Genomic DNA, 70,148 nt, shown 5'->3' with positions numbered 1-70,148 from the left:
GAAGAAGAATGCTTCTTAATTCTATGATGAAGCAATCCAAAATGATTCTGATTCTGGGTTTGTTTCTTTTCACAAAATGAATCAAACCCATCAGGAGAAAGAGGCGTAGTAGCAGGATCAGATCTGGGTGAGTTCAAAATTAGGTCAATTTCATGGTGAGTAGAGAGAGAATTTCCGCCGCCAGTTGGGGTGGTGCTAGTCGAAGCAGCGTCGTTAACGGCGGCGGAATTGGCGGCGCGTTTGAAGGAAGGAGCTCGGCGTGTCATGGAGCTCGAGAAACGAGGACTGTTGACAATTTGAGGGACGCCATTATCGGTAGAAGAAGAGCGGTGATGGTGAAAACCCATGAAAATGGTGAAAGGGTTTTGTAGGAGAGAGAAAGTTGGATGTTAGTGGGGGTTGATTAAGAGGAGTGGAGCTTTAATGGAGGACCATTCACCATTAATGGAGGAAGTGAAGGTTGAAGAGAAAGCGACTGGGGAGGAGAGAGAAAGTGATATAAAACGCGGTATAGTTGTATTAAATGTATGATATGAATATATGATTGATGTTTGGAAATTAAAGGAATAATTTGAGTTGTTTAATGGTAATGTTTGAAAAATAAGATTAAAGTAGTTGTATAATCGTGTTGTTCATAATTGCAATTGGGCACGACCTTTTCTGGAAGAAGAAAAGATGAGCGTTTTTTTCTTTGCTTTTTGGTAAATAATCCTACTAAGGCGACTACTAGTACTACGGGTCTACGGCTAGATATTTAGTCTAAGAGTCTGGTCTATTCAGCATAATTTCAGTTTAGTTTATTTCATCTCTAATTAATTCAGTTCACTTCTTAATTTTCTTTGCTCATAAATAATTTATTTCAGCTCACTTCAGCCTCAATCAATTCAATTCATTTGTTTTCAGTAAATCAGAATAAGCCCTAAAAAACTTGTACAACTTGTAATCATAGTTATGTTTATCGATAGTACAGTATAGTGGCTAACCACACAATATGTGTGTCATAGCTAGTCATATATGACTAATACGGGTAGTTTTTTTTCGTTTGGTCTTGTGTTACAAATTTAGTTGTTGACAATTAATAAGGGAAGATATTGTAAATAAATCCTAAATAATTGCTACCTTCGTTTTTTTTAGTTGACACGTTTTGACTTTACCATTACTCACACACTCTCCTTTGACTGTATTTAGTGCTTTATATGTAACTAGAAATATAGTTATGTGGAATCTTGTTAGGGCTTGTTCTCTTCAGCTTAATTTCAATTCAGTTCCTAATTTCCTTCTCTCATAAAATATTCAGTTCAGCTCATCTTAGTTCAGTAAATCAAAACAGGCCCTGAGTTTCGTTACGATATATTTTAAAATATCAACTTTTCATAATTTTTAATTATCATTAATTAAATATATTAATGGTTAAATTTGTGCATAGGTTAACTTGACTAAAGAAAAGTGTAAACTAAAAAGAAAAAGTTATTTTTAGGTATATATGTCCAAACCTCCACACACTGTATATATTAAAGATTTTTTTAAAAAAAAGTAATTAATATAAATGAGGGTAAATAAGTAAATAAACATTTTAGATGGTATAATTGTACAACAACAACTTTCGTGTGTGACCAGCCACACCGTGTAGCCAGCTTACACACCAAGTAACCCCTAACCAATGAGTAATCCCTGACCGAGTAAATCCTGACCGGCCGAGTAACCACTAACTGACCAAGTAACCCCTGATTGACTTAGTAACCCTTGACCGACTTAGTAACACCTGACTGAGTGAGTAACCCCTGACCAAATAAAGTTATGTTCTTTTGAGCTTCTGAGCAGAGCAGAGCAGAGCAGATGTCAACAAAGCAGAGCAGGTGTCAACAGAGCAAATTGAGTCAACAAAGCAAATTTCAACAGAAGAACGGGGTTTAACCCCTGATCAACTTAGTAATTTTTGACTAACCGAGTAACTCTGTCTTAACCGACCAAGTAACCTCTGACCGATTAACCCCTAACCGAGTAAGTAACCCTAGTAGCACTAACAAAGTAATTCCATAAGACCCTCTCTAATGGTGAGACTCAAGTGAGTATTTTTAGGAGAGAGAGAGTATTTTTTGTAATGTATACCAATAAGTCGGTATCTAAACTTAACAACTCCAAAAGAAAGTTGTTAAGTTTCGATACTCAACTTTGAGTCTCATTTGACTAAAAGTGTGGGCCCTTGTCAATATTCTAATATATTTTGTAATTTATTTAAGTTTTACTTTTTTTTTAATCTTATAATTTATGATATTAAAAAGAAATGGATTTAGTGGGCCATAAATTGAAAGTGACATTTGTAAATTTTAAAAGAGTCTCAGCATTGGGAAATTAGACTTTACATGAGTTGCTAAATTGAGAATTGGATATGGTATCACCATTTGAGGTAAAAAAACAACTCATTTTGTATTTCAATACTAAAACTTGAGTCTCATCATTGGAGATGGTCTAATGGTTGGCATATAAAAGTTTGTAATTGTATGTACAAACACTATTCATAAGAGTAAATCAAATTTTTTAAAAGAGAACGAAGGGAAGGGATAAGGAGATAAAATTGCAAAAATAGGTAATTAGAAATTTAAAGATTTAAATGTATACGTATTTATAACAGTGAGGGATAACTCAAGTGGTTAGAGATTACGTCCCGATTTCAGGAGATTTTTGGATCTATTCTCACCCCCGCTCTTTGTGGCTCTCTAAACACCAAAAGAAAATGTACCCATATTTTTTTGTAAATGTTAGCTAACTTTAGATGTGATCATTGGGCAGGCCGAGCCGAGGCCAAAAAAATCAACTCATTTCTCGGGTTGGGACGGGCCGAAAATTATGTGCCCAAACTATATGAGCCATGCGGGCTTTTTGGGCTGGGCCAAAAAATCAGCTAAAATTATTGCATAAAACGGCATTCCAATTGGCCAAGCCCGTTCAAAAAAAATTAAAACTTTGATTTTGGGCCGGAAAATTTTGCCCAAGTTCGGGCGGCCTAAGTTTGTTCAGGTCATCTAGCTAACTTAATTAGATAAAGTTTTGATAATGATACTTATAGTCACTTTAATTATTTTATATCGTCTTTTAAGTAATTATATGAAATAATTTGATAGTTATAAGTTTACAACCTATCTCATACCAATCAATTACTTTAATTATTCCAAGATTTATTGCCTGTGAGATTTTTTTGAGGAAGCCCAGGTTTATCAATTTGATAAACAAAATTTGTTTATCAAATGGCAAAATGGTAAATAAAACAATATAAATGCCCAATCATTATGACATTTTTGTAAATATATCAACAATAGTGGGACTCATATTTAACAAAAAATTGTTGATTTATTTACAATCTTGCCATTTGATAAACAAATTTTGTTTATCATATTGATAAACTTGAATTTGCTCATATATGGTTTACATATAATTCATTAAGGTTGTATTGGATGGGAGCTGAGACATCTTTGGTAGGGGTGTAAATGAGCCGAGCCGAGCCGAGTACTACCTTGTTCATGTTCAGTTCATTTAACTTAGGCGAGTCTGAGCACGATCTCGAGCTTTCAAGCGAGCTCAAAACCCTGTTCAAGCTCGGCTCATTTAGTACAATATATGTTCACGAATTGTTCATGAACAACTCGTTTATTAAACGAGTTGATAAATGAGTGACTCATGAACGAGCTTAATAATAAACAAGCTCTTATAATAAACGAGCTTTAATTTGTACTTTTGACATTTGAAAATCTCAAAAGTAGCGCATAATAATTAAATTTTAATCACACCGTATAAACTTAAGAATTAAATTAACAAATTGTGAATAAATCAATGATTCATAAAAATAAATAAACGAGTAGTTTGTGAAAATAAATAAACGAGTTGTTCATGAACATATATAAACGAGCATATCTATGTTCGTGTCCAAGCTCATTTATTAAACGAGCTTCAAAATTTGTTCAAACTCGGCTCATTTATTAAATAAACGAACATGAATGAGCTTCAACCGAGCTCAAACCTGAGTAGTTTATTGATCGGCTTGGTTCATTTACACCCTAATCTTTGGGTTATGCAAAATGTGTAAAAGTATAGAACTTGTGTAGTTAATCTCCAAGATTAACATAAATAATTAAACATAAGAATTCGCAATTTTATGAATGTATATAACATCATTTGATGAATTGTACGAGATAATTTTTAAAAACTCAAAATATCACTTTTTAAGGAGAAATATATTTGTATTGATATAGTTGTGAATTAAATCATTTCGATGGCATAGATTTCTTTAAAAAAAATTAAAAAAAAATTAAAAAAAAAAACTAAAATTTTCTTTGTTCACTCTTTTCAAAGCTAGCTACCATATTAAAACCTAGGGGCTGCCATCGACTTTTATCAATGGTAAGCCCCAAATTCTTCTTTGATTTTTATGTTTTCAGCCAACAAAGATCACCATCGGTATGGTGATTATAGTCAATCCCTCTATGTAAGGTTTAGTTGGTCTTTCCATGTAGGATTTAGTATTGTTTGTTTGTTTTTAGTGTGTGCATGGATACAAATTTGAAAGATTCGTCTTGCAAATTTGTGGAATTGCAAGTCTGTTGGTATAGGGGCCGGGTGCAGATTTAGAAGATTCGTTTTGCAAATTTGCAGATCTTGATGACCAATCAAGTTTTATCATTTTTGCGACTATATATCAATAGAGCTCCGTCAAAAACGATGCAAAGACATCTAAAATTATCCGTGAGCAGTTCAAAAGCGATGCCATAAGTTTAGAGGTGTTTAATTCTTATATTGAGAAGTTAGATCTATTAAGAGATGGTTGTAAGTACCGAATGACTATTATTATTTAATGAAATCACCCTTTCCTATTCCATTAAAAAAAAGAATTAAAAATTAATTTCGATTGCATATAAAGTTGTTACGTAGTAATTGATTTGCATAAAATGAAATATAACTGAGGTTTTACATCCAAAAAAATATCTCTGATATCAACCGATCAATAAAGCTACTATACTGGTATAGCTTTGATTGGCACTCCATTTCTACGTGGTCCATGCATGCATCCTACTCCATTGATAGAGTATAAAACATATTCCTGGGCCTCAACCATTAAGCTTTTGGTTGAGATTGGTCCTCTAACATAGTATCAAGAGCCAGCTTGACACAAAGGTCACGGGTTCGAATCTCATCCACCCCTCCTTCAAAGTGGAATTAATTCGCACCAGGTATGGGTGGGCCTGTGTTGCATCCACATTTCAAGCCCAAAGGGCCTTTCATGTGAGGGGGAGTGATAGAGTATAAAACATATTCCTGGGCCTCAACCATCAGCTTAAGCTTTTGGTTGAGTTGGTCCTTTAACATCCATACGTACTTATTAAGAATGAAGATTGTATAGGAAAACAACACACTTTTCATGTTGTGAAAATGAAATGTAGTTATTAGGAGAATGGATTGAGGAACAAAAGACACAAGCTAGCTAAGGGAATGACATCATTCTTATATTGGAATTTTCATTATAAGACAAGATGTAAATTATTTTGATAAAGCTTATGACACATATAGTTAACTAATTACTTGTTCCTTTAAAAAGAGAAAAACAATTACTTGTATAATTTTTTGAGGGGATCCTTTAATGAATCAACTATCTCTTTATATGGGTAATTTATTGTGAATTTGTGCAAGCTATTACGAAGTAGGTAGTTTTATGCATAATACGTGTAGATGGATGATTTGCCTTTATCTACACTTATATTCAAAAACAAAAAGGGGATAAAAAGACACAAGAACAAAGAAATGACAATATTTTTTTCAATTGTATTTAACTTATGGGGTGACTTGTGAAGAAATTTCTTAAAGCCGACCTAACTAGCTATGGCACAACTAATGAGCAAGGCAGTCCTTTACCGTAAATAGTTTTCCTATGTAAGAGTTTATTGTACGTGTAATTAAGGTGTTAACATATACTTTGTACTTTGTATATTATCGAAACTTGACATGTCTACATTTCTAAAAATAACAAAGTAGATTGACCATATAGAACATGCATTTGTTGATCAAAATGGTATATGTCACGGTGCAATTTTTCGAGCTATGCGGCACTAGGAAACGTCCCTAGTCAGCCTTACTTTAAAGCCTACGAGGTTAGAATAGCCTCGTAAGTTTTATGCGGAAGCAATACTTAAAAAAAATAAACTACTCACACAATATTTAACCAAAGGCAACAATATCTTTTATTGATGAACAGAAAAAGTACAAGTGTTTGCGTAAGGATTAGATTCTAACTGAATACCTTGGACAACCCCCAAGGCCCTCTATTTACAGGCAAATGGGAGGACAACCCCCTCCATTGGGCGAACAGACACGAGCGTGCATGTATTCCACGTGGCACCCACGCAACGCCTACCACTACAAGAATCAGGTCGAATTCCGACGGATTAGTGCCGACGGACAGGTAAATCCGTCCGAAAAGCCGAAATTTCCGACGGATTTATATTTCGTCGGATATTTCAGACAAATTTAAAATTTCCGTCGCAAATCCGTCTGAAATTTCCGACGAAATTAGATTCCGTCGGAATATATGCACTTTTGACGGATTTTTTCGTCGGAAATTACCATTTTCGACGGATTTTTATTCCGTCGGAAATTTCCGAAGGATTTGAAAATAATTTTATAAAAAAAAAAACAAAAACCCCTTTAAAAGTTGAAACCCTAGCAGCTCCTCCTTCCCCCTTTTCTCTTTCCGCCTCTTTCCTTCCCCTTTCTCTCTCCTTCCCCTTTCTCTTTCTCTCTCCGCGTCTCAGCTTCCCCTTTCTCTTTATCTCTCCTTTCCTTTTCTCTCTCCTCTTCTTTTCCGGATCCTCTTCTCTTTCCTCTTCTCTTACAGATCCCGGCCTCTTCCTTTTCTCCTCTTCTTTCCCCTGTTTCTTACCACCGCAACAAAAACCACCACCATCTCTTTCTTCCCACCACCGCGACTGCAACAACCACCACCAACATCAACATCAACCTCAAACAACACCACCACTGCAACAACCACCTCCAACATCAACACCACCACTACAACAACCACCGCCTCTTTCAACAGCCACCGTCGCGAGTATCTCGAGGACTCCGCAACAACACCACCGCAAAAAAACAGCCACCGTCGCGAGCATCTCAAGGTTTTTTTGTAGATCTAGTTTTAACTTAGGTTAAATTGTAGATTTTGTTTTAATTTTGGTTAAATTGTAGATCTTGTTTTAATTTTGGTTAAATTGTAGATGTTGTTTTATTTTTTTAACATAGATTATAGTTAATTATTTATGTAAATGTTAGTTTATGAATTTATTAAATTATTGTAATTATAATAGTTAATTTTCGTTTTTTCTTTTTATTGAAATTTCAATCAAATATTTATATCTATTGGTTTGGATTTTTTTGTGGTAATTTTCGTTCTTTTGTATATTTTTTTAATATTGTTTGTTATTTTGGTGCTGTGGGGTGGAGTATAGTGGTGTTTTGAGGTGGTGTGTGGTGGTAGGATGTGTTGTGGACTTGTGGTGGAGGTGCAGGTGTAGGGCTGGTGGCGGTGGTGCCACCAGATTTTTTTTTTATTTTTTTAATGCATTTTCCGACGGAAATTTACGACGGAATTTTTCGGGCTGGAAAACCTCTTCCGACAGACTGATTTCCGTCGGAATTTTTGTCGGAAAAGTGGTTCCGACGGAAATTCCGTCGGAAAAGGCCATATTTCCTACGAACAGGTTTCCGACAACCGCTTCCGACGGAATTCCCGTCGGAAACAGGTTTTCCGACGGAAAACGGGGTGTCTCTGATGGAATTTTTCCGTCGAAAATCGGCTTTTTTCTAGTAGTGTACAATCAGCTAAACTAATAAACAAATAAACATAACCCATGTAAGCATAACCGTCCTTATCCAAAGTATAGCCTAGCAGCGCTTCCCCGAAGCATCGCACTTGTTCGCACCAATAGCAACCTATCACTCACACTTGTTAACCATCAGCCATGCCACCATAGGCATCTCACCAACTGACACATCCCTTGGTGACCAATGTTGACCCATCAAGGATAACTACCTTTGGCGTGTGCTTAACACACGCATCAATGAATAGGTACCAAGTAGTCTGACCACACAACAGTTACTTGTGCATGCTCAACTAACGCACCATTTCGCCAAGCATTGCGTCACTCCCCAAGCAACGCATCTCTTTGCAACCATCGCGTTGTTTCACAAACATCATGTTGCTTCCCCAAGCAACGCACCACTTCGCCAATCGACGTGCTGCTTCACAAGCATCACGTCGCTTGGCAAGCATCGTGTCTCTTCGCTCGCTGTCGGTGTTTTGCCCAAGCATCACAACGCTTCCCAAGCGTCGCGTCGCTTCGCACCACAACCAAGCCCCAAGCGACACTTTGCACAAGCGCGCACCGTAGCACAATGTCCAACTGACAACAGCCAACCATATGACTTAGTACAAGAACCGTAGCAAGTATTATGAAGATAGTGTCGTTTCACCCACAAGCCATAGCTTTGAGCTAGGCATCAAGGCACCTATACGTGCTTCAGCACCATAGCTTACGCACCGCATAGCCCCGCACCAAGTCACGCATCCAATCCCACTAAGTATCAAGCCAACAACCGTGCCAAGGTCCAACATGCCCCCATACCATGCTAGCACCATTCTCCATGTCCCAGGCCAAGGAGGTACCTATGGCCGCACCCAGCCATAGGAGGCACTCACCCCCCCTATAGTGCTTTATTTTGTTCTAGGCATCAAATACTAGTGAACACTGGAATGATAGTAACACAATAATGGGACCTTTGTCCCATCCATTGGAACCAAAGATAGCCCATAGGTACTTAGTCAAATAATATATCATATATATAATGCTACAAACTTACAAACAACACAATTAACTACACCATACAGTTAACAATACTATTTACAAGTATTTACAAGCGCACCCACGCATCATGCCCATGCACGATTATTAAGGGTCTTACAGTATACCACTAGGTTGGCGTATCTTCTTGTGGAAGCTATTTACAATAGCAAAATAGCGATATCTTAAAGATGATCTTGGCAAGGAGAGGTGCTCATGCATGCGTAATTAACTACTTGGGTTTTGATCCTCAAAGTTAGTTGATTACACCGTAATTAATAGATAAAGAGAATGGGAGAAAGAGTATTTCTATATTCCATTCCACACATGTGGTGTATGTAAAGGGAGAGCATTCGCCATGTAGAAGCTATATTGTATAAAAAATCCTTCATTTCAATTTATGGTAGCTCCATAGCTTGGAGTACAACTAACATAGCCAAAGACATAGCTATCAATCACGTTCTTTACAAGTGAATCAATCCATGTTTTTATTATTTGACCGATGATTTTTACTATCTAGTGTCCAGTCTGTCCCATTGTTTGATTTAATTTAATTTGACCACCACTAGTATTGCTATATTCTTATTAAACTTCTCAAAAACTTTGTGGCTCGATCTAATTTTCTAAGAAAACCCTATTGGGTGTGGCCCAAATTTTAATAGGCTCATTATTTTGATGGAGTATTGGTTCATGTTTTAGAAGCTTCTGGATACATGTAGCATGTTGGTATATTGCTCTTAATTCTCTATATTTTTCGGTTAGCTTGTATCATGCAAGCCACAAAAATGAGTTACAGAATTCTTGACATTGGAAGTAACTAGAAATATGATTCGTGAATTTTCTATAACATCATGGATACAAGAATAATGAAGGAATTTCTATAATCTTCCGGCCATTTTTTCCAAGCTCCATTACAACTATAAATAGGTACATACACACACAAGAAGCCATACCATACACATAAGCCTTTCACCTCTTTATAATTCTCTACCAATTTACCTTCTCTCTACGAAGTTGAATCCACTATTTCTATTTTTGTATTACTCCTTCTTATAGTGAGAGTTTTCTCATACTATCACCATTTCAGTGCTCGTCGATCGTGGATTTTTTTTAATAATTTTTCCCATGTTTAAATATTGTGTGACCATTTCTTTACTATTACCTTGCCTTTATCTTTCTCCTAACAACCTTGCAAAAAAAATCATAGGAAAATCAAAACCCTAGATAGGTTACGTATGATTTTGAGGTGTTTGTGCAACTTTGATTTTATCTAAGTTATTGGGGAGAGTATGTGAATTACTTGTCAGAAGAGAATACTTCATTAAAACATGAATATGCTCGAATTCCTACCGAATAATTGTGTTTCTGGAAACAGAATACTCCTCGGGGTTAGGGTAATAATATCAAGATGTTCTAGAGGCTAAGTCCAATGAATGTCCAAGTGTCCTTCAACTCCGCCTTGCTGTCCGAGAGCTCGGCCTGTAAAAGAGAGAAGGTTAACTGCCCCGGGGGGTGTGACCCGGAAAAGCCCCTCCGATGCTTAAGTCAGCGAATGTACTTTCTAAAGAGAGAAAGTAGAGAGAGTGAGTACTTTAGAGAGAGAAAGTAGAGAGAGAAGGAGAGAGGATTAGGAAAAAGTTACTCTCATTAATGATTGGAGAGCTATTTATAGTTGTACTTTCAGGTGGCAGAAGTTGTACTTAGTTGGAAAGATTAGGCGTAAATCTGTACTTTGCTCTGATTAATGATTGGCTGGATCATGGAGGGATATTTTCGTAATTCCAAGTCAATGGGCTTAGGACAATGGACTTGGCCCAAACATTTAGCCCCACGCGTGATGTGGGAACGAGATCGTATGAAGTTCGAATATTACGCGGAATGAGTATGTGAGAAGTTATCATGTAAGCTGAAGTAGATTTTGAGGCGTACTCGAGGGCTAAAGCGAGCCTCAGGCGTACCAGAGGGCTAAAAAGAGCCCTAAGCGACTTGCAAGGGTGAAAACCAGCCCCAAGCAATGCATTATAAGTATTTTAATTGAGATGACTGTGTGGTTTTTTGATAATTTACCTGAGCTAAGCCTGATTATTGATGACGGCTTATAGACAACTTAGAGCTTTTCTCCTTTTAGAATATTTTCTTCGGGTTGAGTCCCATGTATATTGCTCAAGGCATGACTTGTCTTGATAATATAATGAGAGGTAAGCCTTACGCTTAGCTGAGAGCATAAATTGTCTTGATGATATTTTTGACACCGAGAGTTAAGGGATGATTAAATACCCCTTCTCTTGTAAGTGGACATAATCATTTGGGCCCAAGAAAGCAATGAGCCCATTTAGCTAAAGATATTGATATGGACCACCCTTTTTCCATTTCAACAACACGTATCCTTCTTCCTTTATTTGTCTTATGCAAATAATTAAAGTAGTTCACTTTTTCTTTTAGTTCTTGGAAAACTTGTTGTTTATCTTTGAAAATATCGATCGGTTTGCTCGTCTGCTGGAGGTCCGAAGTCTTAGTAGGCCTAGCCAAGAGAAGAACTCTTTTCTTATATTTTTAATTGTTGTATTTGAGAAGGTAGATTTGAGGGCTTTGATTCATCAAGCCTAGCTCTCGGCTTTTTAGGCTATAATGTTGTTTTTTGGAATGTCGAACGGCTGAGGGGTGACGCCCAGCCAAGCAAGCCGAGGGGGGAGCTGGGCGTGCCGAGGAGTGAGGTGAGGGAGTGAATGATATTCTCCAAACAACCGCCAAGCTGGGCGGAGGGAGAGAGCGGGGTTGAGCGATGTTAGATGCCGAGAGCCCGGGGTAGCTCCGCGTGACCTTACTAGGCTGGGCGCTCAGCCTGGCCTGCAAGTGCCGAAGGGGTGGAGTGAGATGAGAGGGCCGAAGGAGTGTCTAGTGCGCCGAGGGGGTCGAGGGCGTAGCTGAGCGCCCGGGTTGCTGAGAGCTTGGGGCTTTATATGTTGTGCGCTCGGCTTCGTCGCATAGCTGAGGCTAGGGAACAAGGCCGAGCTGAGGGATGTTGTAAGTGGTATGAGGTCTAGTTGAAGGGTAGGATGAGAGATGAGAGCTAGGAGGATCTATGGTGTGAGAGGTGAGATTTTCTTGAGTTGTAATGAGTAGGCAAGCCGAGCGGAGGGAAGAGATGAGGGAGTAGACTTGTTGAGGGCCCATAAGCATGCCGAGGGCCTTGAAGGGCTTGCTGAGAGGGTCGCTTAGTGTGCTGCTGCCAAGCTGGGCCCTCGGATCCAAGTACTTAGTCAAAAATTTCATTTTTTCATTTCATTTGTTTTTAAATATATCGAAAGGTAGGCTGGGGTATGCTTAATTGAATGCCGAGAGCCTAGGCCTACATTGTCCGAGGGCATTGCTTGAAGGAAAGCCAGGGGAAGGAGCTATTTCTTTCTTTTATGCAGATAGACTGAGAGCTTGGGTGTTGAAGGAGAGAGAGCCGAGAGCTTTTATACCCCGGGCAGAGATAATCTACTGAAAATAAAAAACCCAAGAAGCTTATACTCCGAGCCAAGGTGCTTTGAAAAATAAAAACCAAGAAGCTTATACCCCGGGCGGAGGTAATTTGAGAAAAAAAACTCAAGAAACTTTATACCCTGGGCGGAGGTTTTTTGGTATTTTGAGAATAAAAAACCCAAGAAGCTTTATACCCCGGGCAGAGGTACGTTGGGAATAAAACCAAATCCTTTATACCCTAGGCAGAGGTACCTTAATAAATGAACCAAGTACTTTATACCCCATGTCGAGGTACTTTTAAGAATAGCCCTAAGGCCTTTATACCCCAAGCGGAGGAAGGTGGAGCTAAGAGAATGACTCAATAGGCCGAGCGGAGGGAGACCAAGCTGAGAGAGTGATTGAATAGGCCGAGTGAAGGGAGGCCAAGCTGAGAGAATAACTCAATAGGTCGAGCGGAGGGAGGCCAAGATGAAAGAGTAACCCAATAGGTCGAGCGGAGGGAAGCCAAGCTGAGAAAGTAACTCAATAGGCCGAGCGGAGGGAGGCCAAGCTAAGAGAGTAACTTAATAGGCCGAGCGGAGTGAGGCCAAGCTGATAGAGTAACTCAATAGGCCGAGCGGAGGGAAGCCAAGCTGAGAGAGTAACTCAATAGGCCAAGCGGAGTGAGGCCAAGCTGAGAGAGTCATTGAGTAGGCCCAGTGAAGGAAGTTGAGGGCCTCTTATAGGCTGAGCGATGCCGAGGTCTTGGTGATTATTTTTAACTTGAATTTTGTTGATGTTGTAAGAATTGGTTCCCGTGGTGTGCTTGACTTGCATTGAAGAAATCCTCCGGCCTTGATGTTTGGACATTTACTTCCTTTGTGACATATTGAATATGTTAATTTGTACTTGGAATCATCCCTAATTCCCTAGTATGTATTAGGCTTTTATTCTGTCTTTGTGATATATTCATGCCCCTCCGTTTGGCATTTATCTTTGTTGGCTTGCGGTTTACCCTTCTTGATGATTATTCATGAATTTTGAAGTAGCGAGGGATTAAAAGCCCCAAGTAACACTTTAGTGAGGGCTTGACATGCCTCTATCTCAAATATTGTGGTATTTGAGGGTCAATGAGCCTCATGTTTGAATGAGAGTTGAGCGGAATGTTATCTTAAATCTTAAGATAAGCTAAGGGCTAAACGAGCCCCAAGTTAAAAATAATGAATGAACGATACGCTATTTTTAACATTGAGATAGCATGAGGGCTGAAGAAGGCCTCTTGATGAAAATAGATGAGCGATATGCTGTTCCAACCATTAGGCTAGGATGGGGGGCTAAACGAGCCCTATGTTATTATTATAAGAGAGATACACTATCCCAAATCTTGAGATAGGCTGAGGGCTAAACGAGCCCCTTGTTACAAATGAATAAGAAATAGGCCATCTCAACTCTTGGGTTGAGCTAAGGGCTAAACGAGCACCTTGTTATAGATGAATAAGAGGTAGGTCATCTAAACTCTTAGGTTGAGCTGAGGGTTAAACGAGCCCCTAGTTATAGATGTATGAGAGGTAGGCCATCCCAACCTTTGGGATAGCATGCTGGGGCTAAACGAGCCCTTTGTTATAGATGTATGAGAAGAAGGCCATCCCAACTTTTGGGATAGGCTGGGGGCTAAACGAGCCCTTTAGTTATTTTAACGAGGGCTAAACGAGCCCTTTAGTTATTTTAGTGATTCGCCAGGACACTATCTCAAACATTGAGTATAGGCTAGCATCTTGCCCCAAACATTGGAACAAACGTGTTATTGATAACGTTAGTTAGCGACCCAGGGTGTCCTATATGGAGGGAGGTTCGATGCTTTTTGAGAATAGAGCTAAGTAAGTTCCCGAGCGCTTAGAGCTGTTGGCGGCTGATTTTGCTTCTTACAATGATGCTCTATTAAAAGAAAAGATCTCCTAGTATATGCCATTATTGCCCCTAGGGAATCATTGTAAGATGAGAGTTGCTCAAACACAAAAGTTTCTTAAGATGACATTCCAAGCATGTCGATTTACGGCTCAACCATATAAATGTTCATGATTGAAATGGAAGGAGAGTTGAGAGTCTTGTCATTTGAAAATTGTGAGCGAAAGACCCTTGAGTGAGTGACCTCCTTGATCTTGTAAAGCTCATCTTCAAGAGGGGTGCTTGCACCTTAGCATTACCCTCAGCTAGGCATGCTAAGGAATTAGTAGAGGCATATCCCTCAATTAGGCATGTCGAGTGGTTGATAGATGCATAGCCCTTGGCTAGGCATGATTTGGGGTTGATATATGCATATACCTCGGCTAGGCATGATGAGGATATGATAGAAGCTTGCCGAGGAGATGATAGAAACATAGCCCTCGGCTAGGCATGCCGAGGAGATGATAGAAGCATATCCCTCAGCTAGGCATGTCGAGGCGGTTGATAAAAGCATAGCATTCGGCTAGTTATGCCGAGGAGATGATAAAAGCATAGCCCTATGCTAGGCATGCCGAGGCAGTTGTTAGAAGCATATCCCTCGGTTAGGCATGCCGAGGCGGTTGATAAAAGCATAGCCTTCGGCTAGGTATGCCGAGGAGATGATAAAAGCGTAGCCCTATGCTAGGTATGCCGAGGCAGTTATTAGAAGCATATCCCTCGACTAGACATGCCGAGGAGATGATAGAGGCTTAGCTCTCGGCTAGGCATGCCGAGGCGGTTGATAGAAGCATAGCCCTCGGCTAGGCATGTCGAGGCGGTTGATAGAGGCATATCCCCCGGCTAGGCATGCTGAGGGGGTAGCCAGGCAAGTCGAGGGGATATGCTGGCAGGCCGAGGGGGTAGCCAGGCAAGCTAAGGGGGTAGCCAGGCAAGCCGAGGGGTATGTTGGCAGGCCGAGGGGGTAGCCAGGCAAGCCGAGGGGGTATGCTAGCAGGCCAAGGGGTAGCCAGGCAAGCTGAGGAGGTATGATGGCAGGCCGAGGGTGTAGCCAGGCAGGCCGAGGGGGTAGCCAGGCAGGCCGAGGGGGTATGCTAACAGGCCGAGGGGGTAGCCAGGCAAACCGAGGGGGTATGCTGGCAAGCCGATGGGGTAGCCAGGCAAGCCGAGGAGGTATGCTGGCAGGCCAAGGCCGAGGGTAGCCAGGCAAGCCGAGGGGGTAGCTAGGCAAGCCAAGGGCCTGGCAGGCCTAGATGCCGAGGGCCTTGATGTTGGCTGGGGCATGCCGAGAGCCTAATGTAGACTAGCTGGGGGCTCGACTTGCCCATGATTCTTGAATTGTTCATTTCATTTGAGTAAGTTGTAACATGATGAGAGCTCAGCTTGTATAAGAGTTTTCCTCTAATATTTTCCTCGACTTCATGCTTATGCCGAGCTGAGAGAATCGGAGCTTTTCTAATAGCATCTTGATATGTGCTGCGGGGACGCCTAGTGTTCACCACGGCTTTTTGTTAGTTATCCCCACAAACGACGCCACCTGTTTTTGGAAACAGAATACTCCTCGGGGTTAGGGTAATAATATCAAGATGTTTTAGAGGCTAAGTCCAATGAATGTCCAAGTGTCCTTCGGCTCCGCCTTGCTGTCCGAGAGCTCGGCCTGCAAAAGAGATAAGGTTAACTGCCCCGGGGGGTGTGACCCGAAAAAGCCCCTCCGATGCTTAAGTCAGGGAATGTACTTTCTAGAGAGAGAAAGTAGAGAGAGTGAGTACTTTAGAGAGAGAAAGTATAGAGAGAAGGAGAGAGAATTAGGAAAAAGTTACTCTCATTAATGATTGGAGAGCTATTTATAATTGTACTTTCAGGTGGCAGAAGTTGTACTTAGTTGGAAAGATTAGGGGTAAATCTGTACTTTGCTTTGATTAATGATTGGCTGGATCATGGAGGGGTATTTTCGTAATTCTAAGTCAATGGGCTTAGGACAATGGACTTGGCCCAAACAAATTGTAATGTTGAGAGTGATGGATAGTTCAAGTGATTAGAACTTTCCTGCCGATTCCAGGAAATAATGAGATCGATTCTTAGCCTGTCCTGACTCTCCAAATACCAAAAAAAAATAATGGTTGTAGTAATATTGATGTTTACATTCTACTCTACAAGTGGGGATGATGGGTTTAGGGTTGTCTAAATGGTCGAAAAAAGGCGACGTTTTAAGAAGATTGAAAAATGCATAATAATTTAGGATTATTTAGGGTTAATTAAAATGTTGTATTATTTTAGGAGAACGGGACAAATGTTGAAATATTCTTATTAAATTATCCTAATATATACAAGCAGGAACATTAAAAAAATACAAATAACGATCTCCGATATCGTAACTTTGATAAAAAAAACATGAACCATCACAATATTTTGGCGGGAAATAATAAAACTTCCAAAGAATGTATAACCGTACACCTCTTTACAACTTCACTCCAAAATCCTCACTAAACTTGATTAATCATGAAACTTGATTAACCATGAAATTTCCATTAATGAAAATGGATCAACAACTCTTAAGTGTAACTTAGCGTACACATCTCTATTATGAAAAATATTTTGTTGATTTTGTTGAAGGTCTAGAAGTGGTTCATTTCAAATTGGGGTATCATCAATTATCTCCTTCCATGATTTACAAACAACTCAGCATCGAAGTAGCAAGTGTACCGACTACCTCGACAAAATCTCTTCAATCAACGGTAAATGAAGGTTTGTCATCGTCATCTTAAGCCTCAAATGATAACAAGAATTTAGACAAAAGGAATGTAAGTGAAAGGGAGATATTGTTCCTAAAAATAAATCAAACTAGAAAGAGAATGTGAGAAACAGAGAAGAGAGCAGTTAATCTGCTAACAGCAACGGATCACAACTCATTTATATGATTTAGAGGGACTTAAACCGATGTGTTTATATATATATATATATATATATATATATATATATATATATATATATATATATATATATATATATATGGATCTTGGAAAAGATCTTTGGCTTTGTATAACACTTGTAACTAGTGAATTTTTTAATTTTCTCACTCTTTTGTAACAAGATACAAAATGAAACACATTTGCAAAATAGTGAGTGAGTGCATATAATATAAGAGGTGAATTCAATGCATTTTCCTTTTAATCTATTCTTTCTATAACTTTGTTTTATAGGAAACATTATAATGTTGTATCTATACTCAAAGTAAAATTTAAAACAAATTTAAATACAATTAAACTAAGGAAATATAATTTTAAGAACCGACCTAATAATCAATCATGGATCTGAATCTATTCAAAATTGTGGCTCTCTTCTTCATTCTTATCATCATTTGGGAAGCCCTACATTTCTCTTCTCATGAGTCTGTTTTACCGTTTTGGACAGAGCAGATTCAACAGAATGCAAAAATGTGATTGCAAAGTAGCTTGATTATCTTATAGAAATGTGATTGCAAATCTAAATTAATCTTGATTAACCATGAAACTTATTTTTTTAAAAAGGTAAATTGAACACACAATTAAACATATATAATTATGATTAGATTTCAATGTATAACTTCAGGCCACAAGATCAACACTTTTTAATACAAGGTATATCAATGTGTGTATTATCCAAACTACATACTCGTAGTAGTTTTTAGGGGGTGACATTCGATTTTTGATTTTGATTTAGGCCAAATCTAATTCAATTCAAAAGAAAATTCGACTTTCAATTTTTCAATTCGATCCAAATTTCTCACTACATCTAATTTGTTCAAATTCAAGCTAGAATATGTTGCAAATTTTTATAGCCTAATGCGGTTTACATAAATCATACTCCGTACAAGTTTTGAAAACATAATTTTACTTATTAATATAAATAATCTATATTTACCATATAAATACACGATTTACTATGTGGAAAGCTAAACGTCGTCCTCGAATCTCTAACTAACGCCCGCAAAATAACCTAAAATGACGTACATACCCTTATTATAAAAATAATTATTTTTGCCTAAACTTAACACTTTTACCCTGCTCAAAAGTTTAAATCGCTCTCTCTAGTGTTCACCAGGCACCAACATCCAACGATCACGTTCAACCACCAACCATTGTGATTTTCAAAATCAAACAAATAATTTAAATTTTGCAAAACCACCAACCACCTAGCTATCTTTTTTTCATAGTCTGACTTCGTCTTCAAAGCAGTTCATTATCTTCAGTTGTAAAAAATATGAATTCTTTTTTTTTTTTTTTAAGAAAAGGGGGAATTAAATTAGATTAAGCAATAATCCAAGTACACAAATCTAACCAAAGTAGCAACAGGAGCATGCTTACAACACCACGAATGCAAGCTCCCCAAAAGATAAGAAGCCAACAAATTAAAAGATAAGATATCAACAGCACGAACAAGCCGAAATGGAAGTAAAAAGCATGCATAAATTGCATAACAACAACCAACTGATTCAAACATGCGAATTTAAAAAAAAAATTAAAAAAAAAGTAAAAACGCCCACTTTTTTTCGCCAGATCTAGGTTGAAATGCTAGATCTTTCAAATAACCGTATGGGAGATCAAAATTTCTAGGCGTTTCAGCCTTGATCTGGCGAAATAATTGGGTGTTTCTTCCAATTCCAGAAAATAAAAAAATAAAAAAAAAATCCGATCTTGTTTCCGGCGACTCCTTCGACGACCGCTTTCCCCTAGGCCCTCGGCATTTCCACGCGAAATTATATAGAGCTAGTATAAGGAGGTGGTGTGGCTTGGTAAATGGTGGTTGTTTAGGCAAATCTAAGTAAGGCATCTAGGAATTTGCTTAGGGATTTAGGGGTAATAACAATCAAACCATAAATATGAAATATAATAACCAAGAGCAATAATAAGACAGTAAATAAGCAATTAAACTTAAAAGAGAACGAGTTTAGAGATACAATATTGAGTAAGGACAGAGCTCCTTGTTCAGCAAGGACACGATTCCGAGAGCATAAGTGAAATAATCAGTTTATATTAATGTATATGTGAACGTACATGAGTATTATGATGTCTCACTATGCTATTTATACTTAGGACCCATTAGGGTTACAAAGATATCGAATATATTCAAAGCGTGGGAGATCTTCTTGATTTATTCTATTTCCCTGTTCAGCAAGTATATTCTTGGCAAATATCTTCATGATTGATATTCTGATCTTGCTTGCCATACTTGTTCCAATCAGGCCGTCTTGCTTGATTTAATGTATCTTTTGATTATTGAGCAATGCCCTAAACATATTGGGTTGCTTAGTAATACGGGCCCAACAATTGCCCCTAATTTTTATGTTCAAGCCTTGAAGATGAAAATTACCTAAAGGAAGCCGTTGGAAAAATATTCGAATTTTGGAAATTATTTCAACGGTTAACAAAAATGAGGATCGTGGTGACAGTTTTAAGGCAAGTGCCTCTATAACTGTGAAGGGCGGTTTATTCTCCTTGCAGTATTTATTGGGTGCGCAGGCTTACATCAAATCACTTCACTTCTTTGCCCCAATTTTGAATTTTCTTCAGATATTTTCTCTCTCTTCTCTGTTTTTCTCTATTTCTTTATTTCTTTTACTTCTCTTGTGTTTTGCGATGGGTGACGCTGTGAAAGTAGTGTTTGCTGGGGTTGATGAGGGCGTGAAGAAGTCGACTTTTACTGCGCAGAACGTTTTCCCTGCTAAGGATGTCTATCCTTCTCATATGACGAAGGAGGATGTTCAGAGAATCGCTGCTGTTGCGCGATTTCCTGATGGAGTGGTGGTGAAAATTCCATCTTCTAAGGAAAGGGCGGACTGGACTGCCCCCGGCTGGGTGTGTTTCTTCGAGTATCCCTTTGTAATTGGGCATACATTTCCTTTCTCTCCCCTTATTCGTCAATTTCTGTCTAGGGTTAGGGTTTCACCTTGTCAATTGTTGCCCCAAACTTGGAGGGTTTTGCGAATTCTTGACTTGTTGAGTGCGAGATTGGGTATAGAATTGGATGTGAGGGATTTGTGCTATCCTTAAACTATTAGGACCAGTGGCAAGGGTCGAGTTGGGCTTCTCTTGAAGGATGGTGTTGGTCCTCGCTTGAAGGATGGTGTTGGTCCTTTGGTGACAGATCTGGAGAAGGCGTTTGATAAAAAGTGGTATCACAAGTTTTTCTTTGTGAGGATTGATTCGTTGGGTGATGACTGTGATTTTTTTATTGACACTGTTGAAGCTGAAGGTATTTTGTTTTCTTATTTTCTTTGTGTTGTTTTCCTTCTTTGTTGATTTGGGCTTATTTGCTTGATGGTTGCAGTGAGTAAATTGAAGCAGCGCTCTCAATCTCCATCTCTGATCGATAAGTTGTACGAGCTGAGTGCGGACGAGAGATATTTTATCAAGTTGACGCAGCCTGAAGTGGTTGTCCAGATTGAGTCTTTGGACGATTCTGACTCTGATCAAAAAGTTGCCCCTACTATGTCTCAAGGTATGTCTCTCTTCCTCGTGTTGGTTTTTGTTTCTGTTACGATGTTGTGCCTTGTTGAGACTGTACTACTGTGTGTCTATTCTCGTATCTGTTGGACTTTTCTGGTACTTGTTGTTGAAATTGTATTGTTGTTTTGTTGTAACTAGCTGAATTTGCTTTTATTTGTCTTGCTTTTCGTAGATACTTCTAGGTCACTAAGGTCCCATGATCTGCTTAGCTCTTCTTCCATCTTGGGTCGCATCAGATCGCGGGCTTCATCCAGGACTCCGGAGGATGTTCCGGCTACTGTGATTCTGTTGAGGAGTGCCCCTCCTCCACCTCCGCCTCGTACTAACCTTAAGAGGAAATTGGAGATACTTGCTGATGTTGATGCTGCCAATTTCTCCTATGAATCTCTGGCTCCTCAGGTGGGCACTTTGCTTTTCCCGGCCTTTAAGGAGCGCCAGTCTTCGCAGACCTTTGCTGACCTTTCTCAAGAGGCTGTTGTGCAATCCTTCCAGGTATAGTATACTCCCAAAAAAAAAAAAATTAACAAAATGGGAATGACGGATTGTTTTATCCTTACTCCGTTGTGTGTTTGTGCAGAGTTTTCAGTCGTGCTTAGGTGTATTGAACAAGGTATCAGAGTTCACTCGGGTTTATGATGCCATAAAGAAGGAACGTGATGCCCTTTCTGACAAGTATAAGGCTGCTACTGATGCTCTGAAGGCTGAACGGACTAAGCACAAAGAGTGCCTTGCTGAACGGGATGGGTTGAAGGGTACCTTGAAGGATGCTGCGAATGACTCTCTTGCTGCGGCTAACTACTACTTTGGGAAGGCACGCTTGGAGATGATGGAGGATTATCATCAAGGGAAGCATGAAGCATGGGACTATGCTGCTGAGAAGGCTGCTTTTGAGAAGACTTTTCCTGAGGGGACTACTGCTCCTGGCACATTTCTGTTGAGCTATGCTGATGAGGAAGTCAACTCTCCCATGAATGAGGATGCTAAGGATGGCCTTGAAGATATGAAGTCCGTTGCTGAAGAGAGGGTCCCTGCTGATAATACTGGGGAGAATTAGTTTCAATGGTGCTGTGTCACCTATTTGTTCTGAAATATTTTTATTTTCTTTGAATTGTGTTTGGCTTTACTGCCTTACTGCAGTTGGATATTTTGTTTTTGTGCTGCCTTGCTGCAGCTGGATGCTTTGCCTGTTTTGTTGCTTTTTTGCAACTAAGTAATTTTAATATTTTGTTATGCTATGCGTATTTTGTGTTGGCTTGTGTTTTTCTTTGTATTACAGTTATATTACAGTTATATTGCAGTTGTAGTATGGGTGTAATAATGCTTACATGTATTCGTTGTTGGCGTTTACTTGTTCTGCAGGGATAGATGCTTGCAATAATGTATGCCTTTCTGTGCTCCGTATGGTAGTGTAGTTGTTGTCCTTGCAAAACAGAATTGGGTGAGGGGTGGCTGTGGGTTTCCCCAACGGTCCTCCGATGCTTAAGTCAGTATTCGTAGTAAATATAAACTGAATTGACTAAGTTTAAGTGAAGAAGAGTACCTTTCGTGCTGCATCTGGCTGTTGGAGATTTTTTGCCTTTTGTTTTTCTTTTTTTTTTTTTTTGTTTTTTTGTAAAGACGAAAAGAAAGGTTGGGACAACTACTACATACCTTCGTTCTTTAGAAATGATAGAGTTTTAAGTGTGCTGCGTTCCAGCTTCTTTGTACCTCTTTTCCTTCTGCACTCTTGAGTCTGTAGGCTCTGTTGCTTACTACCTTGATGATCTCGTAGGGTCCTTCCCAGTTGGGTGCTAGCTTTCCTGCATTCACCTCTCTTGTGTTTTCATATACCTTCCCGAGGACCCAATCTCCTATCTTGAAAACTCTTGCTCTGACGTTCTTGTTGAAAGACCTTGCTACTTCTTGCTGGTAGGCTGCCATTCTCATTTTTGCATCCTCTCTGATTTCTTCTACAACGTCCAAGTTATGTATCAGCTCGGCGTGGTTTCTTTCTTCTGTCATTAACCCATACCTTGCAGTGGGGACTTCCACTTCTGTTGGAATGACTACTTCACACCCGTACACTAGTGAGAAAGGTGTATGTCCTGTAGCGCCCTTTGGGGTTGTTTAGTCTGCCCATAGTATACTGGGTAGCTCATCTACCCATTTCCCTTTTGCGCCTTCCAGTCTCTTCTTCATGTTGCTGATTAGGACTTTGTTGCTTGACTCTGCTTGTCCATTTGCTTGTGGGTATCGTGGTGTAGATGTGATAAGGAAGATGTTCCATTCCTTGCAGAATTTTGTTATCTTGTTGCTGATGAACTGGGACTCGTTGTCAGTAATGATTTCTGCTGGTACTCCGAATCTGCTTAGGATGTTCCTTTTGATAAATGAGATCACATGTTTATCTTTAATGTCCTTGTATGCTTCTGCTTCTATCCATTTTGAAAAGTAATCCGTCATTGCTAGGAAGTATACTCTTTGCCCTGATGATGGAGGCAGCTTCACTATATCCATTCCCTATTTCATGAACGGCCAAGGCGTCAGTGTTGGGTGCAGCTCTTCAGATGGCTTATGTGTTAGAGGTGCGTGTTTTTGACATGCCAAACATTTCTTGGAGAACTCTCCAGCGTCTTTCCTCATGTTGGGCCAGTAGTATCCCATTCTGAGTACCCTGTTGGCTAGGTTCCTTCCTCCTGAGTGATTTCCGCATTCGCCGCTGTGTAGGGACTGTAGAACTTGCTGTGCTTCTCCTTTTTCTAAACATCGTAAGAAGGGACCTACTGCTGACTTTTTGAAGAGCACGTTGCTAATTAGGCAATACTTAGAAGCTTTTAGAGCAAGTGCTTGAGTTGCGACCTTCCCTGTTGGAATTACTTTGTCTGTGAGATAATCCTTGAGAGGCTTCGTCCAGCTACTATCTTCCTCCCCTGTAGGGTCTGTTTATATTTCGTAGACGTTCATAGTCGACTCTTTCTCTATGGCTGGTGAGAGTACGTGTACTAGTGGGATAGCTCCGAACTCATCAGGGCTAATGTTTGATCCCAAGTTTGCCAGGGCATCTGCTTCAATGTTCAAGTTTCTGGCTACTTGGTCTATCTTGAATACCTTAAATTCCTTAATGAGTTTCTTTGTTACCTCCAGGTAGGCTATCATCTTGGCGTCTTTTGTTGCGTACTCCCCGTTGATTTGATTCACGATGAGTAGAGAGTCTGATATTACTTCTAGGTGTTGTATCTTCATGTCTCTTGCCACTGTCAGTCCTGTGATTAATGCTTCATATTCGGCTTCATTATTGGTTGCTTTAAAGTTACACCTTACTGCCTGTGCTATTTTGTCTCCTTGGGGCGATGTAAGCACTATTCCCAAACCCACACCTCATATGTTTGTCGCACCATCTGTATGGAGTGTTCATTTCTGTGTAGCCTTTGGTTCCTGTAGGGCCAATAATTCCTTTTGTGCTTCCTCTTCAAGAGCTGGGCTAAAGTCTACTACGAAGTCTGCCAAAGCTTGTGACTTAATTGCGGTTCTGGGTTCGTACTGTATATCGTACCTGCTGAGATGTAGAGCCCACTTCTCCATTCTCCCTGACATTTCTAGCTTCCTCACGATGGCTTTGATGGGATAGTTGATTCGTACACGTATAGAGTGGCTTTCAAAGTATGGGCGTAATTTTATTGAAGCGGTGACTAAAGCTAGGATGATTTTCTCTAAGGAAGCGTACCTTGTTTCCGTGCTGAGTAAGGTTTTACTTACATAGTAGATAGGAAATTGCTCCTTGTCTTCTTCCCTGGTGAGGACTGCGCTGATCGTGCTTTCCCATACTGCGTGGTACAATTGAAGTGGTTCTCCCTCTTTGGGTTTGGAGAGTATCAGGGGGTTGGCTAAATACTCCTTCAGCTTCTGAAATGCCTCTTCGTGCTCCTGTTCCCATTTGAACTCTTTGTTCTTCTTTAGTACTTTATAGAAAGCTTTGTTCTTGTGTGATGATTTGGAGATGAACCTATTCAGTGCTGCTATTCTCCCTGTTAGGCTCTGCATGTCTTTCTTTGATTTTGGTCGCTCTAGATCCAGGATGGCCCTGACTTGGTCCGGGCTAGCTTCTATTCCTCTTTGTGTCACCATGTAACCTAAGAACTTCCCGATTGTACTCCGAATGTACACTTTGTAGGATTTAACTTCATTCCGTACTGCTTCAGGATGGCAAAGGCTTCTTTGAGGTCCTTGACGTGATCAGCTGCCTTTTTGGACTTGACTACCATATCGTCTATATAGACTTCCATTGTATTCCCAATTTGTTCTGCAAACATTCTGTTTACCAACCTCTGGTATGTTGCTCCTGCATTCTTCAATCTAAAAGGCATTACCCTGTAGCAATAGATTCCTAGGCTAGTAATGAAAGCCGTCTTTTCTTGGTCTTCTTTGTGCATGAGGATCTGGTTGTACCCACTGTATGCGTCCATAAAGGAGAGTAGTTCATGTCCTGCTGTTGCATCTACCATGGCATCAATGTGAGGTAATGGGAAAGGGTATTTTGGGCAGGCCTTGTTGATATCTGTAAAGTCGATGCATATTCTCCATTTTCCGTTCTTTTTTTTTACAACTACTACGTTGGCGAGCCATTCTAGGTACTTTACTTCTCTGATCTTTCCTGTCTTCAACAAATTTTGAATTTCCTCATTGATGATCTTGTTCCTTTTTGGTGCGAACTTTCTCCTTTTCTGTTTCGCTGCTGTATGCATAGGATCTACGTTCAATTTGTGAGTGATCACATCTGGAGGGATTCCCTTCATGTCTTCGTGAGTCCAAGAGAACGCGTCTTTTTCAGTTTCCAAGAATTCTGAGATTTGTTGCCGAAGATCTATACTCAATTCTGATCCTATCCTGACTTTCTGATCTGGATGGTCGGGGTTCATCTGGACCTCTATTGCTTCTTGCTCTTCCGCTATACTGAGTTTTTCTTGGCCCAGTTGACCCTCTGATTGTTATACTGAACTCTTCTCTACGGATGTTGCTTTCAGGGCGATCTTGTAACATTCTTTGGCCTCCTTAGAATCCCCTTTAATTTCTTGAATGCCCCACCTTGTAGGAAACTTGATGACTTGATGATAAGTAGATGGGATAGCTTTCATTTCGTGTATCCATGGTCTGCCCAGAATCATATTATATAATGATAATGTATCGATCACCAGGAACTTGACTTGCAGATAAATCCCCTTTGCATAAGTTGCCAATGTAATCTCTCCGCTTGTTTTCTTGGTTTCTCCTCTGAAACCTACTAGCATTGTTGACTTGTTGATGATGCTCTTCTCATCAATGTTCATATGTTTCAAGGTATCGAGCATAATGATGTTCGCGGAGCTTCCGTTGTCAACAAGGATTCTCTTGATCATGCAATTTCCAACTGGGAGTGAAATCACTAGGCCATCATGATGACCTTCTACTGCATCACTTTCCTCGAACATGATTTGGATGTCCATTTTTGACCTTGCTTTTCTATCGGGCTGATCCATATGGCTTTCTTTCGCATGCCGCTTTGCTGCTGAATATGTTAGGTCGCACACTTCTGACCCTCCTGATATGAAGCAGATGGTCTTGACGATTGGAGGAGGAGGTGGGGGGCCACCTTGCTTGGATTCATTCTCTCTTCCTGAAGTTTTAATCCTATCTGACAAGAGTTTTTTAAGGTAGCCTTTCTTCAATAGGTAAGCAACTTCCTTCCTGAGCGCGACGCATTCATCAGTTGTATGGCCAATATCTGAATGGAAATCGCACCATCTTGATGGATCTTTCTTTTCTCCTGGTCTGTCACTCTTTCTGGGCCACTGCACGGTATCTCCCAGTTTGTTCAGGGTTCGGATTACACCTGCAGGGTTAACATTGAAACAATGTTCATGCAATTTAGGTGGGAGTTCAGGATCTTCCCTCCAATCTGAGAATTCTCCCTCGACAGCATTGATTGACCCTTCATCAAAACGGGAACGCTGGTACGGCTTGAAGCGATGATCCCTTCTGGGGAAGTTATTGCTCCCTCTTGGCTGGCGATCTGGTTCTGGAGTCTTTCTTGCATACACATCTTCTTCAAATCTGACTTGTGCCATAGCTTTGGCTTGTACGTCTTCAAAGGTTGTGCAGGGATATTTCGTTAATTCCTTATAGAGTTCGCTATGATCTAGCAATCCTCTTCTGAAGGCTTCGATTGTTGTGGGGGCATCACACTTGTGTATCCCGATCTTCTCCCTGTTGAACCTGTTAAGATAATCCCTCAAGGTCTCTCCATGTCTTTGCACGACACGGTATAGATCTGAGGATTGCTTCTCGATTTTCCTGCTACTGGCGAACTGAATCTTGAAGAGATTCACCATCCCTGCAAAAGATCGAATTGTCCCATTATCTAAATTAATGAACCAAGTTAGGGTTGGACCTGATAATGTGGCTCCAAAGCCTTTGCACATGATGGCTTCTCTGATATCTCTGGGGATTGAACTAGTCATCATCTTCTGCTTGTAGAGGGACACGTGCTTATCAGGGTCTATTGTTCCATCGTACATGGCCATATTGGGTGTGCTAAACCTCTTTGGCACTTCCACCATGGCGATCTCTTCTGAGAAGGGTGACTCTATGTAGCCGTCTGCCGCCTCTTCCTCCACGGGCTTTGGCACTCCAGGGATCTTTGCAATCTTGGCTTCAAACGCCTTGAGGTATTCTTTGACTACCTTTTCTATCCTTCCTTCCTCAGTTCCTTCCTGCTTGCTTTTCTTGAAGTTTCCTACATCAATGAAATCTAAATCCAGGGTGTCTTCCCTGCTGTTAGAACCTTTTTCCCCGTTACTAGGGGTATGGAAAGTTCCAGACATATCAAGCTGCATGGCTATGCTTTCAGTGCTTTTTCGGGTGTTAACAGTCTTGGATGAAACTGACTGTATTTGGCTACGGAGGGCTTCATTTTGTCTGGTTAGGCTGGTAAGCTTGGCTTCAGTTTGGACTTTCTGGGCTAACAATGTTTCGATTTGGCTTTTTTGCTGGTCTAGAGTTTGACGGAATGCGTTCATTCCTTCATTGATTTCGGCTATGGTGAAGGGTACTGGTTGTCCAGTCATGGTGATTGTCTTGGTTTTTGATGGGTTTGGCAGGTTAATTGATTATCAGCCCCACGGTGGGCGCCAAATTGTAGGCAAATCTTAGTAAGGCATCTAGGAATTTGCTTAGGGATTTAGGGGTAATAACAATCAAACCATAAATATGAAATATAATAACCAAGAGCAACAATAAGACAGTAAATAAGCAATTAAACTTAAAAGAGAACGAGTTTAGAGATACAATATTGAGTAAGGACAGAGCTCCTTGTTCAGCAAGGACACGATTCCGAGAGCATAAGTGAAATAATCAGTTTATATTAATGTATATGGGAACATACATGAGTATTATGATGTCTCACTATGCTATTTATACTTAGGACCCATTAGGGTTACAAAGATATCGAATATATTCAAAGCGTGGGAGTTCTTCTTGATTTATTCTATTTCCCTGTTCAGCAAGTATATTCTTGGCAAGTATCTTCATGATTGATATTCTGATCTTACTTGCCATACTTGTTCCAATCAGGCCGTCTTGCTTGATTTAATGTATCTTTTGATTATTGAGCAATGCCCTAGACATATTGGGTTGCTTGGTAATACGGGCCCAACAGTGGTGGTGGTGGTGGTTCTTTAGAGAGAGAGAAAATTTTTAAAGAGAGAGTGTACAAGTGAATTCTGGTTATAAGGTGATAACTGATAAGTGGTAAATTATAGTGGTGGTGGTGGTGGGGGGTTAAAATTATGATTGTAAGGGTAAATTTTTTGTTTATATCTACAAGGGTAAATTTGTAAAACATACATCCTCCGTTCTTTTTTTATTGCACCATAAGGAGTTTCACGCTTGCCAATGCACTACTTTGGCTATTAATATCTTTAATTATACTTTTGTAAAAATTATAAAAATTGATATTTGAAAAGTAGATTTCGAGACGAATCTAACTAGATCCCACATGACTATATTTTTCCTAATGGATAAATCACAAAAGATGGTCAAAGAAGATTAAGTAAATAGTGTAAAAGTCCTTATGGTGCAATAAAAGAAAAACGGAGGAAATATTTTATTTTGCGGGCGTTAGTTAGATATTTGAGGGCGGTATTTAACAATCCCTTTGCTATTTTCGATTTTTGGTTCCAATCAAAGGGCATGTTCGGCAAAATATAGCTGTGAAGGTAGCTGTAGCTGTGGAGGTAGCTGTGAGCTGTGTATGTAGCTGCTAGCTGTCAACAAGCTGTTAGCTGTTAGCTGTGAAGATAAATAATTTAGATATGAGTGTTCGGTAAAGTAGCGGTTGACTAGCTATTACATATAAAAATCAACATTTTATTTTTAAAACTATAGATTAAATTTTCAACAGATACCTCAAAAACTACCTCCAATTTCAAAAGCTAAATTTTCTGACTTTTCATTAAAGTTACCTCCGCAACTAAAAGCTACCCTAACTATTATTTTGCCAAACACTCACAATTTTGTCAAGTAGTGATTTGACTTGGTCAAACCACTAAAACTACCTAAAAGTTACTCAAAAACTAGCGCCGAACACGCCCAAAGTCAATCCAATAAATGAATTTTAATTTTAATCAAAATTAACAACACCCTATTATTTCCCAAAAAAAAAAAAATAACGTCACAATAATTGGCGGGAAATAAAAAACTTCTAGAAGAAGAAACCAACACTCCCATTTACAACATCACTCCAATATCCCCCAACATTCCTGAGCCGTTTTCCGGTCATTCTTCCAAAACTGCCTTTCTCTCTCCTCTCTTCTTCCCTCTTCCATTTTCTCTCTCCTCTCTCCCCAAATGCCGGTTCTCAGGTCCCGAGAAATTCCCCCATTTCCAAACCCTCAATCTTCTTCCAAAACCCTAGAAATTAATGGGTTTATTGAACCCACTACTCCTTCCAAAACCATTCAATCATTAGCAAATTCAACCAATTCTACCCCTAATTCCGTCTATTTTGAGTCCAATTTGACTTCGATGTCGGCCCCACCTATTCGCCGAAGTAATCGTCTCGCTTCGAAGCCGAATTTCGAGGAGAATACCCGGAAATTGGCTTCTGATTACACCGCTAAGCGTCGGAGAAAGGAGACTGTTGGTAAGACTATGCAATTTCATTTGGAGGATGATGAAGTTAAAGATGTGATTTGTTTTGATGGTTTAGGGTTGAGTTCATTTGATGAGAATAGTGTTAGGGTTTCTGATTGTGATTCGATTGTGGAAGAGTGTTTGAAGAAGTTGAAAAGGGAGGATTTTGATTGTTCGGAGGAAGAAAATGGGTGGTTGAGTTTAAGGTCAGGGACGAAGGTAGCGAAGAATTTGGGGGATGAGCGCGAAATCGATTCTAGTGAAGAGGGAATGGAAAAGGGTAAATTGATTGAAGTAGGTGGTGTTTTTGAGGATGAGGCAATGATAGAGGGAAATGGGTGTTTGAGTTTAAGGTCAGGGATAAAGGTAGTGAAGAATTTGTCGAATGAGCGCGAAAACAATACCAGTAAGGAGGGAAAGGGAAAGGGAAAGGACATTTTGATTGAAGAAAATGGTGATTGTGAGAATGAGAGAAAGATGGAGGGAAATTTGTCTTTTGGTTTTATGTCAGCGATGGAAAAATTGAAGAACTTATTGGAAGAATGCGATTACCTTACGGGAAACGGAAAGGGAAAGGGAAAAGGAAAAGCTGTTTTGAATAAGGAAATGATGATTTTGAGAATGAGAGATTGAAGAGCTCAAGAAGAAGGTTTAGTAGAGAAGAGAAGGGGAAAGGTGCAATTTCAGGGAGTTTTAGTAGAGAGGAGAAGGGGAAAGGTGTAAAGTCCGAAAGTGATGGCGAATTCAATGATGTAGAATTGGATTTAGCTGTTCAACTTTCTATGGTTGGTAGTGAGATGGGAGGTTTGGTGAATAAGATGGATGATGATGTTCATGAGAATGTAGTACTTGAGGAGCGTACTAAGGATTTGAGGGCTCAACATAAAGATATAGCAAGGCGAAATGCTTCGAAGTATGCTTTTTTTGATGCTTGGGAAGAAGAGAATGATGTGAATGACGAGGACGATGATGAAGAAGAAATGCAAGCAGAAGATTCAGTTGGGAATGTTGAAGATTGGCCTGGACCATTTTCAACTGCCATGAAAATTATAAGGGATAGAGAGAAGAACTCGAATCGTCAAGCACGTTATTCGAGTTCTGTTAAAGAAGGGTTTCCATTAGTATCTTGGACTCCTAGGAAAGAAAGGGACCCTGAGTGCAGGAAGCGAGAGGCCCCTTCATTGATAAGTTTGTGCTTGAATGTCCTGGCAGAGAATGTTGATGCAATCACTTCTCTTGACAGTGTCCCAGATGCATTGAGGAACAAGCTTAGTCGGTTGCTTTGTGATTCTAGGAAGATGAATCCACATTTTCTCGGTCTTCTTCTTGACGGGTCTCCTTCAGAGATACGCCTTAGTGATTGTTCGTGGCTAGAAGAGCGTGTGTTTGAGAAGTTGTTTGAAGCTTGTGACTCGAAAATCATGACGGTATATTGGATTGCTTTTTTCCTTATGCTTTGTTTTTAATGTATTGGTGAAATTGAAGTTGATTTTCTTAGCTTTAGTAGCTTGTATATCCTTAGTTCTTTTCCAAATGTGTGAGATGAGCTTAATTTGGACTTTATCATACATTCATACTGTTATTTTACCTGGTTATTACTTATGTTTGAACTTGTGCCATGGCCATAATATTAGAAGTTAAGCTTTACCTGCTGGTTATAAGCATACTAATTGGTATCTGCGATCTCATGTTTCCTTCGCCTTCATGGTTTTGGTGAGATATTCCTAGTGTACTATGTGCGTATATGTTTGGAAAAGTTGCTTTTTAGCTAGACTGCAAGCCCTTCTGTTGTGCAGCTTCATGTCAGGTGTCTATTTTCTTATTATTAATTGTAATACATGTACCTGAGTCATCCTGCAGTTGACTATGCTAGATTTGATTCTTAAAAGCAATGGCATATTCATCTTTATTATCTGAGATGTTATTAACTTGGCCATTGGGAGTTAAGCAAACAACCTGGTTTCTCCTTGTAAATGAAAAGTAGATTTGTTTTAGTCCTGGTACACTCTACAATGGGAAGACAAGCAGCTTTGCATTCTTTTTTTCATATTACATCGTTTTCTATTAAGCAAATATTGTAATGCTAATTATTATTTTCCATATAAAATTAGGTTTTACAACTTGACCTGTGCGGACATTGTGTATCTGACTCTTCATTGCGGAAGGCTTTAGTACCAAAAGGATTGGAAGCATTGACAACTATTTCGTTGAAAGGTGGTTGCCGTATTTCAGATGCTGGCCTTGCTGCACTTGTTTCATCTGCCCCTGCCCTGAGATCTATGAATCTCAGTCAATGCTCTCTTTTGACAGATGTTGGCATTGACAGTATTGCTAATTCACTGGGGTTGATTTTGCAAGAATTATATCTTGATGATTGTGATACTTTAGATGCAATGCGTATCCTTCCTAAACTTCAGCAGCTGAAAGCATTGGAAGTGTTGTCACTCAAGGGCATAGTCAGTGTGTCTGACAAATTTATAAAAAAATTATTCGAGGAAAACGGTCAGAACATGAAGGAGCTTGTTTTGGCCAACTGTGTGTAAGTTGATTTTTTCTCCTGAGTACTATTTTTTTTTTCTTGTCTTCCTGTAATTGGATCAATATCTTCAGCGTGCTATGCTTCTCTTGTCAAACATATGTGGCAAGTTTTTCCCTCCATTGTGGTCTTTCAACTAATTAGCATGTCCTGCTCACCACCTTCTTTTCTTTGTGCAGAAATTTGACCGATTCTTCTCTGAAGGTTATTGCCAATACGTGTTCTCAGTTACGTGTCCTCGATCTTAGCTATCTGGGGAAGTTGTCTGATGTTGGCATGGCATATATTACAAATGGCTGTCGCAGTATTCAAGATTTGAAACTTTGTCGTTCTCCATTCAGGTAATTTTTGGTGCTTCAGTTATTTAATGCTTGACCCTGTTGCTGTCTTATCAATTTTGTTGAGCTTTTAGTATCATTTTTTCAAACAACACTGTTTTGTTCTCAGTTGTACTTCAGTTTAGACTATAAGAATGTATGTAGGAAATTATCTGGAGAGGCTTGAGTTTTATTTTATTTTTTGGTGCATCTGGGTACATCAGGGTCTTGTGGGATTGTTCAGGTTTGTCCAGGTTTTTCATTCCATTTTTGCTGCTTGATTTACTTTCAATGTTGGTACATAAATTATGATTGATATGTGCGTTAATTGCTTATTTGTGATTCCTTATCTCTATCTGTTGTATATGCACACTTGCCTTTGGCACAATCATAAGAGGAATGGATAGAGATGAAAATTAAGTAAAAAGTGTGGTGTTGCCGTGTTGGAGTTAGAGAATTTACTTGCAAAGGCCTGTGCAAATAATATTGGATAGTTGGTGAAGGCAAGTGTGGAAAAATGTGGAGGGAGTGAATTTCTCGATTTCCTTTATTTGGTTGGCTTGAACACAGTATTCTTAATAGAATCTTAAGAGTCCTCTATTTAAACCCATGGATCCACGATAGGATGATCTCTAACAAGCACATTGCCTTTTTTTTTTTTTTTTTTTCATTTTTTTAAAAATCTCTGATCATCGACTTTGTTAGCGGTGTCTTATAAATTTGTAGAATAGCGAACTATCGAAGTCTGTGATTTATCTTCATTTTGGTTAATCTCAAGGGCAAAATCCCCTGATCATTGCATCCTTTCTGTGACAGTGATGATGCTATTGCCGCGTTCCTTGAAACCTCTGGAGAATCTTTGATGGATTTATCTCTTAATAACATCTCCAAGGTGATGCCCATTCTTTCTTTTGCATGTCCTTGAGATATCTGAACGATCCATTTATAGTTTGGATTCTTAGAATATGTTTGTTTCTACAGGTTGGTCAGAATACCACCATTTCTCTGGCTAGGCGTTGCAAAAATCTCGAGAGCTTGGATCTCTCCTGGTGCCGTCTCCTTACAAACGAGGCACTGGGATTAATTGCAGATAGCTGCTTATCTCTCAGGTTGCTCAAACTTTTTGGTTGCACACAGGTACATTAATCCTTGCTCATAACTTGTAATGACTAGTGGGAATTATTTAGCCTGATTTCCAATTACCTTTGGTTACACCATATTATTAACAAGGCCAGGTTTGTATTTTTACTGCTTTATGCGTGTGTTAGTGTGCTTGAATGTACTTCCTCCGTCTTTATTTAGTTGCAACACACCCCTTCGGTACGCATTTTAAGAAAGATATTAGACTAGGTAAACGGATAAATTAATTTACAAAATTTTACCACCTATAAGAAGAAAGGGATAAGTTACTACGGTTTAAATTTCATAGTTTAATTCATTCGTTTACCTAGTTTAATCACCTCCTCAAAAAGCGTGATAAAAGGTGTATTGCAAGTATAAAAAAAACAGAGAAGTATAAATTTAGTGAGAATTTTTAGGCACATGGCTTAGGCGACTAGCATACATATCAGTGAGCAATTACTTTGTTACTCTCTCCTCTAATGAGGTTGGCCACATTTGATTTGGGATTAAAAAAATCAAGCTGAAATGCCATAACTATCCTTCTCTGTGAGAGTACTTTGCATGTCCATACTACGAGAGAGAGTTTTTTCAGTGATACCCTGTCTATATGCTCTCACTTTTTAGATAATATAAACTCAGACAAAGTACCTTGTAAATCTAGAAAATTGAGTTCCAATAAGCTATTAGCTTTCAGATTAAGTCCAAATAAGTGTTGGAAAACACACATTTACTGAAGAAGATCAAGTTTAAGTTTCTTTGTCAGAGTATAAGAAATAGCCCCAAAGTCCCAGCTTCAGGTGAACAGTCAGATTATATTTGCATTTCTGATATCTACAACAAAATAGACTTAATTTCTTTTGGGACTATAATATGCGCTGTTGTGGTGCGCAAATGCACAATCGTCTGATCTTTTTAGAAATTCTAAAGTAGGTTTTAGTGGTATTTCAGGTGTTAGTGATTGTCACTCTAATATCTCTATGATTTACTTTGGCCAGGTTACGGAGGTTTTTGTGGACGGCCACTCAAACCAACATTTACATATTGTTGGGTTGAAGCTGACTCCAATTCTGGAGCATATCAAGAGACCAGGTTTCCAACAAGGACCATTGCATTATTCCACCTTTACTCCATATTGATTCTACATTTTGGTGGCTCGCAATGCTTCATATAAGGCAACAATTCCCTGATAATATTTTTGTTTCAATCTAACTTTGTGAAATGGTTCAACCCATTCTTATGGCAATTTTGTGACTTGTAATTGCCCTTACAACATTTTATTTTTGTACAGAGAAGTCAATAGCTAGACTAATGGTAGATTTTGTGATCAGAATACAGGGATCACATTTTAGCACATGTTGCTAATGTTTTTGTCAATGTCTTTGGACAGTATAATGTTACCTCAGTAATATAGCAAGCAAATGCTTCCTTTCATTCTTTTTGTTTTTGTAATCGTTACTTAATACTTGCAACATTTTGACCTTTGAATTATTTACAATAATTACTTTTACCATCTTTGATGGTTCGTTCGGAGCACATATTCAATGTATCGACATTTATACACAATAATAGCTTTGACCATCTTTGGAGAGCATATTTTCAATATATCATGTTAGAATTTTTGCAATGGAGATTTTCTACGAGGCTATTTCAGACAGCATTTTGCATAATGCAACAGACGCAGTAATTTGTTGCAATAAAATTTACATATGATTGCAGTATATGTGCACGCGCCTTACTGGGAGCACAGTTCTTGGTATGCTCGGGTGTAAATCTGTAGAATGAATGTAGGAAATAATATGTAACCAGGGGAATATGTCCGATTTTGAATTATGTCTTGCAGCTAAGCAGGTACATCTGTTCCTCTACTAATTGCTGGCTTGCAACTTCTAGAATCTGATGAAATGATGCAACAAATCGGTTGAGCTTTTTAATCATGAACTTAACATATAACAACCTATTTAATTTCACTATTTTTACCTCAAAACCCAATCTCTGATACAGTTGCCGAGCTGGTGTGTTCTTTCTATGAACATGAACAAATATCATTTCTGCACCTGTTACAAGTCGAAAATCAACATTCAACAAAGACCATTAAAAAGGATTTCGGAAACTAATCTTCAAGTTTGTAATTACTAATTACTAGCTAATCATCTAGAATACTTTGTTATTTTCTTATAAAATCTTCAATATTTATCAAGCGTTACCCTTTGATTTTGCAGATTCTATTGCAAACTTCAACATGTTGAGGGCAATGCCCTTGCGCCGAGCTGATTTTGCAACACATAAGTTTGCAATATAACCGTATCTGCTTGCTTCCTTCTTCTCAATGCTACAGAATAAAGGTGCCTGAACTCTTTCCTAGAATATAACTTCTTGTTTCTTAGAAAATTTCATACGATTAACTTCTGGATTAATATAAGAGTTTAAGGCTAATTTTTGTTACCCCAGGAAATGATTCTCCTTGCAGCAAGTATCGAATACTCAAATCCAAAGTTCCTACCACACTTTTGAGTATGGTATGTTTAACGTTATTAGCTTCCTTCTTTACCTGCATTGCAATAGGACAGCTTCTTAATTAATATCGATTTTGCATGAAATAACAAAAGGTTATCCAGAGTATTATGTGGTATATATATGATAATTACATCGTCAATTGTGAGATTATAATTGAATTATTATGGCATGGGATGATAGAAGAACCAAATTATAGATGTATAATTTCAATCTTTCATTGTATGGAGGATATACCGCGATAATACATGTAGACTGTTGGCCTTGGTATCCCCTGCATCTTCTTTTTAAAGCATTGTATTCCTAGTTAAAATGATTATAAGAGGTAATTAGTATCAGGACTAATTGTGATACATTTTACAGTAGATTGGAACGTTGTAAGTGGTAAATTAATTGTTTTAAACATATACCTGGTCTGCGAATTTCCTTTTGTAGCTCTCAGCATATCTGATTTATTGAAGACAAATAATGTTAGTATTTATCATTAGTTACATGGCTAATTAACCATGTGTAGTTTCAACTTTATATTAACATAAAAACTTTTTTTTGGTTAAAGTCTAACCATTTCATAGTCGTCATATGTTTAAGATACATATTTGATGATAAATATATTCATGGCATTTTCGGGAATGTAATAGCCTAAGGTCATATTCGGAAAAAATTATCTAGTAAGGCCCTGTTCACTTCACCTTAATTAAAAAAATAATATTTAGTAAAATTAATTTCAGTTCTTTAAAATTAATTTCAGTTCAATAAATTAATTTAACTTCAGCAAAAATAATTTTAGTTCTGTAAAATTAATTTCAGTTCTGCAAAATTAATTTTATTTCAGCAAAAATAAGGTAAAGTGAACGGGGCTTAACTTTTAAGTAGCCCTCAGCTGTTGGAGATTACGATATCTCACTTGTATTTCATAGTTATAACTGAAACTTTCTCAATCTTGGCTCTATTTATACACCTAATAACTTGATAAAATATTTAATTTGCATATATAGATATATATTAACATAGAGTATTATGAAAATGATTAAACAAAATTGCGATATAAAATAAATTTGGATTTTATTAAGGTTTAATTTTGTTTGTATATATTCCACCTAACTACAGTTAAATGTACCTTTCATTTGGTCGATCCTCCCAGTGACTTTCGGCACGAAGCCAGGCTGCTGTCTACCACAAATACAATTGGACAACCCAATTTATATAAATTCCAAAATATCTCATGTAATAATCTGGCTTATATTATTAATTCTTATATAATGTAAGTAATAAGTAATAACATACCCAATATTCTTCATTAAGCTCTGCTTCTCTAGCCACAAACATCCCAAAACTTCTGCTTTCTTGGTTAATCTCTGTATCTAATTCCTGCAATTTCGTAAACTGAAGGTCTGATTTCTCTATCGTTGTATCGAAACAAGGTGATTGTGTTCGCCTCGTTACACCTCCTTCTACTCCTAGAAAGGGTGTTGCCTGCATTTCCCTGATGATAAAACCATGATTTATGTCACATGTCACACTTAGTGATGTATGATATATATTCTCTGTTATTAATATATGGTCCTTGACCTTGAAAATACAAGTCGAGTTTTATTATGGGATAGAGGGAATATAGAATATAGGTGTTACTGTGTCAGGGATTCGATTCTCATTCAAGTTTGTTATAAGAAAGAATAAAGGATGATATGTAACTTACATTCTACAGATCATGTCGCGACGGGTTCTTCCACGGCATGGTTCGGTACATGTTGAGTAATACTTGCAGAAGGCAGGTTGAGAGGATAAAGCAAGCTTTGAAAACATGTTGTACATTAAGTTAATGGATAAAATGAAACTTTAAGCTAAAAAAAATGGATTGAAATATTGAAGTTTTAGTGGATTAGATGCATATTGCATACATAATAAACTGCAGGAAAAATGCCAAAAAGAAGCAATGTGATGGAGGAAGAAATGGCAACGTTTTAAACTACAAGCCAGTCAAGTTTAAGGGGAGTTATGTGGGACCAAAAATGAGATTTTAATAGAAATGACCATAAGTTTTAGCTGGATTTGTAAATGGATTTTGTATGGGCATGTGGATTGAATGGTGGGGTAGTTAATACTTTCCCATCAATTCAAGAGAGAGAAATTATTGTCTTAATCACATCTCCACTTGATTCAGTTGAAGTGGAAATTTCATGTGATCCTTTTGGTTGTGGCAATTATTTTATGTTTTTATTTTTTAATTCAATTATTATGGTTAATGATATGGTTTAAGGATGGTTTATTTGAAGTATGTTAGGTGTGAGTTTATGAGGTTTTGATGTATAAAGTGTTTGAAATTTATAAGCATTTGATGTTAGAGATAAGGATAAAAGGATGGGATAGAGATACGAATATGAGAAGGGATAATCATATAATAAGTTTCTTACGCGGTTTAGTATGAGTTAGGGATAAGATTGAGATAAGCGACAAAGTTTTATTTATTTATTTATTATTTTATTTTATTTATTTATTTTTTTACGGGAAGTGGTAAAGTAACTTGACTACTTTTACCATGCCTTCCTTTTATATTAAGGGCAGTTTTGTCTTTTTAAATTTCCTTTTTTCCTTAATATGCCACCTTGCTAGTCCTTCCTACATATTAAATTGTTGGGATAGATTGTGCTTCATTCCTATTTTATCCCATTTAAACTATTTATCGTCCCTAAAGAAACACTGGATTTCATCTATCTTACCCCCTCTATAATTTTCTCTTCCCTCTTACTCCACTAAACAAGCTTCCTCTTATTGATTATTGACAGGTATACGAGGGAGTTTGATCATCAAGTAAGGTGTTTTTGTGACATGTGAGCATAACGGGGTTCATTGATGGTGTGTTGCATGATTGCATCTCACCACACTGCTTTAGAGATACAACTTTATGCGTACTGATACGCAATTGAAAATTATAAGAGATTCAACTTTATGCGTGTTCAAGATATGCAATTGAAAATTATAAGAGGATGTGATGATGATACATGATTATGGTCTTGTACTCGAATGATTTATACCTATATTGAAATTGTGCTATAAACTTCCTCAAGAAAAGACATTGAAAGGGAATTGACTAACTGAGTTTCATAATGTTGACCCAAAACTAAGAAAAGACATAATTATAATTAGTACATTGTTTCTAACCTAAAACTAATTGCTAAAAATCTGAAACATAAGTTGATTTTTTCAGGTGGCAGCCATTGCCCACGGTATCTTATTCCCTTTACAATTTGCTAATTATTTTATACAAACACTACAAGAAAAATGTCTTTTCGTAGCGATTATTTCGTAGCGATTGTACATTCGCTACAATATGCAAGTATGTTTGTGAAATCATTAAGGAAGTCGTATCATTTTACAATCGTCATGGTTTTCCCAAATAAAATCGATACGGAAAACATAATAATATCTATCCACACTATATTTACACATTTATATAATTTTGAGAAATCGTATCATTTACAATCGCCACTAAATCCCAAAAATCGATACGTAAAGTCTTTTCAACACTAGATATATAAATATTGTTTGACAAAGAATACATAAAATATATCATAGCTTATTGGTGAAACATTTACTATAAGAGTTTGAGGTTGCATGTTCGAATCTTATAAAGATCACGTGCATGTTTTTTTTTTTTTTTTGAAGAAAATGAGTTCAACATTTATAGCGATTGTAATCGCTACAATAATCACCACGATTGGATGTAGTTTTTCGTATCGATTATTAAGGCCAACCCCAACGATATTGAAAACCACTACTAAAGGCTAAGGCAACGGGGGATATTGTATCGAATGATCATTCGTTGGGAAAGCTTTTTGTTGCAATTACAATCGATACTAAAGGTTAAAATAATCGCTACGAAAAAGTTATTTTCTTGTAGTGAAAGGACAGTAGTATTAATCATTAATGTGATTGCTTTCACTGATATGCAACAATTATTGACTTCTTGACCTTTGACACTCTCTTACTCCTATTTTTGTTTAAGCTGTCAATGAGCTAGTCCATTTTCTCATTTTATAAGTATGTCCCTAATTGGGGCATGGGCTTGAAATGTTTGCAAGCCAATAATATACAGTTTTACAAAAGTATGCGGCAAATAGGTTGTTTGGATTGGATTTTGCTAGGCCGAGTCATATTCGAGTATATTGTAACTTACTCAAACAATAATTGTAATGCTTCTAACTTTCATATTAATTTTTTATTTTATTTTTTTTAATTTTTTTTTTTTACACATATGTCAATTGTAATAATACAAGTTAAAACCGGAATCTATCACATTTGTCTATCTAATTTATTTTTTTTTCTATATTATACAAGTATTGTTTCCTTACCATATCACTATGTCGGATTTTTTTATTTTATTTTTGAAATTATGTTTCTGATTGTACTGTAGGGTGTTCAAATTGTTTGCAGAAATAATATCATATAATTAATTATAATGGAATGTTTAATTTAATACTCCGTACTATATTCAGCAAGGACTGCATATTGAAATGGCTTTAATTTGCTTAGAATGACAGAGGAAAATCTACAACTGAGTAGGCTGGCAATCATGGCATTTATAAAGAAAAAAATTTGGGTGTGGTTCAAGTACCATTCAATCTGTTTAGATACATTTTAATTTAGTTAACACATTTTGACTTTTGACACAATTTATAAATTTTAATTTAACTAATATTAGTGAATTATAAATATTATAAAAACTAGTCGACTTGTTAAATCCGTTGCAATATGTACTTAAATTAAAATTCAGTTTTTAGCATTATTTACAATAGTATAAATAAAGATAGGGTATCATTTCAATTGAATTCAAGCATTGCCAAACGGATATAAGAGAGAATAGAACATTTTGTCTTCGAAGCTGACCAGAGATTACTAGTAGTAATACATAATTTAAACCGGAATTAAAGTGCAAATATACTAACTCATTACACAACATAAACCTTAATCAAACCATCTTAATATCTTATCCTTCAAAATCATTTTTAACCCATTTTTCACCAAATTTACTCTTCACCTTCTCATCCAACTCCTTAGCCTTGTCCTCGGAAACCTTAGCGGCCGCCCCATTCGCCACCGATTCCTCATCGATTCCGGCTATCCTTCTACTCCGCTTCCTCGACATCTTCTCCCTCTCCTCCTCCAACCCTTGATACTCCCTCACCCAACACCTATGAATAACACAACTCACCACCAAAACCACAACTTGCAACATAAACATAACCATCAAAATCCCACATTCCAACCTCACCAACACCTTCGCCTCTCTAGGATCCCTTGGTGAATCGAGCATCGATAGGCTCGTTTTCTCCTTCAAAAACAAGGCCATGAAGCTAAGCACTTGGCTAGCAAGCGAGGCGAGTAGGAAGGAAATGTATGTCACAAAACACAAGTGAGTAAGGCGAGAGTAAAACCCGATTAAAGAGGATAAAAGAGATATAGAAGAAGATATAAGAAGAGCATAGCCTAAGGAAGTAGGGGGTGTTTTAAGGAGAAGTATAGGAGCAAGTGAAGCAGTAGAAAGTAAGAATAAGATCAAGTTTAAGCATGAAAGTAAAAGATTTGGAAAAGAAAATGAATTTCTTAGCTTACAACTTGATGCTGCCATATTTCTCTTGTAATTTGTTTTCTTTTTTTGGGAGAGAAATTAAGAGGTTTAAGTTGATTATTATTTAATGTTGTAAGTTTTGAATTGTTTATATAAGAACTTGGGGAAATTTTATTTGCCGTTGAAGATGTAACGGATATGTATTTTAGGGACCCATGCATGTAATGGACTTTGTGTAACGTTCATCACCTCCTTTTTGGTGTAAAGTTTGGAATGTCATTAGGAATTTTAAACTGTTTGAGACAGCATTATTGGATAATTTTAGGGTACTAAGGGTCTGTTCATATTTACTGAATTGAGCTAAAGTGAATTGAACTGAACTGAATTGAACTAATTGGAGCTGAACTGAACTGATTGGAGCTGAACTGAACTGAACTGAACTGAGCTGAAATGAATATTTTATGAAAGAAGGAAATTAAGAGCTGAACTGAACTGAACTGAACTGATTGGAGCTGAACTGAACTGAACTGATTAAAGCTGAATTGAACTGAACTGAAATTAAGTAAACGTAAACAGGCTCTAAATGCAGGACAATTTCACCTAAATGCAGAATAAGTTATTTTTTTAAAAAAAGATTATATTCTAATTTTGTCCTTGTTTTAACTTAATCCTCTACACTTTTTTTTTAAATGATTAAAATTAATCTTGTATACTCCTAACTACATAATCATCCCTATTCCCTACTGTTTAATTTACAACCAAAATCTAACGTATTTAGTCTTGTATCCTATTTAATATTGAATACTATACAAATTCAAAGACAATAATAAAGTGCACTATGACGATTTTTTTGAGGTGCGAAAATTAGGTGCCGTAATAGATAAATAATCAAACAAAATAAAATTTTCATCTTGTACGGCTAAGATTTTCGAAGGTCTCCACCACCCCCCTATACGATTTTCAAGGATCTCTAGTACCCCCCGTCTAAGATTTACGGGGGTCTCCAGTACCCCCCGTCTATGATTTTCGGGGGTCTTTAGTACCCACCAGATAAGATTTCCGGGGGTAAACAGTACCCCCCGAAAAACATAGATAGGGGTACTTATAATGAAAAATTACAACAATTCAACAAAAAAAAAATTAAACAAAAAAAAAAACCTTAGACCTGATGGTTTATGAGCAATGAATGACTTCTTCGTCTCTAAGGCTTAGATTGAAGAATTTTGAGGGGAATGGTGAAATGAAATGAATTGCAAAAAAAAAAAAAAAAAAAAAATGGTGATTGAAATGGTGAATGAATGGAAAAAATTGACGAGTGAAATGAATTGCAAAATAAAAAATGTAAAAACTGAAAGCCTGGTGAAATGGCGAATAAGTTTTTTTATTTTGAAAAAGGCTATTTTAGTCTTTTGATTATTTTCGTATCATTAATTAATTTCTACATTTAGGTTATTTTGTACTGTATTTAATATTTGCGAATAATTTAAATGTGTTATGTCTGTTTATGTGGCTTTTTGTGAGGATTTTTTGTTTACGGAGTAATTAATTTATGAATCAAGAGTAGTATGATGTTCAAATTTAACAATTCTTATTCTACTTTCGGGTGCTTGAAATTTTTATAATTCCTAATGAGCATGACATGTCTACAAATTTTGAATTATTTTTTAATATTCAATTCAATCCAATTCAAAATACCAAATTCAAATCAGATTAGATTTCATTTCTAGATTTTTGAAACAATCAGATTGGAAGAACACTGTGCGGTGAGCCGTATATTTTTAAAAAAATTTCTCTCTCCTCCTCTCACTTTCTCCTTCTAACTTTCTCTCTTTAACCATCAATGGCCGGAGCACCGACTTCCATTGTCATCTTCAGCTGGCCATCGTCGACTTCATCTCGCCGTCGTCGCCGTCTTCATCTCGCCATCATCGTCGCCGTCTTCAACTCGTCATCGAAGCTCCAGATCAACCCAAATCTCCTCGAAGCTCCAAACTCTACATTTCCCCCAAGTTTCAATAGATCAGGTACAAATTCGTTTTTCTGGGTTTCGAAATGGTGATGGGATGCTTGTGGAAATAATGTGATCTGTGTGGGAGATGATGCGGTGGTTCAAGATTTTTTAATATTTTTGGAAATTGGGTGGAATCTGAAGGGGTGAGCTGAAGAAGAAAATTCAGAAACATGTGAAGCGTATGGTTTTTACGTTTAAACAAAAATCGGATTTACAGTTAACAATTGTTTAAATGTGGAACAGCAAGTTTAAGGGTGAGCGGTGTGGTGGAGTTTAAGGGTGGTGCAACATTACGGTTATTTACTTGGTAAGGGGTTACTAGGCCAGGGGTTATTTGGTCGGGGGTTGCTAAATTAGTCAGGTGTTGCTAGGTCGGTCAAGGGTTACTAGGTCAGGGATTATTAAATCGGTCAGGTGTTGTTAGGTCGGTCAAGGGTTACTAGGTCAGGGGTTACTTGGTCGGTCAGAGGTTACTAGGTCGGAGGGGTTACTCGGTTAGGGGTTACTAGGTCAGTCAGGAGTTACTTGATCAGGGGTTACTAGGTTCAGTAAGGGATTACCACGTCTGGTCACGGATTACTTTATTGAAAGGGTTAGTAAATCGGTGAGATTACTGTGTTAGCTGGCCACACACAAAACCTCCCGTCGAAAGAATTTGAATCCATAATAACCAAACAAACTAAATATTATAACGAGACTTGGACCCAGTAAATTAAAAGCCCAATTGAGATTGCAGGCCTAGTAAAAAGGAAGGGTAAGCTTCAAGATAAACAAAAAAAATCTCATGGACAATGAAACTATGAACGTTTTCTTCATTCTAATGAAAGCCTGAAAGCTACGAGACTGTGCCTAGGAAGTGCAAGTAACATCTAGTAACATCCAACATGTACAAATAGAGAGAATAATTCCCAGAAATTACAAGAGAGGAAAGTTCGAAGCAAGAATATAGGACATTGACTGCAGATGAACATTCACATGCCATCCAGACGATTCAGCTGTACAGCTAACAATAGGCCACGCGTGACTAAAAGAGATACTACCTCCGTTTCATATTATTTGCAACAATTAGAAAATTTTCCTCTCTACTCTATGTCAAATCGTTGCAAATAATATAAAACGGAGGTAATAGATTAAGACAAGCTGACCATCACATTTTCTTTTACAACATCGATATGTTCTACCTTTCCTGTACTTGCACAATTTCGCTTGATTCAGGAGATTAAGAATGAAAACTGATTGCTTATTTGCTTATATCGATTCGTGCACAGTCAGCACAAACTGGCCGACTGTTGGAAATTCTCTGACGTGAAGACAGCATGTCAACTACTATGAGACTAGTTTATATAGTGAATGTAAAGCCTATGACCCTATTTGATGACAGAGTTGTCTGAACTTAGAGCAAATTGCCAAGAACATGAACCAGCTAAAAATATATAGGTCAAATTTATATTTGCTTATTTCTCAACAAATAAAAAAAACAGACTTTATTTTAAGAAAAACAATGAAAGAAGTGGAGGATGAAAACAAAGCTGTACAAGTACAAATATGACTATGAATACAAGACACAGATTTTCATACTGCCCCGATATTTCCCTCAGGGATATTGTTCATTTCCGTGAGTGAAGATAGCCTCAACCCTGTCAAGTGATGCTTCCAGGCGTCCTGAGTTCATGTTGAATAATGGTTCTCCTGTGCCTAGAGCACTATGAAAACACACCAAAGGAATTGTTAATACAAGACCAAAAGTAACAACAGTGCAGACAAACACCACAATAATGCATTCAGTAATGGTATTATGCAGAATATTATACTCACCCAGTAATTTCTGGAAGAACATAATCAGCCCTCCAGCCAAACCGGAAATCCACACCCTCACACAATCCAAGTGATGTCTTATTCCGAATCCGAGATATATTATCTCCTCCCAAACATGAAGTAAGCTTCCATTTCCACCCGATAGCACCCAATGAAAAATTATGACCAATGCCAACCTGCACAATTCAGAAACTTAATTTCCTACTCCATACACATATCAGTTTATAAAATAAGATAATTAAAAGACATGCAACTGTCTGATGATGGCAGAAGAGTAGAAGACTTTAATGCCCACATGAGTCACAAAATAAGACTAATGATGCTTAAGGTCTAACAAAGATGAAGATATGCCGAGAGGAAGGAAACTAAACCTGCAAATTACTGATGCTTAAGGTCTTATAAAAGATAAAGATCTGCTGAGCAAAAGTAAAACATGATTTTCTGGCACTTCAGGTTTAACAAAATTATTCTCAGAAGAAAAAGAATTAACCTGCAGATTAAGGAATTTTGTTATGGGAATCTTCTTAGAAAGAACGCGCACATCTTGATGTATGGGCTCATATATGAACTTCCATCTTCTCTCGTTGGACAAAGGCTTTAGTACAAGCTTTGTCTGGAAATCATTGATTGGTGAATTATAAAACTGCATCAAAATATCAGTGCATTAGCCATGTGCTCTTTCAGACAAGTTACAACTCTATTCCCCTTCCTCACCAGAGAATAATATAGAAAGGAAAAAGCTTTCTAGATCTTCTACTGTCCACAAAGAACAATTTTGATTGTATTTCTATCCATAATCCTGGCATCCATCAAACTCTAATTTGCAAAAATTGACCATCAAGTTGGTAAATTCCGACCTACTAACTCAGTTGCCATGCCTTGTTCCACATATACACTTCCCAAGAAAAGCATAAACTAGTACTACATTTCATGCATGAAACACACACTAAGCAAAATACTGATTGTTCTGTATCAACTAGTTAATGTAGTAATCCTAAGTCCTAAGAACTGATGAAATCCTACTTAATAATAGTACAATGGTATATTATATGGCCTCAAATTGCATACATTTCCAAAATGATACTTGCAGCATCAACACTCCATAAACAACCCCGTATAAAATGTCAAGTCAAGAAGAATCCACTTATAGTAAAAAGTTATTATTTCAAGAACTGGAGAACAACCATCCCCATAATTGGTATGAAGAAATTTTGGGATATGAAATGGTATCACAAAAGAGCTTGTTATAGGCTGCCTAGTTCAAGGGGTATAGTGATAGTTTCTTTATTGGATGCCATGGGGGTATCTGACTAATTTGATTTCACCCACTTATTACCCTCCCTTACTTAAAAAGGCCATGTTCTATTCACTTGATTTTCACTTCATCGGAAAAAATTAAGTTTAGATAAGATAAATTAGGAAAAATAAGTTCACATAAAAAAAGTTTAGGAAAATAAGTTAAGATAAAACTTAATAAGGGTTACATAAATTAATTTACAACTAAAAAAAGTTTAAATAATTGAAATGCAGGTGAATAGAACACACCCATATGACCTTACCATGTCTGTTCCTCTTGCTCTCACAATCGTTCCATTCCAGTCCATTGTATTAACATCCAATCCATAAAAAAAATGGTTTTCATTACTCTTTCTAGCTCTCACTCGATTCCAATATTCTATTCTATTCTGTTAACTTCAATCATAGCCTAAATTACTTCGATTATGTGACCCGGAGTGGTCCTTGAACCTGATGAGACTACTAGAGTGACACTCTGAAAATCCATAATGAGCAAAATCGTTGCATAGAGTGAAGATAATTCAAATAATTCATCCTTGAAGAATAAAATTTCTAAAGAGACAATTAATCAACAATCTAAAAACACGTTACAGTAATACAGGATTACACATCCCAATGTCTATTAAAGAACATTGCCATAATTCAGCCTCATACAATGACACCTACAACCACAAAATCCATGTCAATCCAAACCAACCACATCAATTTTACCATTTCATTCATAACAATCAGCATCTTTATACATTTATACTTTAGACCCAACAATTAAATCACCAAGAAAATTAAAAAGGATTAAACTTTAAATTTGAAACCATATATAATTTCAACATATAAAATTAGGTGAATCTTATAAACCCCTTACAATAAAAAAGAGTAAAAATACCTCTAAATTAACACCAAGTCTAAACCCTTCATATTCTTTGCGGAATTTGACAAATAATTCTGAGGGAATCAAGTTTATGTTGTAAAGTTCATCCCATGAAGCTGGTTCCTCGACATTATTTGCAACACCCGGATTTGTATCCATTTTCAAACGAATTACCCTGAATTCACGAGCAAAATGTTATCGAAACCAACCATTTCGAATTGTAAAGAAAATAAATGTAAAATTGTTCATCTTTAAATCACCAATTTGAAGTAGGAAATAGTAGAGTGTTCGATGGAAACTAAAACTCCATTAACTCAAAGGAAGCATATCTTGTTGTTGCGTTGGTTGTGTGAAAGAACCGACTCGATAAATTGGCCGAGGGGTGGGAACTCCGTCGAGCCCTGTGACTCTCTAAGGATGTGTTTTTCACTACTTTGTTTTAAAAGCAAGCGTTAGTTTTTTGGGTAAAAATAAAGCCAGGTGCCCTCAGAGCCACGTAGGGTAGCGACTTGCAAGTTTTGACGAGACATGAATTAGGGTGATGGGTGCGTGTTAACGAGCCGAGCCGAGACCGAGCTTGGGTAGCTCAGGCTTGGCTCGTTACACTATTGTTCGAGTTCGAGCCGAGCCTCGAGCTTAAATTATCAATCATCAAGTTTAAATTACAATAAAACTCGACTTAGATTCGAAAATAATAACAATATAATGTCTATCTTTAATAATATATTATAACTAAGTTTTATTTTTTTTATTTTTTTTTTTTTTTCTTAGACTTATTAAAAATGTTCTACCAATATTTAAGGATACGATGTTAAAAAAAAATATTTCCAGCTTGTTCGCGAGCTTTTGAACCGGCTAAGCTCATTAACACCCCTAATCGTGCGATATAGTTATTTGACTAGTTTAGGATCCGTGTTATTTACAATCTATTTTAAAGTTATTTAATATAAATTTTAGTTGTAGTAAAAAAATTGACACAAGATACTCATTAAATATAGACCGTGAACAAATTTCAAATTGATGAAATGTCGCAAATTTGCAATGAGCGTCTTATTATTGTTAAAATATATCACCAATATTGAAAAATAAAAATCATTAAGGAAATAATTTCCAATGAGGGATAACTTAAGTTACAATTTATAAGAATTTCTATTACCTAAGTTAAACAAATGCAACCTTAAAATATTACCTATTAGACGATGATATAACTATCTATTGTAAATTCTCTACCTTAAAAAACAAATTTAATCAATAAATATAATTTCATTCAATAATGAGCTTTAAAACTTTAAAACATAAATGCACAATCATATAAGGGATAACTATTGGTTAGAGCTTTCCTTCCGATTCTAGAAGATCCTAGGATCGATTCTCACCCACACCCTTGTGGCTCTCTAAACACAAAAAAAAAAAATTAAAAAAAAAATATAGGAAAAATTGACAGGAATAATCCGAACTTTGCTCGATCCGCTCAAAATAATCTCAAATTTGGATTATCTTTTAATAATCCAAACTTTCTAATGGTCTCAGCTGGTTTTTTTAACTTGTAATAATAAGTTAATTGACAAGTGTCAACGTGTAATTGGCCAAAAAAAAAATTAAATTAAAAAAATTAAAAGAAAATAATTAACGAAAAACACCCACCACGGCACCACCCCCACCAGCCCAACCACCGTCCCTGCCTCTACCCCCGGTTCCCTGCCCAACTCTCGCGCTCTAGTAGCCACTCCCCTGTCACGGCCAGACCCACTGATTCTCCTTGCTGGTGCTTCCACTTCCCTTAAACCCGCATCGCCTCTAAACCACTATAGCACAAATCCTTACTCAAATAGCCATTGATTTTTGTTCCGGGTGAGTTCCGATACCGAGATGTCTTGGGGTTGGTAAAGGTTTACCGTCCAATTTGATACCTGCACAGTCAGCACAGATAATCTAGCCCGGGGGTTATCCAGGAATAACCGCTCCGATGCTAAAGTTAGTAATCTGAGGAGGAAGGTTTGAAGAGAGAGAAAAAGTGTAGAGAGAGAGATTAAGAGATTGTACCTCCAATATGAAAATGTGGCTGGGTATATATAGGGGGATAACCAAGCAGGTGCCACATATCCCTATAGGTGGCGCACCGACCTTATAGGTGGCGCACCGACCTGTAGGTGGCAGGTGCCTGCGTGGTTTTAAGCTGCTCTCCACGTGGCCGAGAAACCGGCTATTGTGGATGCTAAGCTAGTTTGCTAATTGTACATATAATTTGTAACATTAAGGTGTTTATCGGCCAAACGGCTATGTTGTCGGTATTATCCCATACAACTAGCCCCCCAAGTGGGGACGTTGATAAGGAGTCAACGTTCGCACTTTAACGGCAAAATATATATTTACAGAATGAAAAACTTCCAAATTGTCCCCAAGGTGAGCAAAGTTCCGATAGTACTATGCTCAACACAAAGATAAGTGCTTGGAGATAAAAAATCTCCGATTTACCCCCAAGGTGAGCAAAGTACCGATAGTACTATGCTCAACACAAAGATAAGTGCTTGGAGATAAAAAATCTCCGATTTACCCCCAAGGTGAGCAAAGTACCGATAGTGCTATGCTCAACACAAAGAGAAGTGCTTGGAGATAAAAAATCTCCGATTTACCCCCAAGGTGAGCAAAGTACCGATAGGCTACTATGTCTTAAGTATGTTTTATTTGGAAAATGTTATGGGCGGGAAAAATTGAAAATAAGCAAAAAGTATAGGGGCACGTGTCAGACGTCTAGCGATTCTTGATGAAGAGGTGCTTTAATCCTCATCGTTGGATTTCATGCACCAAATGTCAAATCAAACTACTGTTCAACGGGGGTATAAATAAGGAATACGGACAGTTTCTTCATTTCATCTTACTTTTGCGAAAAAATTTCTCAAAAAATTCCCAAAAAATCTCTCAGAAATTCCCAAAAAACGGTTCTGTTGCTACTCCGAGTGATTGTCCGTGCGAAGATTTTCTTGGGTCATACTTTGGTCGACGGAATTTAGCTACTTTCGAGACTTAGTTGCTCCGTCCTATTTTTGCGATTCGTCGAAGTTGTTCGCTTCGTGTAGAGGTAAAAAACTTTGAATTTCTCTTTTTAATTTTATTGCTCGATGTTTGTGACTTGTATGTAGTGGGTTTTGATGTTTCTGTGTGTGTTGAGTTGGTTATGCGTGAATCTATAAAAAATTCTATTGCGGGTGAGGCCTGTGAGGCTGACCCGTTTGTGCACTTGTCCTCAGCGTCAGAAAAGGAAGCTGAAAAGCCTTCTCAGCTTGTTAACATTGGTATATTAGAAGACATTGATCTTGTTGAACTTGAATCTATCAGTGTTATTGAGGACATTGAATCATATATCTTCCTCGACGAATACGGGTCTAATCTCGGTAAAATCGGCGTCCAGAAAATGCCGAGAACTAAACGTCCTAGCGTTGATCCTAACCAGGCCGAGAGCGCTAATAGGCGTCCTGGTAAAGAGCTCCTTGTTGATCCTGAAGCCGAAGCGTCTGGTCCTAATGAAGAGGATATGGGATCTACTGAACGCAGCGCAGCGTCAGGTAGGGATGAGATTTCAGATGAGGAAGGCGGAGATAGTGAAAATCAGGGAGAGGAAGAGGAAACTGGCGGAAATGGACGGCAGTCTGGATCCGACAACGAAGAGACTGACTCCGATATAAATGATGACATTAACATCGGCGAACAAATCATTGCCGAGGAAGCATTAGATGAGGGTTACAATTCAGAAGATGATGATGAGCAACACCGCCGCCCTCTAGTGATGGCCGACACACTAAAGGTAAAGACTGTCGTTATTGACGACAAATGGTTGGCAACTGCTGCCGAGAAGGATTATTGTGGCGTTGGTAAGAGGTTTTTTGGGCTTCCTGATGACTATGTTCTTACTTTACCGCCCTCTGGTAGCATTGTGTTTGACTGCCCAGCCGGGCATATTGCCGTGTATGCTAAACATCTGGAGTTCGGACTCCGCTTTCCGCTTCATCCCTTCATCGAAAAGATGTTTAGGGCCTGGAATATTTGCATTGCCCAGTTAACTCCTCCTGCCGTTCGCAATATTGTATCTTTAGTATGGACGATGATTTATATGGATTTTCCGCTAACTCTGAATCTTGTGCGTAAGATTCACCGTCTTAAAAAAGACAGTCAATCACCTGGTTAGTGGTCTCTTCTCACTACTAGCGGTAGAATTACAGTGTGGCCAAAGCTGACCAGTTGTAAGAATTGGCAGAATCAATTTTATTTTCTGAAGGTTCCTGATAACTTTGCTTTGCGAAGGACCTTCTATCTTCCTCATACCTGGTTTGATACACTTAGGGATAGGAGTTTAGGCAAGCTTGAACGAAAAGCCTTTCGGTTTTTTGAGTGTATTTATGTTAACGAGGGTAGACAAGTTAAGGCCGTTCCAAGGGAGTGGCTGCCCAACTGTAATTATATCCTGGGCAACGCTCCCCTGTCTCATGTCGGTCTATGCCATACTGATGCAATGGGTATGATTTAAAGTCATCATTGTTGTTTTTACCGTTTATCATTTATTTGCACACAGTTTTCGTGTTTTGCAATTATACTGTAATCCTTTCCCTGCATGTTTTACCCGTGCCGTGACTAACCTTGTATATATAATAATAATAATAATTAATTTAATTATTTTTTTTTTTTTTTTTTTAACCTTTCCCTGATGTGTCATTTTATTACAACGTGTTGTTTTGTCTGATATTTCCGTTATTCTTATCGTTGGTTTAACCGTTCATCCGTCATGATTTTAAACAGGTGTTGACAAACTAGACAACGCCCGACTCGGTCTTTATCCTGATGGCAGCGTCAAGCATCAGTGCCCTCCCAACCCCCAGAAAAAGCTCGACAACCTTCCCAAGTTTGCTACCAGAGCTCAGAGGGGTAGGCGAAGAGATAGAAGAGACATGACGGCTATTTCCCAATCAAAACCGGCGGGATCAGCTGTTCTTCCCCTGAGGAGGGGTGGTGGTGTCGGTAAGTCCAAAAGGACCACTTCAACCAGCGACCGTGATCAGTCTAAGAAGCGAAAGACAACTCCCGCTTCTGACCAACAAGAAAATCAGCCAAAAGCTTCCGCTGCCGGGCTCAGCGTTGTGAATTTGGACGAGGATGATGTCGGTGATATCGACCTGTCGTCCTTGCAGCCGCCCCGTTCTGAAGCCGAGAAGGTCATTACTGTTACCAAGGTGACCACTCAGGCTAACATCGGCCTATCTGGAATTAGCGGCCAGAACGCATTTGTTCCTGCCTCTGTGTCGGAGTTCATCGAGGTACCACATGTAAAAATTCCTCAAGAAGTAGCAGATGAGCTCTCGGCCTTTCCAGCTGGTAACACCAGTGAGTCTTGGCGTCCAACGCTAACGGTGAACAGAGGTGAGTCTGTTTATTCTGACGATCCGTTATCTGGGGGCAGCCTTGGCTGGCGAATGCTGAAAGATCTACCCACTCCTGCCGACAGGCCTACTGGCCGTGTTGTGGCTCCTTGTGGTGAGATGATGAACAGCCTACTGAAGGTATGTCAATTCTTTATTTTATTTCTTCTCTTTTCTGGTTTTGCTCGTCCTTTTAGTCATATGCTTATCATGATTTGTTCCTCATAATAATAATAATTTTTTTTTTTTTTTTTTAAAGACCGTCAACTCTGCTGTTGAGGTTGTTCATATGTATAGGCATTATCAGAGGCAGGCAGATAAGGCGGAGCTTATTCTGAAAAAGGCTGATAATGAACGCAAGGCCCATAATGCTGAGATTGAAGGTTATAAGGGCAAGCTAAAGCTGATGGAGGGCAAGGCCGCTGACCGTGACGAGCTATTCAAGAAGCTTGAGGATCAGACTCAGCTAAAGACTCGAATTACTGATCTTGAGCAGCAATTGGAAGCCGAGAAGAGCGGCAGGAAGAGGGCCGAGGATAGCCTTGAACTACTGCGTTCGGAAAAGCCGGCCATAAAGCGTAGAGCTGTCAATCGGTTTTTACGGTCGGACTTGTACCGTAAAAAGTTGGTTGATCGCTATACCGGCGGTTGGGTTGCTGCGCATCGGTGCGTTTGTAAGGCCGAGGAGTGGGACGAGGAGAAATGACAGGTAGTGGAGGATGCGTACGGTTCTGACCGACATCTATCTCCTACTAGCTATGAACAGGAGTATTTTGATGATCCTCCCAGCCTTGCTACAATGAAGAATCTTGACCCTCGCGGCCTTCCTGAAGAGGAATTTGATGACGCCCTACTTGCTACTCCTCCCCATGATGATGGTTTAGGGAAGGAGTCCGAGTCCAAAGAGAACTGAAGTATTTGGGCCGTCATCCATCTGTTTCTGTTTTAACTTAGTTACTGAAGAACTTATGTCTGTATATTTATGTCCGATAAGGGACAAGTATTTTGCTTATCTAACTGTTTTATTAGCACACTTTTTAATTACTATCGGCTGCGTATGATAATCCGTTCTCTTTTGATGACCATGCTTATATTTTTTGTCTGTGATATTTGCGCTTGTGCTCTTGTTAGCTGTCAATTTTGCTTGTTCTAGTTAATTTTGTTTATTATTCATAATACTCATAATACGCTTGCCCCGCAGTTTTACGGGTAAATGCCTTAGCATTTATTTGTGAAACTCAGTATTGTCCTTGAACAATATACTGCCGTGATGGATTTGAAGAGAACAAAAATCCATTATTCCTCTTGAATAAATCCGCTCTTCCCCTTTTTTTTTTGTTGCGACCTTTAGCAGGCTGAGCAACGACAGTGGATCAGACCGTCTATTCAACTCACCTTTAGGTGCATAGTTATCCAACCATCTCGGCACTTGAATGGCTGTTACGGCTAGCTAGGCCGTTTGCAAGTCCATATCGAAAGTGGGCAGATGGTTCTCATTTTTGCTGATTATTTCGCATTTCTTATTAACGGCTCTCCGCCAAAATAAAATTTGCGTACAAAGCAGTCCTTAGAAATAATAAGTACAAAACACATACGGAATAGTTATGCCGACATCTAAGACTACCATTGGTACAAAATACATATCAAATTTAGCTAACTTAGTACAAAATACATAGGATTAAGCATAATACTTTTTTAGGACAGCTGCGTTCCAAACATTTTTCAACTGGGTTCCCTCTAATGTCATAAGACGATAGGAGCCTTGGCGTATTGTTTCGTATATTTGATACGGACCTTCCCATTTGCCGTGAATTTACCATCGGCATTTCCTTTTCCCGTTGCAGCTGTTCTACACAACACCAGGTCTCCATCTTCTAACGGCCTATGGTTGACGCGCTTGTTGTAGGCTTGGCTCATTCTGTTTTTGTAGGCTGCAGACTTAATGGAAGCCGTTAGCCTTACTTCTGGTAAGAAATCTAACTGCTGTCGTAATAGCAAATCATTTTGGTCCTCGCAGAAGTGTTGAATTCGAAATGTCGGTAACCCTACTTCTGCAGGGATGACGGCCTCCGATCCAAACGCCAGATTGAAAGGTGATTCTCCTGTCGTCTCTTTTGTTGTCGTCCTGTTAGCCCATAATATTTCCGGCACCAAGTCTGCCCAAAGGCCTTTGGCGTCGTCAATCTTCTTTTTCAGTGCGGTTAGTATTTGTTTGTTAGCGGCTTCAGCTTGGCCATTGGATTGAGGGTGACAAACTGCGGCATATGCGAACTTCACCTTATATATGCTGAGGAAATTTTTGACCGGATTACAGTCAAATTGCGAGCCGTGATCAAATACCATTGCTATCGGCAACCCAAATTTGGTGAAAATGTTTTTCCAGATAAACTTCTTCACCTCATTAGCAGTTATCTTCGCAACCGGCTCCGCCTCGATCCACTTCGTGAAGTAGTCTATTCCTACTATCAAAAATTTACGGCCTCCCGTTGCCGAAGTAAAAGGTCCGACAATATCCATCCCCCATTGGGCGAATGGGATAGGGTTGAGGATAGGTGTTAAGTCGTTAGGTGGTTGATTTATCACTGGACTAAATTTCTGACACTTGTCACACTTCTTGACGTAGGATAGAGTATCCGAGCTCATTGTCGGCCAATAATACCCTCTTTTCATTGCTTCCAAGGACATTGACCTGCCGCCTGAGTGATTACCGCAATCACCCTCGTGTATTTCTTCTATTAGTCTCGCTGACTCATATGCCGTTAGACATCTACGCAATGGCAGTGAGAAGCCTCTCTTGTACAGCATGCCCCGAAACATAATGAACCAGACGCTATCCTTCTTGATCCTTTGTGCCTCGCTTTTATTTGTCGGAAGTACACCCTGCAACTTATATGCCAGAATGTCATCATACCATTCTCGGCTTTGCGCCACATAATTTACTTCCTTTTGCTCTTTTTCATCTATACTTTTGTGTTCCAGAACCTCAACCATCACTGTGCGTTCTAAGTTAGTAAAACTTGAACTTGCCAATTTTGCCAATGCATCTGCCTGAGTGTTTTGCCCACGTGGTATTAGATTGATCACGAATTGATTAAGTGTTGCTGTCGCATTTCGGAGCTTTTCTAAGTAGGCCATCATTGTCGGCTCACGTGCTTCGTATGTCCCATCAAAATGGCTTGCTACCAACTGCGAATCCGTGGAAAGCTCTACTTTCTTTGCTTCTGCCGCTATGCATAATTGGACCCCGGCCAGTGCTGCTTCATACTCAGCCTCATTATTGGATGCCTTAAAGATGAATCTAATTGCATACTTGAATATATCTCCCTGTGGGGAAGTAAGGATTATACCGGCCCCAGATCCGGTTGCGGCTGAAGAGCCGTCAACGGACACTTTCCAGATGCCGATTTCTTCCTCTTCTTCATTGTACGAGGTCTCGACTATAAAATCCGACAGGGCCTGGGCCTTGATCGACACCCTGGGCTTATAAATCAGCGCGTATTCCGACAACTCAATTGCCCATTTCAGCAGACGGCCAGAGGTTTCCATCTTTTGAAGAGATTTCTCTAATGGTTGATTTGTTAAAATCTCAATGGTGTGTGCATCAAAGTGCGGTCGCAGTTTTCTTGCCGCTATTACGACTGCATATGCGGTTTTTTCTACTAGGGGGTATCGTCGTTCTGCAGCATTTAACACATGGCTTACAAAATATATAGGCATCTGCGTTTTCTTCCGTTCCACTAGTAGTACTGCTGCTACCGTTTTGGGGGATGCCGAGATGTAAAGTTGTAGTGTTTCCCCCGTTTCCGGCCTTGCTATTGTTGGTAATGATCGTAGATGACTCTTAACGGCTTCTAATGCTTTGACCTGCTCTGGTCCCCAAACAAAAGTCTTGTTTTGTCGTAGAACTACGAAAAATGGCAGAGCCTTGTCGGCAGATTTGCTGATAAATCTCGTTAACGCCGCCATTCGGCCCGTTAACTTTTGTATATCTTTAATTGACCTCGGTTGCGGAAGGCTGAGGATAGCTTCTACTTTGTCGGGATTAGCATCTATTCCTCTTTCGCTAACCATAAAGCCCAAGAATTTTCCGGACTTGACTCCATACACACACTTCTCGGGATTCAGCTTCATCCGATATTGTCGTAGAGTATCGAACGTCTCCCTTAAGTCTTTAATATGATCTACAGCTAGACGACTTTTTACAATGGAGTCGTCAACATAAACTTCGACATTTCTTCCTTTTTGGTCGGCGAAAACTTTATCTACAAGTTTTTGGTATGTTGCTCCTGCATTCCTCAACCCGAAAGGCATGGCTTTATAGCAGTAAACTCCGGCATCTGTGATAAATGCCGCTTTGTTTCGGTCCGGCTGATAGAGGCTGACTTGGTGGTATCCAGAAAAGGCATCCATAAAACTTAAAAGTGCATGGCCTGACGTGGAGTCAACCAGTCGATCTATTCTCGGCAATGGATAGCAGTCTTTTGGGCAAGCCTTGTTTAAATCGGTAAAATCAACGCACATTCTCCACTTTCCTGATGGCTTTCTAACCATTACGACATTGGCTAACCATTCCGGATATGTGCACGGCTCTATAAAACCTGCCGCTAACAACTTGTTCACTTCTGCTTGTATCGCTTCAATTTTTTCTGTTGAAAAGTTCCTTTTCTTCTGTCGTACCGGTCTAGCTCGCCTATCAACATTCAACTTGTGCACCATTACATCTGGGTGAATACCTGGCATTTCGTCGGCCGAGAATGCGAAAACATCCGCATTCTCTCTCAAGAGTTCAATTAAGTGGCATTGCATATCGCTATCCATACCGGAGCCTATCTTCACTGTACGATTAGCAACTCCAGGCTGCAATTCGACATCAATTGTTTCTCCTCCCGGCAGCGGTCTCGGCATAGTTATGGGCCTTGTGTCAAAATTCGTCATTGCCAAATCTTGGGTAGAGGGGGATCGCTCTCTTTTTTGATTATGCAAGTTCGCTGGACTTTGTCGGCCAGGTTGCTTTAATGCCGATACGTAGCATTCTCTTGCCGTTGTTTGACTGCCTCGGATACGCTCTGTTTTGCCGAGATTGGACACATAAACCATCGTGAGGTGATATGTTGATACCACTGCTTGCACATCATGAATCAATGGTCTACCAATAATAACGTTGTATGCTGACGGCACGTCTACAATCAGGAATTCTGTCATCACGTCCCGTGCCATCGATCCTTCCCCAATTCTTACTTGCAGTATTATACTTCCCTCGGGTCTGACTGTTGACCCGTTAAAACCGATAACCGGGTACGACACCGGCGTTAGGTACTTTCGACCTATCATCATTGCATCAAACACTCTTGCGAACAAAATGTTTGCCGAGCTGCCCCCGTCTACCAACGCGCGCTTGACGTCGCACCCATTGATTGCCAATATCAACACTAACGGGTCGTCATGAGGAAAAACTATACCCTTTGCATCGTCCTCGGAGAATGATACGCGTGGCATTGTCGCGGGTCGAGGTCGTTCATCTACTCCTAAAGCGTTCACCACATGTTTGAATTCCGACAAGCTTTTCTTTGCACCGCTAACGGAACCCCCATGCACGGGCCCTTCGGTAATTACTTCTATGGTTATCTTACGTCCAGGAGGTGCAGTACCTTGCCGATAAGAATCGGCATGGCCTGGACGATAGGTGTCATCTTGTGTTGACAGGTCTCCTTGTTTCCGATATTCGGTTTGTCGGGCCAATGGTGCTGATTGTCGGCTGGTTCCCCCCTGAGACCGGTATTGGGAGAGGTGTCCCTTTCTAATAAGGTCTTCAATGTTTTCTTTCAACTGGATACATTCTTCGGTATAATGGCCGACATCTTTGTGGAACATGCAATATTTCTTTATATCTCGGCCCTTCGTTATCATTGGTGCCGGCCGGGTCCAATCTTCCTTGTGCTGATTTATTGAATAAATAGCGGCCCTTGGTGTGTTCAGTTGAGTATAATTATTGTACCGTCCCAGACCTCTGGCAGGTCTGTTCGCTTTTTGTGGGTTCTGCCTTCTAACCCCTTCCACCGGGGTTTCTACTGGTACATACGTGTTTTGTCGCCGAGACGAGTCTGCCGAGACCGTCTGGTTGCCTGCTTTCAGAAGTTCTTCGCTCTTGATATATTCATGAGCTTTGCTGAATGCGATCCCCAGGTTGGGGAAGGATTTCCGCGCCATGTATCTCTTAAAATCACTGTCGGCTAGACCACTCATCAAAGACATGACGGCTATCTCTTGCTGTAATTTTGGAATGGTATTAGCTTCATTATTGAAACGCCGAACGAAATCTCTCAGTGATTCGTCCCTTCTTTGTCTGATAGACATGAGTTCCCCTGAGGTTCTCTGTCTTGCACTGTTGCTCACATACTGACTTGTGAACATCTCAACAAGGGTCTCAAAACAGTCGATAGACCCGGGTGGGAGATTAGTGAACCAATCTGAGGCAGCCCCTACCAGCGTTGTAGGGAAAACCTTGCACCATACCGCGTCAGTATCGGTATATAGCAGCATATGGCTTTCAAAGGCCGCTACATACCTCTTTGGATCACCCTTGCCGTCATAGGTACACGCCGGCATTTTTATTTTTTCCATTTGTTGATCAAGGACCCCTTGCGTAAAGGGAGACGTTTTTAGTCGAATGATGGCCCTGGCTAAGTGCCTCGGCGGCCCGCTACTGGCCTCCTGTCGGTATGATTCTGATTCCTCCCTTTGCGCAGTTCTTGTGACCTGTCGTTCAGAGGGCATCACCACTTCACGCGGTGGTGGTTGTGGCTGAGGCTGCTGTTCGGCCTGATTGAACCGATCTTCAAGGTTGATAATTACGGGCGGTGTCGGCCTTCTTTGTGGTTCTCTCGTGGCCGCAATCCCGGCCTCTTTCCTTTTTCGGGACATTGCCTGCATGACTTTGGCCGTTATCTCTAGCTCTTCCGGAGTGAACTCTCCCCAGGGATCCGGGATAGCCTGGGTTCTTTCCGGTGTTAGCGGTACGTTTACCGTATCCTTATAAAGAAGGTGGGTTTCATCCTCCACCGTTATTTCCGGTATAGTGTTTACGGCCCTGTTGCCAGCAGTTGCCAGGATGCCGCTATCAAAATTCCGGTTTTCTGATTCTGGGATGGGTGTAGTTTCGGTATTTCCTTCCATGACTGTGGGAGGTCTTTTTTGGACGATAGAAGTTATTACCCCCTCCTTCTAGCGCCAATTGTTCCGGGTGAGTTCCGATACCGAGATGTCTTGGGGTTGGTAAAGGTTTACCGTCCAATTTGATACCTGCACAGTCAGCACAGATAATCTAGCCCGGGGGTTATCCAGGAATAACCGCTCCGATGCTAAAGTTAGTAATCTGAGGAGGAAGGTTTGAAGAGAGAGAAAAAGTGTAGAGAGAGAGATTAAGAGATTGTACCTCCAATATGAAAATGTGGCTGGGTATATATAGGGGGATAACCAAGTAGGTGCCACATATCCCTATAGGTGGCGCACCGACCTTATAGGTGGCGCACCGACCTGTAGGTGGCAGGTGCCTGCGTGGTTTTAAGCTGCTCTCCACGTGGCCGAGAAACCGGCTATTGTGGATGCTAAGCTAGTTTGCTAATTGTACATATAATTTGTAACATTAAGGTGTTTATCGGCCAAACGGCTATGTTGTCGGTATTATCCCATACAATTTTGGTGAAGTTCTAGAAGATATTTTTCAAGGGTTTGATTCTGATTTAGAGGAGGAAGATGTGCAGGAAGAAGATTTTGTTAATGGGCTTTTTAATGTTAATGGTTATGGTGATGATTTTGAGTACGAATTGAAATCCGTTAATGATGATTTCGTGGGAGGGTTTGTGGTGGTTAAGTGGCGACACAGGGGGTAGGGGAGCCGACGAGGGGAATTGGTGGTTTTGGGCGTGACGGGGGTGGGGGCAGAGGGCAGTGAGGGGTGTGGCGCACTGGGGCACGGAGGTTGGCTGGTGGCGGTGGTTTTTCTTAATTATATTATATTTACTCTTTTTTTTTTTTTTTGGAAAGAATTAGTTATATTTACTTAGTTAAATGTTGTTTTTTAGCTAATAATTTATTTTAAGTGTTAATTAGTATTTTTGACCAATCACGTGGTGACACGTATAAGTTAATTATTTTTTAAAAAAATTTTCCTATTCAGCCGGTTAGAGCATTGCCACCAATGGGGAGAAAAATGCCCATGGGTAGTTTTTGGGGTCTAAATAAAAAAAATTACTCCCCATCAATGGTCTAAATTAAAAATGCCCATGGGCAAATCAATTTTTGATCAAAGTTTGGGCAAAATTAAAAAAGTGACCAAGAATAAGTGGGCCCCACGTGCTAGCTGCATTTAAATTTTTTTTTGCTAAGCTTACCTCAAAACGCAGCGTTTTGAGGAAGCGTCTGCTTTGCTTCACCTCAAAAACGCTGCGTTTTGAGGGTAGGAAAAGCAAAAAAAAATATAAGTGCAGCCCTGACAGGCGCGTCAGCACGGCCAATCAGATGCTGACACGCGTCCTGTCAGGCGAGTTGGACCAATCAGGAAATTCCTGATTATTGCAACGGTAACAATTTTGTAACGGGTATTTTGTGCTTATAAAATTAAAAAAAAAAAAAAAAAAAATTTACCAACGGCTAGAAAAAAAAATTCTCTACAAATAGAGACCCATTTTGCCTATATTTTCATATTTCCAAAATTCACATAAATTTGTTGTATTTACATTTTCTCTCAATTTCTCCCTCATAATTAGTCATCCTTTTAATATTAGTATTATAATTAGTCATCCTCATAATTTCTCCCTCATAACGAGCCTTTCGAATTTGACGTTGGCCGACCACCAAACGTTGATTTTGACGCGTATATTCAAAGAAGAATTACCCTGCGTGATAGCCAAACCCATTTTTCTTTGAAAGATGATTTAGTTGAGCATATTTGGCAAAAATACGGTCGTAATGAATAAATAGTTTTGTAATCGTTAATTTATTTGGTTTGTATGATTGGTGTACGATCATTATGTTCCAATGTTGTAATCGTTAATGTTGTACTAATGAAAAATGAAATTTCGCATAAAATAATGACACAAATAATTAATATTGTACTCATAAATAATTTAATCAATAAAAAAATTTAGTTAAGAATAAATATTATTATTTTATTAAAAAATACATTTTGCATAAATTAATATTAAAAATAATTAATATTGTACTACTCTCATAAATAAATTAATTAATACAAAATTTTGTTAACAATAATATTAAGAAATACTAAATTACAAGTTTAATGATGTGTAGGAGAGATAAATATTGGTGGGGTATAGGATTAAAAATAGGAGAGAGAATGGTGGGGATTATAATTTTTGACCATTGGTGTAGAATAAAAATGACCAAGAAAATGTCCATGGAGAGGAGGAGTGAGAAAGTGGTTAAAGAGAGATTGGGCAACCAAAAAAATGCCCATTAGTGGCAATGCTCTTATAGGTCACCTAGAACTATCAGGAGAAAATTCACATTAAATTTCGGATTATTAAAAAATAATCCAAAGTTAGAATTCTCATCACCTGTCCTCATGTTTCTCTAACATCCAAAAAAAAAAAAAAAAAAAAAAAAACGGGTTGGGCTAACCCACTCCCAACGGTTTGAGTGCAAAACCTTAACTCCTTTTTGAACTCGAAGTCTCGAACACTCCAAAACCTTCTCACTCGCCGGCATTCAGCACAAAAACAAGCTAAACCAAAAATGGTGGAAATCAAAAGCTACAATGATTTCCTGCAAGTTCATAGCATGCTATTAGCCGCAACTGGGTTGCCGCAATCGCTTTATCCTCAACTCTTTCGCAAGCTTTCTTCTGAAACTTTTGACGCCGGTGACTTCTTTCAGATTGAGCCTTCTGATGATGGTCGCCAAAGAAAGCTTATTCAAACCTCTGATTTCATGCCCAAAAACTCCAATGTCTTTCTTGTTGATCATGCTTGGACTTTCCGCCTTTCTGATGCCCCTAAACAGGTCTTTTTCTATCTTCCTCTGTCTCAATTTCTCTGTTTAAATATGGATAATTATGGGTTTTTTGTTTAGTTCTTTTTATTTGGTGTAAATAGTGCACCAAGGGCAATGATGTAGACGATATTCGATCCCGTAGTTGTAGAGTATTTGTTAACTAGTGAGCATTATTGGGTAAGTGGTTTTTTTTAGAGACATGGGAATTGGTGATTGTTAGTGTAATTTAATTTGATTATAGATATTGGGTTGTTGCAATTTTTTTTTTTTTTTTTTTTTTTTTTTTTTTTTTTTTTTTGTAATCAGAAATTGGGTTTTGGTTTTGAGGAAATGGGGTTGTCAATAAGAATTTAGTTTTGTAATTAAGTGGAAGGATTGATTTTTTGGCAGGAATTTGACAAATTTCCAATTTTTTGGAAGTTGCATGAATTTGTTCTTCTGTGGTTTAAAAATTAAGAGGTTACTTTCAAGAATTTATATGATTATATTGGTGTTAGATTGAAATGAACAAAATTAAGCGCTGAGATGATATTGGGTTGATCAGTTTCTCCTATGATCTGTTAGGGGCAGTCTTTGCTCTACCTATGTTTTGCTTGGCAATCTTGTGTTTACTGAACATGTTAGCAAGAATGAAAACGGCTTGTTCGTACTTTGTATACTTGTATTATGTTTAGTTAGCTTGTTTTCAACCTGTCAACCAATTGGTGTTTTGCAGTTGAGCTTTCTTTGACAAGTAAATACTAATAAGCATCGGAAGCTCGACATGTAAAGCCCATTTGTAGCCATTATGGGCCTGTCATAGTCCTTGTATTTGTGCACACTTTTAAGAGTAATGAACTAAGACCATGCTCTCTTCATCTGATATTTGCTGAGCTTAAATTAATAATAATTTTTTTTTTTTTTTTTTTTTTTTTTTTTTTTTTAATCTGAATATTTTCTTAAGGTGTAGAGAATAAATCTAACTCTTGAACTTTCTACAGGTGTTTATAGTGTTTCAGATAATTTGTAAAACTTGTTAAAGATGTAAACGATTGAGTTTATTACAAATTTCAAGCCATTTAAATCATAATATGAGATTCTTAAAACATGATTTGTATCAATAATTACATATCTAGTTTTGTCCGATGGATCAATATGTGAGCATGTTTGAATCTCCTAGCTGCTAGAAACAAGAAACTTTTCTTCTTATATAAAAATTATCCTAAAATAATTTTTCATTGTATTTATTTTGGGTAAATAAAAGGCACGCACACTATTTTCATGTTTAAGAATAATTTTTTTTCATTGTTGCTTGTACTAGTGAACTCTAATGAAGATCAGATGCACGTACATGGTGTGTAACACATATTTACTAACGTTGTTTCATATTATGTGCAACAAAGGAGTTTGCACGAACTCCTAGGCAGGATTTGTTTGTGAGTGTTGAATGGAGAGAGAAAGATAGTTATGCATGTGATGAAGAGAGATATAAAGAGAAATTATGACTTAAAAAGGAAAGAAAACATTTGTTGTACATAGTGTGTCGCAACTATTTTTGTAAATGTTGCAAATAATATGAAAGGGAGATAGTATATCATTTGAACTTGATTGTTTATATTGCATTTTGGTTGTTGCAGCTTGAGGAAGTGCCAGCTTTGGTTGAAAGAATGGCTTCTTTGATGTGTGTTGATGCTGATTGCCATGAAGACGGTGGAGATGGCAATGAAGATTTGGATGATAAAGATGGGAAAATGACTGCAGAAGAAATATTGGAAATAGAAATTTGTAAAGCAAAAGAGTTGGGTAATGACGGGGTTCAGTGGCTGGAGCTAGAGGAGCTCAATATAGACGATGCCAATCTTTTGGCCTTGGATTTACCTACTAAATGTCCGGTTGTGCTTGCACTTCTACCTCTATATCTTTATGTACCTTTTTGATTAACTGTCCTCAAATTATGCTTTGTTAGCTTCTAATAGACTATCTTTGTTACTGATGCAGAATCTAGTTGCTCTTAGTCTACTTGGGAACAAGATAGAAAAGGTGGAAACTGTTCTGGAAGAAATTTCAAAATCGAAAAATCTACGTGCCCTCTGGCTGAATGATAACCCTGTTCTGAAGAATTGGTGAGTTTATATATTACTCCCATTGGTTGAATATAGATGTTTGCAAGGACTTTTCTCAAAAAAAAAAAAAAAAAAAATCAAGTTACTATCCCTTTCTGAAAGTAGAAATAGATAAAGATAATAGTTGATGTTAATAAGTGATTAGTATTAGAGCAAAGTTGGAGTTTTGTCACTCGTTTGGAACATTGAATAAGACTTTAAGATAAAAGTACAACACTTAATTTCTCCGGTGGGAGTCTAATTTTAGTTAGTTCATTACCAAACTTTCTGTTGCTACAATTACTTCATTTAATATGAGATTTGGTGTACCAGTGCTAGCAACATGGAGGAAGCTGTTCTTCAGGCATTCCCAAACTTAGAGATTTTCAATTCACACTTTACATGTAATTATGGTGAGTGGGCATTAGGATTCTGTGGAGAAATTTATGGGAAGGATAACCCTGGGAATGACGGTGAAGAACAACTGCAGAACATTACCTCTTTGGACCTTTCAGATAGATGCATCCACTATCTAAACAATAAGGTTGTAGTAGTTTTTAATTGAATGTTTTTTTTTTTCAATAGCTATTTGTAGAATTTTCTATTCTATGTAATCATCATCATTATTATCTGTATATCTATCATAGGGTTGATAGTTGATACTACAATTTTTATACACAAATATTGTGTATGCTTTAAGTAATCATACACAATTGCATTGGTTTATTTCTCTAATACCTAATCTATTGTTTTCCATTGTTCAGGCATTCTCACCTTTAAAACTTCCTCATCTTTCACACTTGAATATTCGGGGAAATCCAATAGAAGAAAATTCTGTCCCTGAGTTGCTGGAAATCTTGAAGAAGTTTCCTTCACTTAATTCTCTGGAGGTAAACCATCCTCTCAAAAAGTTTTGCAGACTACATTGATGCTCTGCTGGATTCTTGAATGTAATAAAGCCATAAAGGTGTTTTTCAGGTTGACATACCAGGCCCCCTTGGAGAAAGTGCACTAGAGATTCTCGATTCTCTTCCTAATATCTTATTACTGAATGGTACCAAAGCAACAAAGATCTTTGATATGGATAAGCATGTGGTCGACTCAGTGTTGCAGCCACGGCTTCCTGAGTGGAAACCTGATGACCCCCTTGCAGATCGTGTACTCAATGCTATGTGGTTGTATTTAATGACTTACAGACTAGCAGACGAGGAAAAGATTGATGAAACCTCTGTATGGTAGGCTACTACCCTCTTCTGTTCAAAATTTGTTTATTTCATATAGTATTATTTTATTGTCTTCACTGCTGAGAGTGCTGACTGCCTTAAAGAGCTACTCAGTAAGAGCGCTATCTATTCCTGTGAAGTGCCTGGTGCATAGAGCGTAGAAGTCAGTGCCTGACCTACAAAATCTGTTAAAATGGTTTAGGTAAAAACACAAATGCTATATGGATACCAGAATCTAGGTTGCTTTTGATCTTTGTACTTTTGGCAAAATTATTTCCTAGTTAATTAGTTATGATGCATTACCCGTTAACTTGCTCCCTCCTGGTGTGGGATGTTGGGAGTTGCTATACCAACAACCAATTCTGTTTGGTATATGCAATTTGTTAGATGCCTTTTCCTGCCACTAGGACTTGCTATACTCGTGCATGAGCACAAACCTTACCTTTATGCAAGACTTTCACTTAGCCTGTGTATGCTTACTAAGGCCCTGTTTTATTCATCTAATTTCAAGACCTTGTTGCTTATTTTCAGACTAGACCAGAATATATCAGAACCAAAAACTTTCTAACAAAAGAGCACAGTACTAATTTATGACTATATAAAATAAAAATCTTCATAATGTGTATTATAATATCTATTCTTAAAATTATGTTCAAACCATGTCACTTAAAAAAATGAATTTAAATTAGATTAGAAAAAAATAAGTTCAGATTAGATCAGAAAAATTATCGGATCAGAATATCAGGTCATATTAGTTATATTCAGCTTTCTCATGCACTCTGTAGGAAGTGACTAATTGTCTCTGAATTTTTCTTTTAGGTATGTGATGGATGAACTGGGTTCAGCTCTGCGACACAGTGATGTGCCAAATTTTCAAGTTGCACCTTTTCTATACATGCGTGATGGGAATTTATCATCAGCTGTCAGGTTTTTTTCCTAAGAATATTTCTTTATGATCCTCTTAAATACGAAGTATATATGGAGACATGGAGTATTTATTACTTTGTTTAAGAATAGTTTTAGCGTTACTCTTTTGAAGGTCAAACTTAAAAAACTTATTAATTGTAGTCTATTTTGTGTGTGTTTATTTTTTTTTAAATTTTGTTTTAAATTTATACCAATACACAAACTGTCAATATAATACATTGGCGACCGTGAAAAAAAATATGGTGCAACTATTTTGAAAGAGGAAGCAATTATGTTGCCTTAGAAGGTCATTTTGAATCCTTTTCACCAGCTGTGGAGAAGCATAAACTAAACATGCCTTTAGAGTTTAGACAAACTTTTACTTTCTTGATTTGTTCTCTGTTCTCCATTCATGTTACCGCCTCTAATCCAACTCTCAATTCTCAGCTTCTCTATTTTGTGGCCAATCCAAGATGTTGAGAAAGGAGATGAGTGCACACGTGACTTTCTGTTAGGTATAGGAGAGGATAAACAACGGTCTGCAAGACTGACTGCTTGGTTCCACACACCAAAGAATTATTTCATCAAAGTATGTTTAAGTATGGGTTTGGTGAATTAGGTGCTGTATGAAATTGCAAATTTGTTAATATATTCATTTGGCCAGGGATATGAGAAGCATCATCAAAAGTTGCAATCGAAACGCTTTACACCGCCTTCTATGGGATCACTGAAACCTTCAAGTCTGCTCTGTAATCAAAAACCTTTACGAGTATATACTGATATACCCCATGTACAGGAGTTTTTGTCTCGTCCTGAATTTGCAATCAGTAAGTGTTGCCTTTTCCATATAGTTTATTCTTGTATCTCTATTTCAAAATTTCCTTGGAAAATATCTGTCCCATTACAAATGATTTTGAGATGTGTGTCAAATTGGATTCTGGTATTATAAATTTGATGCCAGTGATGTTCATTATAATCCTCATGGTTGATGTCTTTAGGTCATTTTAATTTTATTTGGCAAACTTTGAGGTCAGTCAGCTCTCAGCTTGGTGTTTCGTAGTAGCTGCTGGCGGCCCGGCGCTGTCTTCTTTTGCTTGCATCTTAGCTCCTACAATTTGTTCCTTGTGTATACTTTGACTGGCTATTAGATTCAAGTGTTAAATTGACTAATATATCATATTTTGTTTAAATTGTAAAAGACCTTACTTAGCTGCTAGAAAATCACCTACAATTGTTGTTTTATGAGTATGTTAATTATATATGGTACAACGAGGCCCTTGAACAACTAAAAAATATTAGTGATTTTGTTTTCCCATGCATCCAGGTTGCAGTTGCCACACCGTACAAGTGTGCAAGTGCTTGGTATAAAATATCTTTTTGCATAGTGTGCATCTGTTTTTTAAATTAAGATTTTTGTGTAACATGCAGCTAGTGAACCAAAGGAAGCAGAAATTCTGTGGACCAGCATGCAGGTGGATGAGGAGACTAAAAAGGCTGTTGGAATAAGAGACGATCAGTACATAAACCAATTTCCTCATGAAGCCTGTCTTGTTATGAAACATCATTTGGCTGAAACTATGCAAGAGGTCAGATTTTTTTTTTTTCATCTTCTTTACTTAGCGAATTTTTGTTCTGTAGTAATCTCTCTGTCCTTCAAAAAATTTTACATTTGAGTTTGGCACAGATAAAATATTTGAGATGAAATGATGGGGAAAGAGGAAAACTTTACTTACATTGGAAGTGTAAATTTTAATTGGGACAACTCATTAAAAAAATGCACTATTTTGGTTAAGAGACTGTTGCACTAGCTTTCTAATCCAAATATTCGATATACAAATTTTTACATCTAATTCAATATTCAATCTCTGCTTGTGGCTGTCAAATCTCTGAAAGTTATCCATAGTATATGCTTCAGCATTAGCTTTCATCTTATCTGACAGGCACATGGAACTCCTGAGTGGTTGCAGCCTACATATGATCTAGAAAGTCATTTGACCGAGCTAATTGGAGATTACTATGTACGTGAAAGAGAAGGTCTTGATAATTTATGGATACTGAAACCTTGGAATATGGCTCGAACTATAGATACGACAATCACGAGTAATTTATCTGCAATAATTCGTCTAATGGAGACTGGTCCAAAAATATGCCAGAAGTATATTGAACGTCCATCTTTGTTCAGAGGGAAGAAGTTCGATCTTCGCTACATTGTTCTTGTTCGTAGTATTAATCCTCTGGATATATTCCTTGCTGATGTCTTTTGGGTATGCTCCTTGGAAATCTTTGGATGAATATTCTCAAGCAACTGTATTACATGAAACATGATGGTAGGTGTTTTCAATTTGTTTATCAGCATCTCATTCTTGCTTTGGCTTTTCCCAGGTAAGGCTATCAAATAATGCATATTCTTTGGATAAGCGAAGCTTATACGAGTATGAGACCCATTTTACAGTTATGGTATGTTCTGATGACAACCCTTTTCTGTTAATTTTCTTTGGCTTGAAAGAGTGAAGTACAAGACCTGAGAAAGTTAAAGTAAATTGAAAAAAAAGGCTTCTAATTTGTATTAATTGCATTGAGAAAG

General features: G+C 38.4%; 7 protein-coding genes across 8 annotated transcripts in view; 2 read left to right on the top strand and 5 right to left on the bottom strand.

The window, feature by feature from the left end:
* The window catches only part of LOC145580026 (O-fucosyltransferase 35-like), a 6,106-nt gene extending 5,550 nt beyond the window's left edge, over window positions 1–556 (bottom strand). The window contains exon 1 of the mRNA XM_081637341.1: window positions 1–556. This exon is cut by the window's left edge and continues 181 nt beyond it. Coding sequence (XP_081493467.1) covers window positions 1–347 — 347 coding nt within the window. The 5' untranslated portion in view covers window positions 348–556.
* Window positions 557–25,716: 25,160 nt separating this feature from the next.
* On the bottom strand, window positions 25,717–27,831 carry LOC145577727 (uncharacterized). The gene is made up of 2 exons (XM_081635185.1): window positions 27,219–27,831; window positions 25,717–27,098 (listed from the first exon to the last, which is right to left on the bottom strand). The coding sequence occupies exons 1-2, from the start codon at window positions 27,829–27,831 to the stop codon at window positions 25,717–25,719; spliced, it is 1,995 nt and encodes a 664-aa protein (XP_081491311.1).
* A 2,847-nt stretch (window positions 27,832–30,678) lies between these two features.
* On the top strand, window positions 30,679–35,399 carry LOC145580023 (DNA repair protein RAD7-like). The gene is made up of 6 exons (XM_081637339.1): window positions 30,679–31,323; window positions 32,008–32,435; window positions 32,612–32,773; window positions 33,566–33,641; window positions 33,731–33,886; window positions 34,867–35,399. Exons 1-6 carry the CDS (start codon window positions 30,679–30,681, stop codon window positions 35,005–35,007), a joined length of 1,608 nt encoding a protein of 535 aa, XP_081493465.1. The 3' UTR covers window positions 35,008–35,399.
* A 14-nt stretch (window positions 35,400–35,413) lies between these two features.
* Window positions 35,414–38,457, bottom strand: LOC145580024 (GCN5-related N-acetyltransferase 6, chloroplastic-like). 2 transcript variants are annotated; one of them, XM_081637340.1, is made up of 9 exons: window positions 38,079–38,452; window positions 37,667–37,865; window positions 37,500–37,552; window positions 36,793–36,829; window positions 36,620–36,685; window positions 36,315–36,419; window positions 36,076–36,229; window positions 35,849–35,925; window positions 35,414–35,764 (listed from the first exon to the last, which is right to left on the bottom strand). In XM_081637340.1, the coding sequence occupies exons 1-9, from the start codon at window positions 38,192–38,194 to the stop codon at window positions 35,699–35,701; spliced, it is 873 nt and encodes a 290-aa protein (XP_081493466.1). In that variant the 5' UTR covers window positions 38,195–38,452; the 3' UTR covers window positions 35,414–35,698. The 2 variants fall into 2 exon arrangements, 1 of the variants encoding a protein (XP_081493466.1); XR_014099257.1 differs by having other exon boundaries at window positions 35,705–35,764; window positions 36,076–36,240; window positions 38,079–38,457.
* A 2,738-nt stretch (window positions 38,458–41,195) lies between these two features.
* On the bottom strand, window positions 41,196–42,080 carry LOC145578825 (uncharacterized). Its single transcript, XM_081636125.1, has one exon. The coding sequence runs from the start codon at window positions 42,006–42,008 to the stop codon at window positions 41,367–41,369; it is 642 nt and encodes a 213-aa protein (XP_081492251.1). The 5' UTR covers window positions 42,009–42,080; the 3' UTR covers window positions 41,196–41,366.
* A 3,310-nt stretch (window positions 42,081–45,390) lies between these two features.
* LOC145578824 (uncharacterized) lies at window positions 45,391–48,355 on the bottom strand. Its single transcript, XM_081636124.1, has 5 exons — window positions 48,199–48,355; window positions 47,954–48,113; window positions 46,265–46,417; window positions 45,775–45,950; window positions 45,391–45,662 (listed from the first exon to the last, which is right to left on the bottom strand). The coding sequence occupies exons 2-5, from the start codon at window positions 48,095–48,097 to the stop codon at window positions 45,554–45,556; spliced, it is 582 nt and encodes a 193-aa protein (XP_081492250.1). The 5' UTR covers window positions 48,098–48,113; window positions 48,199–48,355; the 3' UTR covers window positions 45,391–45,553.
* A 14,669-nt stretch (window positions 48,356–63,024) lies between these two features.
* Window positions 63,025–70,148, top strand: part of LOC145578823 (uncharacterized) — an 8,238-nt gene continuing 1,114 nt past the window's right edge. The window contains exons 1-12 of the mRNA XM_081636123.1: window positions 63,025–63,363; window positions 64,971–65,225; window positions 65,332–65,456; window positions 65,769–65,979; window positions 66,200–66,325; window positions 66,414–66,670; window positions 67,478–67,585; window positions 68,012–68,153; window positions 68,229–68,391; window positions 68,993–69,150; window positions 69,505–69,828; window positions 69,947–70,021. Coding sequence (XP_081492249.1) covers window positions 63,097–63,363; window positions 64,971–65,225; window positions 65,332–65,456; window positions 65,769–65,979; window positions 66,200–66,325; window positions 66,414–66,670; window positions 67,478–67,585; window positions 68,012–68,153; window positions 68,229–68,391; window positions 68,993–69,150; window positions 69,505–69,828; window positions 69,947–70,021 — 2,211 coding nt within the window. The 5' untranslated portion in view covers window positions 63,025–63,096. The remainder of the gene's footprint in view (window positions 63,364–64,970; window positions 65,226–65,331; window positions 65,457–65,768; window positions 65,980–66,199; window positions 66,326–66,413; window positions 66,671–67,477; window positions 67,586–68,011; window positions 68,154–68,228; window positions 68,392–68,992; window positions 69,151–69,504; window positions 69,829–69,946; window positions 70,022–70,148) is intronic.

This window comes from Chenopodium album, chromosome 14 (genome assembly GCF_948465745.1).
Source record: "Chenopodium album chromosome 14, dcCheAlbu1.1, whole genome shotgun sequence".
NCBI lineage: Eukaryota > Viridiplantae > Streptophyta > Magnoliopsida > Caryophyllales > Amaranthaceae > Chenopodium > Chenopodium album.
The sequence above is the reverse complement of the archived record's forward strand: the minus strand, read 5'-3'. Positions and strand labels throughout refer to the sequence as shown.

What these genes read in the sequence shown, in the direction of transcription:
- LOC145577727 (XM_081635185.1), bottom strand. Translation starts at nt 27,831, where the DNA reads ATGACTGGACAACCAGTACCCTTCACCATAGCCGAAATCAATGAAGGA. An exon ending in CAAGCAGAAGATGATGACTA is followed by an intron (nt 27,099 to 27,218) that starts GTTCAATCCCCA and finishes GATCTTTTGCAG; the next exon opens with GGATGGTGAATCTCTTCAAG.
- LOC145580023 (XM_081637339.1), top strand. Translation starts at nt 30,679, where the DNA reads ATGGTTGGTAGTGAGATGGGAGGTTTGGTGAATAAGATGGATGATGAT. An exon ending in GTGACTCGAAAATCATGACG is followed by an intron (nt 31,324 to 32,007) that starts GTATATTGGATT and finishes ATATAAAATTAG; the next exon opens with GTTTTACAACTTGACCTGTG. An exon ending in CTCTTAATAACATCTCCAAG is followed by an intron (nt 33,642 to 33,730) that starts GTGATGCCCATT and finishes TTGTTTCTACAG; the next exon opens with GTTGGTCAGAATACCACCAT.
- LOC145580024 (XM_081637340.1), bottom strand. Translation starts at nt 38,194, where the DNA reads ATGTACAACATGTTTTCAAAGCTTGCTTTATCCTCTCAACCTGCCTTC. An exon ending in AGCTTAATGAAGAATATTGG is followed by an intron (nt 37,553 to 37,666) that starts GTATGTTATTAC and finishes TATTTGTGGTAG; the next exon opens with ACAGCAGCCTGGCTTCGTGC. An exon ending in AGTCTACATGTATTATCGCG is followed by an intron (nt 36,420 to 36,619) that starts GTATATCCTCCA and finishes ATTGCAATGCAG; the next exon opens with GTAAAGAAGGAAGCTAATAA.
- LOC145578825 (XM_081636125.1), bottom strand. Translation starts at nt 42,008, where the DNA reads ATGGCAGCATCAAGTTGTAAGCTAAGAAATTCATTTTCTTTTCCAAAT.
- LOC145578824 (XM_081636124.1), bottom strand. Translation starts at nt 48,097, where the DNA reads ATGGATACAAATCCGGGTGTTGCAAATAATGTCGAGGAACCAGCTTCA. An exon ending in GACTTGGTGTTAATTTAGAG is followed by an intron (nt 46,418 to 47,953) that starts GTATTTTTACTC and finishes ATTTTGATGCAG; the next exon opens with TTTTATAATTCACCAATCAA. An exon ending in GTTCTTCCAGAAATTACTGG is followed by an intron (nt 45,663 to 45,774) that starts GTGAGTATAATA and finishes GTGTTTTCATAG; the next exon opens with TGCTCTAGGCACAGGAGAAC.